Consider the following 72,089-nt stretch of genomic DNA (forward strand, 5'->3'; position numbering starts at 1 on the left):
GTGCCTAGTCATCTTTTGCATCTTCATATATAACATCTAACATCTTTGTATTTGTGACATAAGTCACACATCTCATATAACATATACATCTTTGTAAGGGTGACATAAGACACACCCGACTAGATTGACAAACCTCACGGTTGTACATCAATGTCGTTAAGGAATTGCAAGCAAATCCCGGAGTAATCCGTATGTTCAAGACAAGTGCAGTGGGTCAGACCTCCTGTATTACTCTTCACATCTATGACCATGTGGCAAGGAGCCACCTGAGCAACCACATCTACGCACCTGCCGGGCAAGGGCAAGTACGGGTTAAACTTAACACTTTCATCTAAATTACGAGCTCAATTTCACATCTCATATAGTTTAGGTGTTCATGTTACCTAAACATTATCACATATGCATCTTAACGTTTGGGCCTTTAAACGTGCACGTGTCATGGGAACTTAATAAGTCTAGTGAACTTGATGAACAAGCCATATAATCATGCACATTACACATATCATCAACATATAATCACGTTTCAATTCATCTCAAGACATTACATAGCATTTCATTTCATAGCATATCATTACATATCATCTTTCATTGCATAACATAGTGCATTACATATCGTATTTCATAACAACTCAAAGCTTTCCATATCATTTCACATCATATCATAACGTCACATATCTTTGGGGTAACATTTCAGGCTTCAATATATACATAGCCCATATCACCTCCCGTGTAATCCCGATTGACCATAAGTAAACAAGATATCAAATGGAAAGTTATTATATGAAAACATGTTTTTGTTGAACCCTCAGTGTGTCAAAGTAGTGTATCTTACCTCAATGGAGTGCACAAGAATCATTAAATAAGTCTACCATACGGTAGACTTATTTAATGATTCTTAAGTCTACCGTACGGTAGACTTATTTAATGATTCTTGTGCACTCCATTTAACAAGTGTTCCCGAAAACCTATGGTACAAGAATAATTGAACATAAGTCAACTAAACACTTAATCACACTTTGGAACACTCTAACATGTGATATCGCCAAGACCATTAGTGGTCTTGTCGATATCGAGCTCTAGAACACACCAACCAAAAGATCATAAAGTGGTCACGAAGGTACCTTGGTGCATATCAGCGATATCGCAGTCCAGACCCAGAAACCAAACAGTGGTCATGAAGGTACCGTGGTGTGTATTGGCGGTATCACTGACCAGATCAGATTTCAACCCTTTTGGACTCCTAATCGAATCTTATACATCCTTAACACCTCAAATCGATCTGGAGACATTAAACTAACATACTTTATGGTACAATTGATGCCTTTAATCAATCAATTGATTCCTTAACCAATCATAAACATTGCCCACTTATTTGATCACTCGAATGACTCGAAATCGGTAACGAATTGTAATTATCCCATACCCAACCCTCAAAATCAGAGATGAATGAACAACCCTAATGAAAAGACTAATCAATTGATCAAGGGATCGTGCTTTACCTGTAAGAAGGATCAATGGGTCGAAAACTATAATAAATCACCATCGAATTACCCCTGAATCGCACAAATCTTGAGGAGAGGCTCTAGGGTTCTTGAGGGAGGGTCTTGAGGAGAATAAAAACTGATCAAAGCTAATGATAGGTCACGCATCTGACCTAAAGCTACTGTACACACTTTCCAAGACTCGACATTTAGGCCCCTCAAGTCATTAAACATTACTTTTTTGGCATAACTTTCCACCGGAACACTTAACGACTTAACAAGCACTTAACATTTATGACTTAACTTTAGTTACATTCTGTTAACACACATTAGTCATATCATAATAAATGCATAAGCATTTAATCAGAAAACTCTGTTTAGGGCACGTAACTTAACAAACCTGATGTTAACTAACGGAATAGTCAAATAGTCAAACCTGAAAAGTTTGTGATGTTACAATTACCTCCCCCTTAAGATGATTCTGTCCTCGGAATCACTTCAACATTCAATAGGTGATGATAATTCCCGAATCAACTTTCACCATAAATATGATTCCATCCCACCTGCACAAGCTTATTTAACTTCATAAGAAGCATCTTTTATGTCTAGCCAAGAATCTAAACTAGATCATCTACAATCATTTCTTAGCTTCAATACTCACATCTTTCAATGGAGTCACATAGGCATATGTTCAATAACACTCATGCAAGTTTTATGGATGTCATCTGAAAGTAATACACAAGCACATATCATATATCTTCAAGAGTTCACCTTCTAATGAAGGTCCAACACATTAGATAAAACAAAACTCCATGATTACTTCACCTTTATACAAAATGGCAAGCTCTACCACGTGGACATACTCATGAATAACGAAAAAGAAACATTCTTATCAACTACCCTACAATGACTCACATGATTCATTGAACAAAGGATCGAATTGAACTTTTGGTGCATAACATATCCCTCCATATAGTCCTGATACCCACCTTGTTCGTAATAAGCTTTCTTGACTCACCAGAAAACCTTCAGTTAGTTTTTTATGCTAATCCGGACACTTTTTTAAGGATTCGAACTTCATGAACTATTATCTTTATGATCTTTGGCTCCACAACTTTCCTTTCAATAACATATCGTATCATGAAGTGACATCCAACTCCTATGGCATAACCATGGATGCATATGAACACAACAATAAATCTCGGTGCACCATCGCAAAATCATATGATTTTTCCTGAGTTTCTAATTCATTCTTCCTTTCTCCCATCAATCTAGGAGTGATAGGCACCATTTAAGTTCACCATTCGCTTCATACTTTGCCAAAACATCTCTGAAAATTGCTTACATAATGGTCGTCTTGATTTGAAGCATTCAACAATTAGCTTTCACACTTTAAAAGAACTTCTTGAACACACATCTTTTCTTTCATGTCCAATGAAACAGGGCAATAGTTCACCAGGAAATAAACATTCTTGGACAACCAGTGTACTAATGGCTCATATCATTACCTTTAGCTTCCCACGCAACTTTGTCTCTTAGTCCATGAATGACGCGTCTCCTCCTTTCTGTTAAGGAATCATTAAATAATTACTTTTGTAACAAAACTTCCGGCGTCTAGTCCCCAGGCTTCTAACCCTATCACACGTCAACATATAAGATTTACTACACCTCGTATCATAATAGGTCGTATCACGTTTCAGGCGACTTCCAATTAAGCATGTCACCACGGTTCATAAGTCACCTCAAGTACAACTTTTGGGTCATAAGATGACCAAATGAGACAAAACTCAGTTCTTAACAAATGTAGCAAACTCAAAGAAATTTCCAAACATGCAAGGTTTTACTCTTGAAGAGCTCTAATGAATAAGGTGTGACGTTTGCAAGACAAGTTGGCAGAATTCGTCCGAAACCTGACCATTTCTGGAAATCGACATTTTACGCATATCTCTGGACAAAATCACAGAAAACTTTGTTCTTATCGAATTTAGGGGACACATAGAGGTTTTCAGAAATGTAAGAGTCGTCTCCTAAGTCGTTCATATAAAGAAGATATGATTTTTGCAATATGACTGAATTTTTCTGACCTAATAAAATCTTTGTTTTGCAAACAATTTCCACCATCAAACATCCATGTCATGCCACAACGACCTCTACAGTTCATACACATCAAATTATGACTTAATTATCATTATGAAATCATCAATTGATTCATGGATTCATTATACTGATTTTACAATCGATTTGACACTCAAATAAGCTAAATCGACTCACAAACGCAATCGAATCCATATCAACCTCAAGACCAGATGTGAACCCTATATTAGTTCTATTTAAACATTAAAATGACTCTAGAAACCATTTTATACCTGTAAGAAATCTCAAAATAAATATTCATTGCAATAACAATCACCGAATGACCCGAAATCGTCAATCTAATAACAAAAACGTTTCTTATCAATCAATACTTAACAAGTCCAGGTATGGACGGAATATATGGATGAATATGACAAATATTCTGCAAAGATTTCGATCTATACATTGTAGAATGATAAACGGATCGATTACATGCATCGCTTGATCGTTAATCCACCCGAAAACGCAAGAAACCGCATGAGGATCACTCCAGGAAAAAGGGGCGGTTTAGGGTTCTTAGAAGGAAAGAATAATTTGAATTAGGGAATATTAATCTAACCTAATTTCTCCTAATCATGTTTTTGAAGTTCCAGGAATGGCAAGAATGGTCCCTAGACTTATATACGACACATAAATAGCTTAAATCGTCCACCGGGAATTCTATCGACATTTTAAACACATCTTGGCATCTTAAACACATAAACGTATATATCTCTGAGGCATTAAAGCCTCTCACATATAGCATATTAAACCAACATAAGCATTAATTCGTTTAGAGCCTTAATGGTAGCAAAGTGTTGACTTAACGACTCAAGTCAACCGTTACACCAAAAAGTTTGGGATGTGTCAACTACCTTCCCTTTAAGATACTTGTCCCAATCGTCACATATTGACCCGTAGCGAAATCAAAACTAAACGGGTCATAAATCAAAAACAAACCAGAATATGCGTCGGATGGATGGTTCATGGGCCGCATATCGGGCTTCCTACAGAAGACCCATTTCCAAAACTAGGCATATATGCGCCACATATAGCCTTTGTGCACCGCAAATTATCTATGATCAAGAAAAATAAATTCCAACGAAACCTAAACATTTTTCTTACACTCAAGCACAACTTTAAGACTTCACAGCTCGAATGTAGCTTCACATCGTATCATAGTGTTCATAGAATTGAAGAGCTTCATGGTTAAAGGGTTTAATCAACCTTAATGTCAACTTCTTTACTAGTTTCAGCTTCATTATTCTCTATTCCATTTATACGTGTCCACTCTCAGCGTGGTTAAATATGATACCATTGAGTAGTTCCATCATTCTCATCTTCACTTCATTCAGATCAACACAGACACAGTCTCCCAAACACACACATGTCGTGATACATTTACAATTACGTTCGTGACCGGAATTGTAAGTATATCCTTTCATATGTGTGCCCGGTAACCCTTCTATGCATTACCTACTTATAATCCTTCAAGTATCCAACATCAACTCCACTTCTCAAACTTCAAATCCATGTCTCTTACACTAGTAGATTCGACAACATTGACTACCAATCACTTCATTCAACTTCATGTACATCATCATGAACATTTAATCCGGCTATCACTTTCCACCGATCTCCACACACTTGAAACATCAACATCACTAAAGTTGTAACACGGTGTTTACTCTTGACAAATAGGGGCACAATACATAGAATTCTCTCCAGCTTCATTACTTTATACACCGGTCAACACAAGCATGGACTTACAAACACGCTCGCGTCGTGATATGCTTGGAACTATGTTCCGGGCCATAATTGTAATTGTATCCTTTCACATGCGCGTTCTTTCCCACGTTTGTGTATCACCCTTTTCCATCAACTCCCTTCACGTGACTTTCAGCACACATACTACATCTCATTTCCTTTGCGGTCCTTGTCACAAACCCCATGGGCTAGACAACATTGATGGAATACCATTTCACCTAATTCCCCACTTCCATTCACCTCAGCTATTTCACACATAAGTTATATCACACGGTTATTAATTTCAGTTAGGGAAATGGCACATTACCTCTGGGACCGTCTATCGTAGCAATAAGATAATTTAGCGATGGAGAAGCAAGAAACGGAAGAATAAAGGCTAAAAATATATTCACATAATAATAAACATTAATCATATATCCTTAATCCTATACTCTCACTCATCCCAACCCGTTCTAAAGCATTTCAGCACAAAGGCTAAGCATACCTACTTAAGCCTAAGTTGTTCCTTATCGGTTTAAGTCCAATTCCTATGACATACCTATAGTCCTCGGTTCACTTAAACCATTTCTCTAAATACCAACTTGTAACAACCGTCATTTAAAAATATGGATTTCCAATAACTTTCGCCTAACGGCGTTAAAAGAAAGCGGAATTAAACTTTAAAAGACCAAACCAAAAAATCTGTTTGGTTCATTTAATATTTGGTGTTACTAGTCATATCATCAAAATAGGTTCAATTGGAAACCCATCGGTTGCCCAACATTAAACAACCGATCACAATATCAATTCAAGACATAAACATCTTAACATAAATCAAATGTCTAAAATGAGCAGCCACTATGTGTAAGCTATAGCCATCCTCAAATGCAATCTACCCATGCCTCGCACTTTAATCATCATCTAGCTCAAGCTTGCTAAACCTGAGTGAGCAACACATTTCAAGAAACAAGTGTTAGTTAACAAATTAGCTAAGTAAGATAACACGTGGTTTATAAAGCATTTGTCCATTTAAAACTTTATAGAAAAGTTATTTGAATCATTAAGACACAAATCACATCATACATTACATCTCACAAAACATATCATCACATCAAGCATCTTCATATAGGATGGGTCATCCTAAATGTGTCTAGTCATCTTTTGCATCTTCACATATAACATCTAACATCTTTGTATTTGTACATAAGTCACACATCTCATATAACATATACATCTTTGTAAGGATGACATAAGTCACACCCGACTAGATGGACAAACCTTACGGCTGTACATCAATGTCGTTAAGGAATGGCAAGCCAATACCGGAGTAATCCGTATGTTCAAGACAAGTGCGGTGGGTCAGACCTCCCGTATTACTCTTCAAATCTATGACCATGTTGCAAGGAGCCACCCGAGCAACCACATCTACGCACTTGCCAGGCAAGGACGAGTACGAGTTAAACTTAACACTTTCATCTAAATTACGAGCTCGATTTCACATCTCATATAGTTTAGGTGTTCATGTTACCTAAACATTATCACATATGCATCTTAACGTTTGGGCCCTTAAACGTGCACGTGTCATGACAACTTAATAAGTCTAGTGAACTAGATGAACAAGCCATACAATCATGCACATTATACATATCATCAACATATAATTACGTTTCAATTCATCTCAAGACATTACATAGCATTTCATATCATATATTACATATCATCTTTCATTGCATAACATAGTTCATTACATATCGTATTTCATAACAACTCAAAGCTTTTCATATCATTTCACATCATATCATAACGTCACATATCTTTGGGGTAGCATTTCAGGCTTCAATATACATATACATAGCCCATATCACCTCCCGTGTAATCCCGATTAACCATAAGTAAACAAGATATCAAATGGAAAGTTATAACATAAAACATGTTTTTGTTGAACCCTCAGTGTGTCAAAGTAGTGTATCTTACCTCAATGGATTGCACAAGAATCATCAAATAAGTCTACTGTACTTAACAAGTGTTCCCGGCAACCCATGGTACAAGAATAATTGAACATAAGTCAACTAAACACTTAATCACACTTTGGAACACTCTAACATGTGATATCGTCGAGACCATTAGTGGTCTTGTCGATATTGAGCTCTAGAACAGACCAACCAAAAGATCATAAAGTGGTCACGAAGGTACCTTGGTGCATATCGGCGATATCGTAGTCCAGACCCAAAAACCAAACAGTGGTCATGAAGGTACCATGGTGTGTATTGGCGGTATCACTGACCAGATCAGATTTCAACCCTTTTGGACTCCTAATCGAAACCTATACGTCCTTAACACCTCAAATCGACTTGGAGACATAAAACTAACATATTTTATGGTACAATTGATGACTTTAATCAATCAATTGATTCCTTAACCAATCGTAAACATTGCCCACTCAATTGATGACCCGAACGACTCGAAATCGGTAACGAATTGTAATTATCCCATACCCAACCCTTAAAACCAAAGATGAATGAACAACCCTAATGAAAAGACTCAACAATTGATCAAGGGATCGTGCTTTACCTGTAAGAAGGGTCAATGGGTCGAAAACTATAACAAATCACCATCGAATTACCCCCGAATCGCACAAATCTTGAGGAGAGGCTATAGGGTTCTTGAGGGAGGGTCTTGAGGAGAATAAAAAATGATCAAAGCTAATGATAGGTCACGCATCTGACCTAAAGATGTTGTACACACTTTCCAAGACTCGACATTTAGGCCCCTCAATTCTTTAAACGTTACTTTCTTGGCATAACTTTCCACCGGAACACTTAACGACTTAACATGCACTTAACTTTCATGACTTTACTTTAATTACATTCTTTTAACTCACATTACTCATATCATAATAAATGCATAAGCATTTAATCTGAAAATTCTATTTAGGTCATGTAACTTAACAAACATAATGTTAACTAACGTAATAGTCAAATAGTCAAACTTGAAAAGTTTGGGATATTACCGTATGTATTTTAGGATTGAGAGGTGATATAGACTCTATATCACCTCTCAATCCTAAAATAAACAGTAGTGTATGGATGGTGAAATATAACTAATTTTAAACATTTATCTAAAATACAGTAAAAAAATTATACAAAAAGATGGTTTATCTTATTGGTTAAAGCTTTATGCATTTAACTAGAAGGTCATGAGTTCTAGTCCTTTTCTTAACACATTAGTGGGATTAACCATGTATAGTAAGGCTCGATAGGCTTGAGTAACTTGTAAGGCTCGTTCAGATCGACAGTTAAATGATCTTTCAAACGAGCCGATCCCAAAAATAAAATTTTTAGCTCGACTTGTCTAATTAATCGAGCTCGTTTTCTTGTTCGAGTTCGACTCGAACTCAAAAATGTTAAACTCGAACTCGGTTTAAACGAGCTCGAGCTCGAGTTGTTCGTGAACTGCTCAACTCGATTACCACCCCAATATAGAGGCCTTAACCAATTAGTCCTCGAGAAACAAAGCATAATGCGATTACATTGTCACCCCATGCGATTTGTAGCTTGACTTGTCGAACGAGCAACTACGTTGAAATTAGACAAGTCGAACAAGAAAACGACCCTTTAAATTCTCAACAGTGTTTTGGTGAGAATTTCAACGTTTTCTTGTCTGAGAGAGAGACTGAGAGAAACCCCCCTCCCCCCCCCCCACCCCTTCACCACTACCACCGGCGGCCGGACGCAGCTGTTGAAGATGGAAACTGGGAGCAAGTCAAGCGTCGGAGCAAACAGAACCGCAACAACATCACCTCTTTCTTCGTGTATAACATTCCTCCTGCCCTTACCAGCCAGGAACTCAGAGATCTCTTCAAACACCATGGGAATTTGGTTGATGCATACATTGCAAGAAAAAAAAAGATAAGTATAACAACCCCTTTGGCTTCATTAGGTTTCGAAACATTATATACCCTAATCACTTTCTCACTTGTCTTCAAAACACAAAGTGTGGCGGTTTAATTCTGGGTGTTTTTCCGACTAAATTCGACAAACATGGTAACCCACTCCAAACAACCACTCATAACCAGCAGCCCAAAACCCCCCATCAAAACCCCAAAAATGCCGGTCACTTCAGCAGAAACCCCACCCGCTTCCAACCCACCCCCAACTTAAAAACCAATACCTTCTCTGGAACATCTTACAGGGACTCACTTTTGCAATCACCCATAAATGCACCAATGTCCATCTCCCTCCCAAATATCGAACCTAAAATCCCCTCCGCCTGGAAAAAAACCTCCATTATTGCCACCACCAGAGATTTTAATACTTTACAAAACCTCAAACACATCTTGTTTCAAACAGAACCCAACACCAACGTATCTATCTCCTATGTGGGCGGCCTCACCATTCTTCTTTATTTCAGGGCCTCCTCATTTGCTGAAGACTTCCTCCATTCAAAAAAAGAATTCTTGCATAAATGGTTCTCTTCTGCCAAAATCTGGGATGGTAATGATATTGATTATGGCAGAGTTGTTTCTGTCAAAATATATGGGGTCCCACTTGCAATTCGAGACTATGACACGTATAACAAAATAGGATCCACACTTGGCCACATTGTCCAACCCTCCACCGTTTCTGCCACAGATGGCAATCTATCCTTTGAAAGGATCTCATTACTGGTCAAGTCTCACCTTCGAATTGACCACCAAGTTATGGTTTTTTGGAGGAAGAAACGGTTCATAACTAGAGTAGTTTAAGAAGATAGCGATTGGATTCCACCATTTTTGGATTTTCCGGCATCTCAGACGGCAGAATGTGATGCCCCATTGGGAAACTCACCAGGAAAACAAACGGTCCCCTCGAACAAGAAACCAGACGAACAACCCCCTGAGAATTCCCAAAAAGGTGCAATTAATGCTTCCCCCCATTCCAATAATACCCATGCCTACATAAAACATAATAATGAACCCCTTTTGGAAACTCCAAATTTTGGTGCAGAGGATCTTCTTGGGCCCCACAACTCTTCAACCCCACCCCTGCCCCCACCTCCACCCCCTCCTCTTCCCTCGTCCCCTCATTTCCAACCCTTTAATCCTCAAAACACTGTAAACCCATGCAACACCAAAAAAACAACCTCGTCAATTCTCACCCACGTCAGATTCACCACCCTTCTCAAAAATTGACCTTACCACTCCCCAAAAAACCTTCTCTCTCCTGAAAAAATATCCCCCCACCCCATACAGCTCCCCCTATCATCCCTCCCACCTCAAAACTCTCTTTTAGAGAAAACCCTAACCCCATTCCCTTCCAGTCTTTACACTTGGAAGAAGGTGAAATTATTGATCAACCCCTCCACCTAAATACTCCACCTGAAACTTTCATCGAACCCCAACCCAAAACACCTGCAATCACCCCAACTATCTCTATTTCACCAGTGGCACCACCATCCCTCTCCTCCAAACACCCCGACCAAATCTTCTTAAATAATGAGGTGACTAACACATTTGCTATTGGAGATTGTGTTGGCGTCCACCTTGCAGGCTTCGAACAACAGGTGGAAGAACAAATCATCCTAGACCGTGCTCAAAACCAAGCTCAATGAATTTCCTCTCTTTAAACATCCGTGGCACCAAAGTAAGTGGAAAGGCTAGCTGGGTCCAAAAACTCAATTTGGATCATCGCATCAACTTCCTGTGTATCCAAGAAACCCACTGTCTGGACGAGACTTGCCTCAACCCTAGAAGCTTGTGGGGCAACCAAAGATTTCAATTCGAGTTCTCCCCCTCCACTGGCAGGGAGGGTCGATCTGGGGGCATCACAAGCATCTGGGATCCATTCTTTTTTTCTCTATCAAACCTAATAAAAACAACACATTACCTCATCACCTCTGGCCTCATTAATGGTGTCGACTCCCCCTGCAATATCTTGAACCTTTATGCTCCCCAAGACCAGCATGCAAAACAACTTGTATGGGATGAAATCACCTCTCACCTGTCAAACACTCAGGGACTCTGGATCCTTCTTGGGGACTTCAATGAAGTTCGGGAACCCTGCGAAAGGAAAAATTCTGTTTTCAATGCCACATCTTCCCAGGTTTTTAACGATTTTATCCACCAATGTGAACTCATTGAGTATACAAAGAATGGACACCGTTTTACATATGTGGCAGACAATGGAATAAAAAAGAGTAGGATCAACAGGATCTTGGTGTCCCCATCTTTCATGAATACGTGGCCCACCGCTGCTCTCACAACCCTTCCCCGCTCCCTCTCCGATCACCGCCCTCTCATCCTATCCACATCAACCCTTGATTTTGGCCCTCCACCCTTCCGCTTCTTTAATTCTTGGCTATCTAAACCTGGAATAAACGAAATTATTATCAACACTCTCAACACTGGTCACTACTTCGGTCGGCTTGACCAGATTTTATCCGCCAAACTAAAAAACCTGAAAGCAATCCTGAAAACTTGGATTCGTTCCCAATCATCTCTTGAAAACGAAGAACAAACTGCCCTCACAAACCAGATGATTACCCTTGATAGTATTATTGACTTTTGGGAGTATACTGATGACGAACTTACACTTTGGACCGAAACAAAAGAGCAGCTCCAAGCCCTTGAGCACTCCAAAACCCTTGACCTCCACCAAAAGTCAAAGGCAAAATGGGTTAAGAGTGGGGACGAAAATACAGCCTATTTCCACAGCTTCATCAACAGCCGCCTCACAAAAAATCGTATTCAAGGACTTAACATTAATGGACACTGGTTCGTTGACCCTCCCTCAATACGCCAAGACGCCCTCGAATTTTTCACAGAAAAGTTCACTGAACCAATGCAAGTGAGGCCACAGATTGTATGCCAAGGGCTCAAAACCCTCTCTCCTGTTGATGCCAACCTCCTGACCGCACAATTTACTCTTGCTGAGATTACAAAGGCAGTTTGGGACTGTGGTAGCGACAAAGCACCAGGTCCCGATGGTTTCAATTTCGGCTTCATCAAACAGTACTAGGACGCCCTAAAAATGGATTTCTTGAACATCATGTTGGACTTCTATCATTCCGGTTCAATCAGTCACGGTTGTAGCTCCTCCCATATTGTTCTCATACCAAAAAACACCACTATGCAAACCTTAAATGATTATCGTCTGATCACTCTCATTGGATGTATGATGTGTAAAATCTAGTCTTAAATTTATAAACAAGAAATATCCTAGAACTGACTACTACACACTCTCGGGCAGTGGACCCGTTCGTATGCAATATAGTTTAAAGGTAAGTCCAGGATCGAACACGGGGACTGATAAAGAGCAAGTGAGTTTAATGTAGCTTTAAAAAGAGGTTTTGGATTTTAAGGACTCCCGTCACCTTGGATTTTGAAGAAGTTAGTTAGTTAACAAAATTAGTAATTTCGAAGAATTAAACGAAAAGAGATTTGATTTATATCAAGATTATTTAAAAGATCATCTACCTCGAATCCATGACACTACAAATTCAAGTTGCACCTAAATGAAGAATCAATTCAAATATGTTGATTAATAACCGAGAACTAAACAAAGACTCACCCCATACCCGTCAAGTTCGTTACTTTATTCAATTCCCTTAATTAACTAGTTCCATTACTAAGACCGGTACCCCGAGATGCCTTTCATAACTTTCCTAATCAACTAATTGTTTTGGTTATTTAGATAATAATTATGTCTATTGATTGTACCCAACCATTAACCCGTTAATTCTTATTAACTATTAATTACTTTCTACCGTACCCGTCACAGAAACAATTGCTTCTAACCAAGCAATCAAAATAACTTCTACACAACCTAAGTTACCACTGAGATCATGCAAAAACTATCCGCAATTAAGAGTTAAATAACAAAGAATTAATAAGCTAAGATTACGACACAACGTTAAATCAAATCAACTTGAATTCAAAAGATTATGCAACCATTATTCAATGTATCACTTCATGTCAGTGGATGACGAATTATTTAGCTACTCATAATCATAAACAAAGCACAAAGAGTAAAAATATAGAAGAACATATTGTACCAATGTGTAGAAAACAAGTAAACGCTAAGAAAATCGACAACCGAATGCCTTGAAGCTCATGAACAACCCTAAGACCTTGATGGACGAAAAAGCTGCTGAGAATAGCCCCAAAGAACCCTAAAATCGACTAGAGGTGATTGTATATCGAATGGGAGGGTTATGGTCTTGTATTTATAGTGAAAAATCAAAAACCCTTCAGCCGACCTCTTTTATGCGCCGCACATATCACCCATGCGCCGCACAAAACCAAGAGTTTCCAAGTTTCAGACTTTCCTTAGCCCGTTATGCGCCGCATAGCCCTTTTGTGCGCCGCACATGCACAATCGCCAAATTCCCTGTCCAATTTCTCACTTTTCTGTGCGCCGCATGCTTCATCTTGTGCGCCGCACAAGCCTCCAACTTTCGTAAAACTTGTATTTTCCAACTCGTCTTCACTCGTACTCGTCCAAGAATCATCCTAATGCATTTTTTATCCTTCTAAAAGCTATTTCCATCCCATGTACCTGTTCTAAGCCTGAAATCACTAACAATACCATCAAAGCATCGAATATACATATAATTTGCACATATTTAAGTTTAAAACGACTTATAAACGATATGGGAATATGCATATAAATGGGCATATCAATGTATCAAAAAGGTCATTTCAAAAACCCTAGCAAACCGCCTTAAACAAGTTATCTCAAAAATCATCTCCCCCACACAATTTGCCTTTCTTAGTGACCGAAACATCCTCGATGGTCCTTTAATGCTCAATGAGATCATCACTTGGCTGAAAAAATGCAAAAGAGAGGCCTTTTATCTTAAGATTGATTTCGAGAAAGCATTCGATACTGTAAGTTGGGATTTCCTCCTGTTCATCATGAAGCAAATGGATTTCCCTGACAGATGGATCTCCTGGATCAAAGGCATCCTATCTTCCACGCGATCCGTTGTCTTAATTAATGGATGCCCGACTTTAGAGTTTAACAGTAAACGCGGAATGCCCCAGGGTGATCCTCTTTCCCCTTTCCTCTTCATTATTGCCATGGAGGCCTTTTCAAATGTCATACAACGGGCCTCAAACCTGGGCCTAATCTCTAGCATAAAGCTCCTGAATTTCGGGACCTCCATCTCACACTTCCTTTACGCCGATGATGCCATCATCCTGGGATCCTGGTCATCCACATACATCTCTAATATCTCACGCATATTAAGATGTTTTTACTTGGCCTCTGGATTAAAAGTGAACCTTCACAAGTCAGTCTTCTACGGGCTAAACCTACCTGCAGACTCCATAGCCACCTCAACCAGAATACTCAACTGCATAAGCGGTCAATTCCCCATGACCTACTTGGGTTTAACCGTAGGTTCTAATATGAACCTAATGAGATCATGGTCTCCAGTAATTCGAATTTTTGAAGGCAGATTATCACAATGGAAAGCAAACACCCTGTCAATTGGTGGTCGAGTCACACTTATTCGCTCCGTGCTGGACAGTCTCCCAGCCTACTTCTTCTCGTTGTATAAGGCCCCGTATGTGTGCTCTCTAAACTCGAATCAATTCGCAAATCATTTTTTTGGGGAGGGTCAATTTCGTGTAAAAAAATCCCATGGGTAGCATGGGACCAGGTTATTGCTCCTATTTCTTCGGGCGGGTTGGGTTTGGGTAGTTTACAAGAGAAAAATCTATCTTTGCTTTCAAAATGGTGGTGGCGCTTCCGTAAGGACCCCAATTGTTTTTTGGGGCGTGTCATCAAATCCATACACTTCTCTAGGCGAAATTGTACACTTGTACCCTTCAAACCGGATTTGGTGGGAGTTTGGAAAACCATTGCAAATCTAAACTCCCACTTAATCCCTTTTAATGTTTGCTTGGAGAACCTGATTGTAGGTCACCCCGGCAATGGCACTCAAATTCGCTTCTGGCTTGACACTTGGATCGGAACTTGTCCATTATACAAGGTCTATCCTGAACTGTTCGCCCTCGAAAAGAACAAGAGTTGCTCAATCAGTGATCATTGCACCGGAGAAGGCCGCTTCTCAACCTGGGAATGGTTTTGGCATAAACCTCCAGCCTCCCCAATTGAACTACACCAGCTACAGTCCTTGTTGTCACAGGTTTTGCTCCTCAACCTCACAAACTTGGATGATAGATGGGAATGGAAATCCGACCCCTCTGGGCTCTTTACTGTCAAATCAATGCGACATCTGCTTCAAAATTCAGCCTGTGGCCCTCATAACTGGATGTTTCCCTAGAACCGCCTTGCTCAATTTAAGGTGAATATTCTATGTTGGAGACTACAATTAAACCGTATCCCCACAAAAGATAACCTGGCTAAACGGAACATCGCAATCGCCTCCCCCTCATGCGGTCTTTGCAGCAATCACAACGAGTCTGTGCAGCACCTCTTTCTCAATTGCTCTTTCGCGGATTCCCTCTGGCACTTCATCTTGACATGGTGTAAACTCCCATTGCAAAAACCATCTGACATCAGAGAATTATTCGAGTTTCATAAAAGACCCCATAACAACCCACAAACTGGCATACTCATAAACCTCATCATCTCGGGTTACTGCTGGCTTATTTGGAAGACAAGAAACAACCGCATCTTCTCGCACAAAACCCCATCTGTTTGATATGCCACCAAAAAACTCAAAACAATCACTTACATGTGGCTGTCCAACAGATCTTCTACCTGTGAAATCGATTGGATTAGATGGTCTAGCTTCAATGTCTAACTAATTTCTCCTGGTTAAACTTGCTCCGTGTTTTTCACCTATTGTATTTTTACTTTGTCTACACTTTACTATTGTTCTCTCTTGTATTTCTAGCACCTTGCTAGTTTTTCTTATCTAATAAAACTGAACGTTCAAAAAAAAAAAAAGAGAAACTTCTGTCAGTAATATGGAGAATTGTGGACCCTTACATGATGTTTAAGGGCGGTAACAACTGCCAGTAATAAAATCGACCACCACCTGGGCGTCACTCCCTCTTCTTCCGGCCATCATCCTCACCTGCTCCAGTGCTCCATCATCTCCTCATCTCAACACAAACTTCTGTCGTCTTTTTTCCTGTATTTATGTGATGCACAAACTTGAATTGGAAAAAATAGAGCAACTAAAGGAAACAGATAAATGCAAGTATTATTAACATTGAATCATAAGTGATATGATTGAAATTGTTTAGCAAAAAACTTATTGCTGAGAGAGAAAACAAGTAGAAAACAATACGGGATATGTATATGTATATACGCATGACATTTAGATAAAAGTTATGCAGCTAGATCTTGACAATTAAGGAGAATCCTATTTTTTATCCAAACCAAGTTCCAACTAGAGCAAGATTATCCATTATTCGTTATATAGAGAGAAATGTGATGATAATATACGAATAATAAATTTCATACTGTATCATCTTACTTGAATCACAGCACTGAATTGGGCGGAGCCACTAGCTGCATTTGCAATGTATGTGATGATGACTTACTTAACAAATGTTTGGAATCTAAGCATAACCCATGCTGCTGGCATCATTAATGTTTGGAATGGGATGACACCCGTGTTAGCTGTTATATTTGCATTCTTTGTTGATGAATTCGTCGGCGAGTTTAATATGCTTGTGCTCGCTAGCATTTCCTACAGTATTGTAAGTTTTTTATATGTCTAGTTGTCGTGTACAACCTTTTTTTAGATAGCATAAAAAAAATCCATGAAACTAAACATAAGTGTATGCAGGGATTAGGATTGTTGTCAATGTCAACACCGCCTGTTTTTGGCCCGTGTGGCGACTACAAGAAGGAATGTATTGGGCATTCACAAAAGGTCTTGTTTTATACTGCTTTACCATTGATAGCAGTCGGTATGGCTGGCCACTTGGTCTCTTTACAACCCTTTATATATTCACAATTAGAACTTGGATATGAGAAAAAACTCGAAGCTAAACGGGGGTCTCAAAAAGAACACGAAGCTAAACAAAGAATTAAAGAAGAACCCCAAGCTAAACAAGGGATTGAAGAAGAACCAGAAGCTAAACACGAGACTAAAGAAGAACACGAAGCTAAACAAGGGATTAAAGAAGAATCCGAAGCAAAACAGGGGATTAAAGAACCCGAAACTGAACAGGGGATTAAAGAAGAACCCGAAGCTAAACAGGGGATTAAAGAAGAACCCGAAGCTAAACAGGGGATTAAAGAAGAACCCGAAGCAAAACATGGGACTAAAGGAGAACCCGAAGGTAAAGAGGAGACAGAAGAAGAATCCGAACCTAAACAAGGGACAGAAGAAAAACCCAAAGCTAAACAGGGAACAGAAGAAAAGGCCAAAGCTAAAGAAGGACCCGAAGCTAAAAAGGGAACAGAAGAAGATGCCGAAGCTGACCAGGAATTGGAAGCGGCAGGTGATATGTGTTTTGACTTAATTCTGAAAATACCGGGTTTGATGATGGTATGGGTTGTGACAATAGTTGGAGCTGTTGCACTTCCATATATAAGACCATGGTCAATTCGGTTTGGTATCCCCGCCATATGTACTTTGGCGGCAACAATTTTGTTCTTGTCAGGATTCCGCAATTACGAACATAAAACTCCACCGGGAAGCCCTTTAAAAACCACCTTGACAGTTTTAGTGGCTGCTGCTCGTAATATATCTCGACCAAATCCTAGTTCTCAACAAGTTAACAATGAAGAAGAACATCATGTGACCAGCAGCCTCAGGTGATCTGATTCATATTGTTTTTAGTTATTTATCCCATTTATCTAAATAACGGACTATTTGAACAAACTATTCTTATTTGGGAGATTGCATGCTTACTTATAGCCAGCCCTTAGCTTAACTTAAGTTTTAAGATAAAACCTATCCACAATAGACTTTTGTCTGGCCATCTTACATGTAAACTGATTCTATTACGCTTTTGGGATGAAACACAGTTGCTTAAACAAGGCTGCTATTAAATTACCGGAAGAACAACAAACAGAAAAGTGGAAAGGATGTAGCATGCGTGATGTTGAAGACACAAAGGTTACTATACGTATCGTACCAATGTGGCTAACCTTCATTGTGATTGGTATCGTGCTTTCTATTGGAAACACTTACTTTCTGGAGCAAGCTAACCACATGGACCGTAAACTTGGAAAAATAAAGGTCTCAATTCCAATATTCCTTTTGATCTATAATTGCACAAGTTCAATATCTGCAGGCTTTTACAACACCTTGAGAAGGTTAGTGCCAAACAAGAAATACGCTCCACCGGTTGGGATTGCTACAGCTATGCTTTTCTCTGTATTGTGTTGCATTAGTGCTGCTAAAGTTGAAACCAGAAGACTAGATCGGATAAGAAATACAGGCTTACTAGACAAACCTAATGAGAGGATCCCAATGAGTATATTTGCGCTCCTTCCACAGTTTATGCTTCTTGCAGCTGTTGACGGGATTGGTACTGTTAGCATGCAACGTTTCTTCAAGTACCAATCCGCTGAAAACATGCGTAACTATTTGGCTTATCTCACGAAGGCTGTGCTGGGATTAGGAAGCATGGCTAGTGTTTTGTCAGTCTATATTGTGGGGAATGTGAGCGAGAGAAACCAAAAGCCAAATTGGTTTCAGTTTTCATTAAATAGGAGCCGTCTAGATCGATATTATTGGGTGCTAGCTGTGCTAAGTGCGGCCAATCTACTGGTTTATATCATCGTTGCTCTTTTTTATACATATAAGGAGTCGCCAGATGCAGTTCAAAGAAAGATAAAGAAATCACCAGAGGAAGTAGATGAAGATGATGAAGAATATGAAGCTGGTGGCCAAATGGATGAGGGTTTTCAGGACGATGCACGTTGCTGTCGCTGTTAAGATTTGATGTTAAATTGGGAAATGATCGAAACTATTTTGCAATTATGTGTATTTAAGACATTTGTGCGTGCTGCTTGCCTCATAACATTGAAGTTCTTTGTACAACTGATTTTTTTCATTGTTGTGTGTATTGCTTGTGTAACGTAATAGTTTTTATTCATTGTATATGGTATTTTATGAATAAAAGTTTGTTTGTTTTTGCGTTTGAACTGGTCCAGTCGATTGGGTCGGATCCAGCTGAATGCTTTTGGTTGTAAATGTTTGGTTTTAATGCATGGGTTTTCAGATCATTAATCGAGATCCTGTTGCTTCAGCTTAGAAAGGCAAAGTATGACCATTGTATTGCATTTACAGCCTTTGTATGACCAATACGAGGCGTGGACATCCTCTCAGCCAGTGTGTTCGTCTGTTCGCGCGATTCCTCAACGATGACGAATGTCTTTCCATACGTATGAATCTGAGATGCTTCCATAATCTGAAAATTAAAAATATGAAAAAAAATATAAAAAAAAAAAAAATCATGAATGGCCTCTTTAAAACACTTTATTTCAGATCACGATAGATAACCACATATATAAGCACATTAAGGAAGACTATATGAACTGGATTTCTCCTTGTTCAACATAGATTGTTCTATAAGGCTCTACATAGTTCCTAAGTGGTCGGTCCAGACGTTATCATAAAAAACACATGGAAATAATCAAATTGTTGAATTGCATTGTATGCATTTTATCGAAAATGGACAAGAAAGACTATATAAAGGGGGACACTTTATTGCTTGGATAGCCAAAACAAATGTAGCAAAAAATTTGTTATTATTTTCTAAGTCTTCATGCTAAAAGAAGTGTCATTCTTATCAACAAAGTATTCACACACACCGAATATTATTTTATATGTATAAGAAAAACAGTACTCCGAATATTATTTTCTAAGTCTTCATGCCTAAACGAAGACATATTCGTTCTCACGGATATTCAGGTTTTGCCCGCTTGAGGGACGGAGGTTCGTGTTTTTCTTTTTCTTCAATTCATATTTGTCCGCAGTAGTGGAATATGCATTGCAGAGTACGTAAATCCATAGGGGATTCAAATTAAAGCTCCATAAAACATTAGAAACCGGGTCTGAGCATGTATATAAAGGCCATCGGAAAAACGTCTTTACGAGTTTTTTTTTTTCCTAAGTGGGAACGCTAACCGATCCTCACGACCCACCCCATAGTACAATACGTGGAAGACGGTGCTTAGAAACCCCCTCCCTCGAAAAGAGAGGGTCTGACTAAGCATAAAAGCAGAGGTCAGCAGTTCAAATCTCGGCCTCAGGGGTATTTAAGTTTTAAACAAATTTTAATAAATCTACCACTTTCAAATATTCATGGATTACCTACTTCTACAGTTATATGTAAAATCTATAAATATCAATGCTACATTTATCAATTATCATCTACCTAACACAGATATTTAGTTAATTCTTATCAATCAAACTTAGAGGTATTTAAGTTTAGAATAAATAAATGATACAAGAGAATTTTTATAAAAGTAAATAACATGATATATATATATATATATAATATAAATATAAAAATACATATAAATACTTACAACGGTGAATGTGGTGAATGAGGTCACACCGGAGAGACCGTTAATCAGTGTGGTACGGATACAAAGGTGAAAGGAAGATATTATTATTACATTATTTTAAATAATAAAATAAAATAAAAAAGCCCAGCTGAAAATTATTCGGGGCTAATGGGTTGCACAAGTGGACAGAAGTTTGAGTTGGGCTTTGATCTACTAACCTTTTTTATTTTTAGTGAATCTAATCTAATCTTCTTATATCTATATATAAAAAATGGGGAAATGATAAATTCTACTAAAAATTAGTTTAATAATTCTCTAAAAAATATAAAATAAATCAAGACAAATATAATCAACTCATTATCTCTCTTTATCTCATTTTTTAATTCAACCAAGTGTCATGATCATACAATTAGAAAGATTTTTAGGAGGATTGATTAGAAAATTTAATCATTTTCCATAAAAATAATCGCTAATAAAGTTTAGGGTTTTGCTAAACAAAGTTCTAAGGGCTTTCATTAAGATGCATTAAATAGTTGTACAATTACCATAAAAACCAGGGGGTGGACATTTGATATGGAAACGTACAACCTTTTTATGCACGTTAAGTGAAGCCCTGAGGGCTTCATTTAGCATTTTCCTAAAGTTTATGGGAAATGATAAATCTTACGAACCAAATAGTCTAATAATCCTCCTAATCATGAGATGATGACACGTGAAAAAATCAGGGGGTAAGATTAGAATAGAGAATTAGTGAATACCACATGTCACATTCTTAATGTTTTAAAAGGATTATTAGGCTATTTGGTTAGTACGATTTATCATTTTCCAAAGTTTATAACTATATCATTTATTTGATGACGCCGATCGTCCCTAGCCTGGCCCAATTGATTAAGTGAGGTAACACACTTTATTTTTGGTGAATGGTTTTAACTTTTAAGTATAAACTTGGACACTGATGAGTAATATTTGAAGTATTGTAATAGTATAGAGTAGAATCCAGTCGTTCAAATACAAACCAAACATGCAAAGATCTCTTTCGAATGAGGTTAGTTTTTGATGTGATAGTTTATCTTTTTTCTATAAATCCTTATAAAGGTATTGAAATTAAGATTAAACATTTTTTTTCATTTCCATACTACCCTTCACATTTACTTTATATTTTACTCACCCTATTCCTAACTACCGAAATTACCTTACAAATAAATTAAATCCACAAAAATAAATTGATCTTTGATTTTAATTTAATTACCATTGATCTTTTTATATGGTTTTAAAACAATCGACAGAATCCCATAATCTATATTTTTGACACATTATGTAACAAATGTGTTCATCCACAAAATTAGTTATAAAATTTTACCGCAACGCGCGAGTACTATGCTCGTTTACTACAAGCTTTAGCCTACTACGTTCGAGTTTTATTCCAATTTAACTAGAAATTATTTTACTCTTCATTTGTCTTTTAGTTGAACAACATACTTGTTTTATTTGACCAATCGGTGCATGTGCGCTTTAATTTTAAAGTAGATATTAATGCAAAAAAATTATTAGTTGTTAGTAGTTAGTTATCTTCAAATTAGTAATTGAGTGTCAATATCGGGGTTAAGCTTGAGACTTAAGAAAAGCAAATCTTCCATCTCTCTTCTATGATAAAGATTGAGGAATACATTACAAATTTACAATGCTTTTTTTTTTTAATCAGAATCAATCTTACTAAACCCTACGAGTTTATTGTTTCAATTATGCATGTGCGTATATTGTCCTTGGCACAAATATGCCTTTGTATGTATACTCTACTTGATTTGTTTTTCTAGACTAGATATTGGCCATGATAATATTTTGTACATATTCTTATCTCACTTTACCACTTGATTCAATTAATGTGCACAAGATTTATAAAATAGTGAGTCAATTAATTCACATGGACTTGGTATTTTCCAACATGGGAATCAATCAGAAAGCGATTATTAACAACCATTGACTCAATTAAAGTTAATTGGTTTTGATTAAAAATTAATCCATAACACATGCACCATAACAGCAAATCTTAACGGATTAGTAATCATTATATTCGAATAAACTTGAATATGTATTAAAGCTTCTTCATTAACAATTACGAGTAATTATTTAAATATTACGCTTGACCTCGAATCCTATGCACTTTTCCACTATTGAATGTAAGTTACACAAATCGTCCATGTGGTTTCTTGCATTTTTAGTTTTCATACATCTGACTATTTAATTACAATATATATCCTCGTTGTTTCCATTTATCCCAATTATGTCTTTTTGGCTAACTCGATTTGTCTGTCTATCTTCTAAAAGGGTCGACGACGGGTGGCGATGTGATAGTGGCGTGACGAGTTGTATATATTGATGTAAATGTAACTGTTTTAAAGATGACAGTGAAAATATTAATAAGTACAAGGGCTTAAAGTGTAATTAAATTAGTAATATAAGAGTCGCAAGTGTAAATTAATTAACTAAAGATAAATTGAGAAATATCTGATAACTATTGTTCTAGTTGGTGTTTATTAAGGGGATTGTGGTATTTACAAACTAACTTTTTTGTAACTTTATAAAATATGGGGGAGAGGGGCTAGTCTTTAACTTTGAGAAAAAATCATCATGGTTCGAGTCTTACTTTGTACATTTGTAGGGATGGAATATTGAGAAGGGGGGGGGGGTTCAAAAATTCTGATTCCGTCTCAGACATATGTATAATTTAGCAGTAGCAGTAGATTAGTTTGTCGAGTTGAAAAAATAAATAAAAAGACATTTTTAAAATTTTTTAATATAACCCACCACCCCACCCCCGGCCCCTCCCAAATTATAAGTAATATAAATAACTTTATTTTATTAAGTTTCAGTTCACTTCGAAACTTACTCAACTAATCTGACTTATTTTTATAAAAAAGTCTAGACATGACACTAAAATACTATGGAAGTCTCATTCAACTTTTAGTATCCTTCTCCCCCACTTCTTCAACTATTCATCAGTTTCTCTATCTCACATACACCCCAAGAACATCCCCCTCCATATAACTCTCACTTCTTTCACTATTCATCCATTATTTTATTATTTTATTTTTCTTTTTTCACAAAATTAAACAAACATATTTTATTATAATTAAAACACATTTTATTATTAAAAAAACACATTACAGTACTTAAAAGAAACATAAAACACATTACAATTATTAAAAATAAAATATTAAACACATTAACCTACAAACTAATCCTAGATATCCTTAAAATACGACCCGTACTTATCCATAAGGTTTTTACGCGAAGTCTTGATCATCTCCAACTCGTCCTCTTCTATACCAGTGGGAATTGGCTGATGCATAAGCTTAAGCGCCTCCCTGGCCTGCTTTCGGAAGCGATGATCCTCTCTTTTCTTCCTTTGCTCCTCTACTTTCATCATATCCTCATCATTTTTTCTTATCTGCTTTTTTTGCAGCAAGAGCATTTGATCAAGCTTTCTCAACGCCATTTCTGACTCACTCGAACCACCACGGCTAGAAGTCGCATCTGAACCACTTGACAATTTCCAACTAACATTTCGACCCGGTGGTCTCCGAATTGAGTCGTTTCCAAACAACCGGTCCATCGCCACATACGGGTCCACACTTGCCTGTCCCAAATCGACATAATCACCCAAAATCGACATAATCAGCTACGCCTTGTTTGGCAACACTATGGTCTTTCCAAAAGGCGGGACAATCTTTCAGCACATCGTAACACGCCTCATATTGAAATCGAGTCGAACCATGAGTCCTTACAAACAGCTCATGAGTGGTATTGTATACATGTCTCTCATTTGCACCGCTCTGTCGTCCCTGCTCTTGTAGCTTTTTCAAGATTGCTCCAAACTTCTTACAAGTACTCTTGATCTTGTTCCATTTCCCATGTAGCTGACTTTTGTTGCGCTCCCCCGCTGGCCGATTCTCATTGAACCATTCGATCACTTTAGTCCAAAACATTGTCTCATCTTGGCTAATCCCCACATCCGAGTCCTATGAAGCATGTGTCCACGCCTTAGACAACAAAATCGCCTCCTGAATTGACCACTTCACCTTCTCCGCTACAGCAACCCCTTTTTTTTGTTAATTGCCTTTGTGGTGCAGGAACTTCTTCGACTTCTTCCTCTGCAAATGCAACACTTGTTCGTGCCAGTTGAGAAGAAGTCTCACCTATTGGCCTCTGGTAGGGTTGATTCACAGCTTGAAATTGCTGAAATTGTTGCATTAACATGAATTGTTGAAACTGTTCATCAAACACGGGCAAATTCAACAAATGCGAAAATGATTGGTTTATCGCACCTGAGCTGCTAGATCTTCCCATCATATTAGAAAATGAGATGGACGAGGGAGATCCCATTGGAAGAGATCCCTCTCAAAAGCAACGCGTCAAAATCTTGATCGATAGTGTTTTGGTATTAGTTTTGGTTTTTGTTCATTCTCCTATGCATTTTGATATATGAAATGTTAAGAGAATATAGTTTTTGAATTAGAAATTAAAAAATGAAAGTGAAATGTAAGGAAATGGTGGTGAAATGTGAATAAAAGGGTGGTGTTTAAATAGTAGGGCGGAAAAAAGAGTTTGGGGGGGGGGGGGTGGTGCATTCAAATGCAACGGCCGGATTTCAAATTTTTTTTTTTTTTTTAATTTGCAACGTTCAAACATCAAATCAGGCCCCCCATGCTTCTTGTTCACCGCGTCTAAGAATGGGAGAAAGGTACGGACGCCGGCTTAAACGTCGGTCGTGCTTATAGCGTCTGGGCTAAGTCCGGTGTCGGACGTGGCTTGAACTTTTTATAAAGATAGGTCTTAGGTTATCATCATGGTATTTCTATAGGAAAAAGTGTTTTGATTGTCTTTTCTTTCAAGTATACACATGTATATGGTACATGCCTACATGGTACACCATCCACAAATCCGCCCCTAGTGGCCTAGTTTGAGATTGTATGACAAAGTTTGCGGCGGTTCTCATCGTTTAAGTGATGCCATTGACACAACTACGTCATTTTTATGGTTTTCATTGTCTTTTAACTAATACCTAAAGGACTAATTTTGTGAGGGTCCACATCCCATTCGAACCTGTAGTTTTTTATTTTTATTTTTAAGTAATTAAAAGTGTAATTTAAAAAAATGATAATAACAGTATTATAGGTTGTTATTAATAGGTTATTACACGCATAAGAATTAACACTTAATACATTAAAACCACCCACTAAATCTCTACATAACAAGGTATAAATTTTAATGTACCCTTAATAAGTTATAATCATTAACAAAACTTAAAAAAAGAAAAAATCAACGGGGTGCCGTTGAGAAATAAATGTTATTAGTCCGTGATGTTAAAATTACAAAACTTAATTAGTTTATTGATTTCTCCAAGTGTTTTCTTTTCTCTTATTTTTTAAGTTTCCAAACCACTAAACATATTATTTAAGAAAAAGTTTGACTTCACAATTGATTAGACATAAGATACCTAAATAAGATAAGATTGGTTGAGTATATATATACGTATATAAGTAGCATAAAACCAAAAAAACATATATTAAAATGAATAGTTGTAGACTTGTAGCTAGTTAAAAAAAAATGAGTAGTTAAATTAAGTTTCACGACAAAGCATGCAAAGAAAACATATATTCAATCCGATACATGCATATAAAGCAATATAATGAAAGGGAGCATCTTCGTGCAAGGTGAGCCGGCGATGAAGTGGGGTCAGCTTTGATGGACCGCGTGCTACGTTTAGTTGCATTGATGGCTCGCGTGGCTGGCCGCCAAAGACCTATTTCCCATTTCATATTACTCCTTCGAAAGTAATCGACAATCGTGATTCATGCAAGAGTTATTTAATTTTCATTACAATGTGTTTGGGTAAATTTTCCCCTTTAAATCTCAGAGTAATAGCACTTCATATTAAAGGGTTTAAACATTAAACTAGAGATCTATTTGGTCAGGGGCTTTTGAGTGTGATGTCTGTTAAAATAACATAAGTTGGACCTTCCTATATTCACAAATAATTCACACCTAAAAAGAATGGTAGTTGTACTTCCCATTATAGCTCAGCGGTTGAGCACCACATTTACATGTTGGCTGGAGGTCTCAAGTTCGAGACATGGGAAGGACCTTTGAGGGAATTTCACAATAAAATTTTCCAGTGAAGCATGTTTGAGTCCTGCAGAAGGGGTAGGGTTTTATCCAAATTAATTATCGTGCCTTCGGGCGGTTTAGTTGAGAGTTTCTCCTCCTACTAGGTATTGAGGTTGAATGGCTCTCTAGCACGGATCCGGTTAAGACAATGTAAGCTAGATCCCCTTATACGAGCAAATGATCCACACCTTCCAAATTTAGAAGTGTTATTTAAAAAAACCATTGTGCATTGTGTAGTTTGCTAGATAAATGTTATTTAAAACAACTTGTTTTAAACCCGGTTTTCATATGTTATTATTTATAAAAGCGTGTTTTTTTCCCTTGGACATCTTTATATACATAGAAATTACCCATTTTTTTTTCTTTTTTTCTTTTTGTTAAAAATCATTATTTATTTATTTATTTATTTTTAAACCGTCCGATCAATAATAATTTTTCTAAAACCTAATTTATTATGTGGTCTATTTAGATTTTTAAGTATAGCTTCCTCAAGTAGTCAAGTTATCCCAACACTTTCATGGTACTAAAATAATTAAGCTAATAACTTGGTAATAGACTACTGGTATATCCGTTGCCAGTTTTAGAGATAAGACACGTACTATCTATTATCTATTACTTCTATTACTCCTTTATAATGATTATTTATCCCATTATTTTAGGAGAGGGTTAGAAAATAGTTAGATGAGAAATTACTAGATTGCCCTTAATAAACAACCCTTAAGGAAAGAGTTATTAGATATTACCAAAATTACTCTTAATGAATTAATTTACACTTTAAACTTTTATCTTCAAAAATATCACTACTATCACCATGCATTGTACCAACTTACACGGTTAGACCACTCGACACCAATTATCGATGTCATCGATCACCACCCGTCACCGACACCACTAAACCAACGCCGCCGTCACCGCCGCCGCATTGCGCGGGTACAATGATAGTAAGAATTAAAGTACAAGAAGTTCATTTAATATAAAGTAGAGTAAATTAGAGAAAGGACCATCCATTAAGTCGATCTGTCTGATTTTTGCAATATTCATCCAATTTTAGATAATTCATTTTCGTAAAATGAGGTTCAATTAGAAAAAATTCATCAGTAGTTAAATTAACTAAAAATAGAAATGTATGTTTAATAAGGTTGAGCGTGACACTCGTATTACTACTCTAAAAAATAATCAAAATATGGTGAAGGTCCCTGTCTGAGTTCCATATGAACTTGTGCTACTGTAATATTTTTGGTATGAGTCCTAGAGAGTAGAAACCATCAAATATAGACGTTAAGAACGTGCCATATGTATTCGTCCACGACTAGTCTTTGGACTCATCCTCCCTTGTACACCACGGGGTTAGACTAGTCCTTGGACTCGTCCCTTCCCATTCATCTCTCCAAAGATGAGTGAATTAACCTTTTTAAATTTTTTTTTTTTTTTTTTGTGTATAATTAAATAAAAGATTGGTCCAAGACTAGTTCTGGGTATAACTATAAGGTTGGATTTATGACGATTAATCCTTGGATAGTTTTTTGCTAATGTTTTGTTGATTAGGATTAGTCCTCGTGGGAATGAGTATTGGCATAAGGCAGCCCCTAATACCATGATCGGGATCGGAACTTGGGAAATTTTGGTCATCCATATATGCGGGTATATAGAAAGGGAAGTAATATTGGTACCATTTATTTTGATAAACGTACCACATTTATGCATTAGCGACTTGTACAGTTAGCTATACAATGTACATTGTGGTACATTAATCAAAAATAATGGTACGAATATCACTTCCTTATCCAAGAATTATCAAATATTATGGAATACTATATCACGACTGTCGGACCAATGTACTAGAGGGAGGGAAGGAGGGGGAGGGAGGCTAACGACTTATGTAGCCGAGTAATATAAGTTTGATAGATTTTGATCATGGCCAATATAGAAAGAAAGAGCCCAATTTCATAAAAAATAAAAGTATCTAATGATAGAAAAATGAATTTTAAAGCCTATTAATCTAAATGAGATATGTCACTCGGACGTTGTCTCGGGAGACCTTATATTTATTTTGTTTTGTACGATATAAAATTTATAACATGTTTTCAGGATACATTCTATAGTTTAAAATACTGAGTTGACATTGATTTTGTAATAAAGAAGCTATTACATTATAAAGAAGTTTTCAAAAAGCCTACACATAGTGAAAAGTATGGATGATTAAGTGTTTATTGACAACTTTGCTTCAAAATATGCAAAGAAAGAGCCGCATAATTTGTTTCAGTATACATGTTCTTGTTTTGTTGTCGTGCAAGCCCAAATTTTTTTTTTTCGTACATTTTCGTGAATGATGCCCACTTTTATGTTTAGTTCTTATAGTCTAAATAGTATGTAAATGTTTGGAAAATAACAATTTTAGTTCTTCAACCTCTGTATATGTTAATTGGTGTGTTCTTGAATCATAACCGGTGTGTTGAGTGACAATCTCAACATGACTTTGTTATAATGTTAAAAAAAAAAATGTGAGCCCCTTCCAATTTAAAATCCTAGTTCCGCATCTGGAAGCAATCCAACCTGTGGAGACAGAGGTTATAAATTTGATTCTCATCCGAAGCAAAAAGTTGAAGAGATACTACTTAAGTAAAAAATTGAAGCAATCTTTCTATTTTGGTATAGATAAAATTTATGTATATTTTAACCTCTCTATACATTATCGAGGTAATATTGAGAAATTTTTTTTTCTTTCATTGTTTTCATTTTTAGTTTAGTAGAGCATGTCAATGGTCAAATCTTGTAAAACGAAAGGAAAGAAAAAACGAAAAAAAAATGATATTCCAAAATCTTAATAATGAATCATAACATTTTTAAATTAAATATATAAATACACACACTATACACACTTGTGACTTGTGAAGTGTAAATGCTACTTCTACTACAGAAAGTCCCTCCTTCCCACACTACTTTTCTTGCACTTCTCTCTCCATAAAAAATTTATGGTTATTTAACACCTTTCTCAGAGTGTGTCTCCTTCTGTTCCCACCGCCGCTGCCACTACTCCTCGCCGCCTTTCCTGCTTCCTGCAGAATTTTTGGAAAAAGTATCATCATACCCATTTAAGTTTTTGTGCATTATCTTTTAGCGGCTACTTTTGCCATTATTATTCTGTACTCACCACACAACAACACTCCCCTGTCTCTATATACATACATACATATACATACACACAACATCTTTTGAGATCTTGGTAAATACAAATTATTCTTAAACTTTGTTTGTATGTATTTGGATCTTAGAATATTTGTTTGTTTTTTTTCTTCATAATCTTGATATATATATTTTTTTCTATTGACAATTTGATGTAGGTATTTTGAATATAAAATATATATACAAAAAATGTCGGGTGAGAAACAAGTAGAGGAATCAATAGTGTCATCAAATTTGCATGAAAATGGAGAAAATGGAGGAGAAGAAAAAGAAGATCATTCTTTCAGTATGGCAAATTTGTTGTGGCATGGAGGCTCTGCTTGGGATGCTTGGTTTAGTTGTTCTTCAAATCAAGTAAACATTCCAACAAACAATTTCTATCTTTTTTTTTTTTTATGTTGTTAAATAATTTCTTTAATCTCTAACCATTTAAAGAAAAAAAACAATTTCTGATTTCTATCTTTTTTTTTCTGGGCATTGGGCTTATGTTATGTTTGCACCATTAAAAGATTAAAAACAATTTGGGCTTTTATGATTTTGAATCTAAATCATAGATTTTGTTTTTGTTTTTTTCTTTTTTATAAATAGTGTAGACTGAAAGTATATATGTTTGTATATGTTATATAGGTGGCACAAGTGTTGTTAACACTTCCATATTCTTTCTCTCAATTGGGAATGGCATCAGGGATTGTATTTCAGATCTTCTATGGGTTTCTTGGCAGCTGGACTGCTTATCTTATAAGTGTACTTTATATTGAGTATAGAAGTAGAAAAGAAAAGGAAAATGTAAATTTCAAAAACCATGTCATACAGGTTTGTTACTTCTTTGACTTTTACTATATGACTTTGTTTTTTGAATAAATTAATCAAGATTAATATAAAATTAATGAATTGTTTTTGTTTATTTGTTATGTAATTTGTAGTGGTTTGAAGTTCTTGATGGATTATTGGGTCCATATTGGAAAGCAATAGGACTGGCTTTCAATTGCACTTTTCTTCTCTTTGGCTCTGTTATACAACTTATAGCTTGCGCAAGGTATGTCTTTCTTGTATAACTGATATCAATCAAATAATTTTGCTTTTTTTGTTTTGTTTTTAGGACATAAGAACATGGTATTTTGGATTTTTGGTATGATTTTTTTATTATCTTATTTTGTTTTCTTTTTGACTAAACTGGATCAAATATGAACATATGATGTCTTTGTTTTCTTAATTTGTCGGTGCTTCTTAAAATTAGAAAGTTTACATAGTATATATTTGATCTAAAATTTAAAAAGATTAATCTAAAATTTTAGATAGTATGTATGCCATATATAAAGTTGAAATGTAAAATCGGTTATGTTAATTATTTTATGGTATTTACAATGGCAGTAACATTTACTATATAAATGACAATTTGGACAAGAGGACATGGACATACATATTTGGAGCATGTTGTGCAACAACTGTCTTCATCCCTTCATTCCATAACTATAGAATTTGGTCATTTCTTGGTCTTTTTATGACTACTTACACTGCTTGGTACATGGCTATTGCTGCTTTAACTCATGGCCAGGTGCATTTCTAAATTTCTCTCTCATTGTACAATAATTGATTTATTTGGAAAGAAAAGAAATATGGAATATGTATCTCATTTCTTATTTTGATGTTTTGTTGAATTTAGGTTGATGGGGTAGTACATTCTGGTCCAACGAAGTTGGTGTTGTATTTTACCGGAGCTACCAACATCTTGTACACTTTCGGTGGACATGCCGTCACTGTGTAAGTATAACGTTTTGGGTTCAAATCTAATTTTTATGTTTACCTCCCCCATCTTTGGCTGTAAGACCGGTCGATGATGGCGACCCATGGTTGGTTACCATTTTTAATGCATGATGTACATTATCAATGCATTGTTGTGCTGGCAAAACATTAGTAGCTTATTTTATTACACAATGTTTTTTTATAAGAGAAAAAGGTACACAATGAAAAATCATTCTTGGTGTTGTGAACTTATAATTCCTATTTTCTCAATCCCAACAATTATCTTTTTGTTTATGATTGTATCAATATATATGTCTACAAATAACGTCTATAAAGTATTCTTTTGTACAAGATTGAGATTTGTAAAAGCAAAATAGACTTTTGACTATTTGAAATTGTAATTGTAAATGACTTTACATTCCTAAAGTTGTGTGCATCTAATGACTAATCAATTGGACACTTACCAGAATATTTTCTTCTTTATGGGAAAGTAGTGTGAAAGAATACCCTTTCTTCTTCTAGTGTTTTCAATATTTAAATTAATTTTTAATTTTTATTTAACAGAGAAATTATGCACGCTATGTGGAAACCCCGAAAGTTCAAGTATATTTACCTTCTTGCCACACTCTATGTTTTCACATTGACTCTCCCGTCGTCTGCTGCCGTTTACTGGGCTTTTGGCGATGAGTTGCTCAATCACTCCAACGCCTTCTCCCTCCTCCCAAAGACCCGATGGCGTGATGCAGCTGTTATTCTCATGCTGATTCATCAGGTCAAATTACTTGAAATTGCGTATATGCAAATATTTAAAATTGCTATAATCAGTTAAGCATCTATAATAAGCAATACCAATAGTCCCCTTATGACTACTAGTATGTTGGAAAATATATATTTTTTTGTAACAAAGTTTCAATACTAAATAGTAAATACACCTACAATTTAAAGAGTTACACTATAAAACCATAATGGACATTTTTACTTACATTTTTACTTGTTTGCGTGAACAGTTCATTACATTTGGATTTGCTTGCACGCCATTGTACTTTGTTTGGGAGAAGGTGATAGGGATGCACGACACAAAGAGCATGTGCTTACGTGCACTCGTAAGGCTGCCGGTGGTCATACCCATATGGTTCTTGGCTATAATCTTCCCTTTCTTTGGACCAATCAATTCTGCAGTTGGGGCACTCTTGGTTAGCTTCACAGTGTACATTATCCCTGCTCTTGCCCATATGCTTACCTACAGAACAGCTTCTGCTCGCAAGGTATAATTTCGAGTGATCCAAAATATTAACGCTTAACAGAAATGTTCTTTATTTGAGATTACTTCGTTTTTGGTCACTAGTCGTGAAAAACAAAAGCTTTACCAAAAATAAAAAATAAATTACATGCCAAGGATTGAACCCTGGACTTAACCCGAAGAGGCAAATGCCTCTACCAAATGGTCTAATCACACATTGGCCATTTTTTGGTAACTTTCCATAAAAGAAAAACATTATTTGGTTACTTTCTTTTAGTGGCATTGTCGTAATTATCTAAACTTTAGGAGTATACTTGTCAATTGGATGAAATGGACTCTCCTATTTATGTCTTGGATATGGATAGATAGGTAGCAAGTCCTTTTCATTTAGTTATATGGTGTACTAGGAGTCTTTGAATTATTTGTTACATTTTCTTCATTTTTTTAGTAGTGACAATTATATGGTCTGAATTTATTATTATTACAACTAAAACCAGTTGTGACCCATGAGAAGAGGTGACAACTAGAGTATCTTAATTGAGTCTTCTATATGTGGTCCTAAAAGCATATTCTACAAATTTGTGTATAACTCAATCATTTGATACTAAGCTATTGAAATGATAGCTTATTTGTGCTTTAGATATCAATATTGATTACATTTTGACTACAGAATGCTGCCGAGAAGCCTCCTCGTTTTCTTTCAAGTTGGACAGTAATGTATGTGATCAATGCGTTCGTCGTCATATGGGTTCTAGTGGTTGGATTTGGATTTGGTGGATGGGCTAGCATGACCAACTTTATACGTCAAGTTGATACTTTCGGTCTCTTTGCAAAGTGCTACCAATGCAAACCGGCAGTACCACCCCCCCCAAAGCATTGAGATGACTCCACTCAAAACCATCGGGTCGATTCACACTCTCTCCCACTCTGTATCTCTCTCGATCTCTCTCTATATTTTTGTATTATAGATGGGGAGCCTAAATTATTTTTCCCCTGCATTTGATGTGTCTTCTATATGTTTTCTTATTATCATATATCTAAAATGTAGATTACAATTAGTGTGAAGAATTGTGATGATTGAGCATTCAAAATATTGGCTAATTAAATACATGTTGCTTAGTTTTCTTATATTCTTTTTTGTTGGGTAGGCATATCTCATTATTACCTTGCCATGTTCCAAAAGTGTCCTTTTATCTAATAAAAAGGTGATATATATTATCAGGACAACAAAAAAGAAGAAATCAAAAGTGGGATACTGATGTTAAATACCCAACTAAAAGAAAAAGGACGTTACATTGTGTTGTAAAATGAGAATGATATGATTGATGGTATTGGCGGAACATGATCAATTTGTATGGAGTGAAGTTTGTCATATAGATAACATCTTTTATTTAATTTTGCATCTAAAATCTATACATCTATGATCTATATCTTTATATGTAGCTTGTGTTAATAAAACTAACAGATGACTTTTAAGATTTATCACATGGCAACCAATAATTAAATAAAACATCAAGTTATTGCCAGTTGCTGTGATGAATAATTTACAAGTCTATTTAATATCATTTCGATTATTCTATTTATAATAATAACTAAATTAGATATATATAAATATAACCAAGAGCGTAATTTTATATAATCAAATAAGGGTTTAATTGGGTTGATAGTTTAAGGTTTAGGGTTTACTTGTCGTGATTTCAGACGAATTAGTAAAAAATTTTTTTCCTCTTAAGTGGTATTGGGTGAGAAGGCTTTCTAACATGAGTTGTTTAGACACTCTCTGTACCCCTGAAAAAAAAAAAAGTAATATTTTTTCAAATTTATGCGAGTATGTATCTTTAGAAGAATTGTTTGATCGAATTACCTTAACACTACATTACCTTACCAATTAACAAGCAAAATTTGGTTTAAGTGATTAATACCGAGTCTAATCCTTACTCATTGCAAGGTTGGATGTTCTTTTTTACTTTACGCAGAACCAGATGCCTCTTTACCATTACGTTTACCATTACGTAAGGGTCAGATTGTCTACCTCTCAATCTCCTCTATATATACCGCCGAATTTACTTTACTTTATAACATGATTTAACATTGACAATGCTACTCCGCGTTTTGAACATAACCCGTCACTCGATTTACTATAGCCTATTGTTGAGTAATCAAGCAACGCGATCACATTTTATTACTCTGTTACGACTTTAACTCAAAGATAATTCTAATTCATTTTCAATTATCTACGTGTCACCTTCTGGATTCAATTCAACTTATTTTCATTTTTTTAATTTGCAACTACACCCTTTATAAATTATATCCTTTATAATTACATCCTTTATAATATTTATATTTATTTTTAGGCCTCCTACATCACAAACACTAAAATCCAATCCTTATCAAAGATATACTCTATATTCTTCTTGCTTATCATAACAAATAACAAATAACATTATAGTAATGGACAGATTAATTAAAATATAAAATATCATCATCAGTCAATTCTAAAAATTTGTCATTGATATTCAAACAATGGTAAGTATGTTTGTTAAATAAAAACTAAACAAAAAAAAAATTGATTTAACAAATCACAGACTTTTGATCAAATTTCTTCATGAATATTTAACAAATCATTAACTTTACATTTCAATTTAACAAATCATCATTTAACTTCAATATTATAAAAACTCATTTTTTTCTTAAACTAATTTGAAAGTTTGTTTTAATTTGAACTTCATATTGTATCATTTATTTATTTTTCAATTTGTTAACTTTGATTTCTTATTGTTTTGCTTATTATTTGTTAGCTTATACACGTTTTTTGGGTGTCATCAACCTCAAATTTCAATGTCTTTTTGAGTAACATATGTTGTGATGAGATTTGGTTTTCTAGATGATATTACATAATCTTAATGCATGTTAGGATTTGAAAGCAAAGATTTCTTCGCGAGCTATACAAGGTGCACTTATAATAGCATGACAAATTATCTTGGATATAAGTAATCAGCTATAAACTATATGCAAGCTATACAAGGTGAACTTTTCGACTACTTGGTGTAATTTGACTTTTGGAGGTCAAATCAATTCTCCATCTTCAACTTTGAAGATGATACAAGTCATTTATTATTTAGGAAAAAAAAATAAACTTATTGAAATAGTAACAAGTAGAGTATATGAAGAATACAAAATATTGGCTCTAACTTTGGAACACCTCCCATTTTAGTTTGTAAATATTTGACACTGAAATTTTTAGAAATATTTTGATGGAAAGACTAGGTTTAATTTTTTCATGAACAATATATGACTTTCTAATTTAAAAAATCTCAAGACTTCCAATTGAGCTTATAAAATGGTGTATGTTTTTTATCTTTATATTTATTTATAAAAGTTTGAATGTTTAGAGTAAATCTACCACCTCAATCAAAGTTATATGTCAAACCTTGATGAACTATCTATAATTTGACTTCATAAGTTCACATAGTTAATTTAAACTAATAATCATATCGTAGTCATACAATAAGTCAAACCTACTTATTCTGTAAGTACTTTGTGAGCTCAAATCTTAACTAAGTTTGAAACCCTTTTACTATGCAATCCAATATTCCGAAATCATTGTTATTAAGTAAAAAGCCTTATGAACCCCGTGTGTTAACGCGGGTCAAAATCTAGTTTATAAAAAAGTAATAGCCATGTTTTCCGTGTATTATACGGGACTATATATAAACTAGTATGCTAACGAGTTCGATGTTTGCTTTTTTAGTGCTATTTTTTTCCTAGTATTTTGTAAGGTGGGATAAATGTATAGTTGTGTGTAATTCATACCAAGATTGGTAACATGGTAGAATTCATTCTAGTTGCTGATATATTCTGATATAAATAGGTAAAAGGATATTTTCTTTTATGTGATAGAGAAAGCAGACCAAGCTAATAAATGTGATATGGGCTATGATGTAGTGAAACAAAGATGTTGACATTACTAAACAAAAGAGAGTTATCATTTTTAAGGGAATGGGCTATGGACCCAATTACTTCACTTCACTTCACATGGGTGTCACGTGACCCTCTTTACTCTTTTATATTCTCTCAAATCAGAATCTTCTTTACTTCAATTCAAATCAAACTAGGCACATGATTCTCAATTTGGTGGAACATGCATGACCCTTCACCCATATGGACCTATATATGGGGTCATTTCCAATCATCGCTCAATTCATGGGATCTTATATTAAAAACTACTAAATAGAAATGTAATGATATTTAATTTGATAAACCTTAAAAAAATTCATACAACTACGGTTATATGTTTGGCTCAAAATAAATATTTACAGTGAAAACATATACAGTTTTAGAAAATATACAATGATCATGTTCTCTATCAATAAAATATCATTCATATCATAAAATTATATTTTGATTGGTTAAATTATAAATATTAAAATTTAAATAGGGAAGAAAACAATATTTAAATATTATAAGTCAAATAGTACATTATTTTTACTTATAATTTTAAACTATCTTAATATATTTTTAAATTCAACATTAGGGATAGAATATTTCAATTCTGATGTTCTGCTCAAGAGTCCATTCCATCCAATTAAAGTCGGAATGGCTACTCGTTAGAGATTACTCCGTATAAATTATTGTTTGAAAAATTTGTTTGGCTATTTAATATAATTACTAGCAAACACGATGCACCTTTGTGAAATAATACTCGTAAGTCTTAAGTAATATCTGAACGAATCACCAAGAATGTGGAAACGAAGAGATCGATGATAGAATCTTCAAAATCTATTACTAGATTTATTTACGATATTTGAATATTTGGTTACAAAAGTCGTACGGAGTATATGATTATTTTCAAACTAATTATTGATAATATGATTCTTTGACTGAATTCTATCTTATCAGATTTTGTTGTCTTGCTAGAAAAGCAAATAAAAGAAATAATTGTGCATCTATACACTTGATCTTAGTAAAGATTAAAGAAGAGTTGCAATGCTGCATATGTAAAAAAGGAAGCAAAATCCACAACTATTCAAAACTCAAAACATACAGTTTGCGCCTTTGTTGAGCACTGGACCGGTGTATACATCATGCTAAAAGCAAACGAACAATCTATCCCATACCTAGAGCGAATGCAAATCCAAGAAAAAGGAATGAAGGCCCCGGCGCGCCGGTTTAGACCCAGCTGGCTAGCTAGCATGGTTCAATAAGCGACCCTGAACCATATATGTAGCCATATATCATGAGTAATGAGTTGACGCTACGTATGTGCCACTAGATGGTAGATAGCTAGAAGAAAGTGTCTCCCAAGCAACACCACTTCCACTAGAAACTGCTAATGGCTATACTCGGGGTCACCTGGGCATGGTTTAATACCCAAAAAGAATGCCTCTACACAAATTCGAAATGTTGTACAATAAGGCTAATTTCGTGTAAATAATCTTTATATATACTAAAATACAACTGATCTAATAACTTATTAACCAATCATAACTACTCTTTATTCGATCAAATTAATTTTTGATGATTTCATCATTTTATTTTTAACATAAATTTAATTAATATAATAAAATTGATTTCAAAAATAAATAACTTAATATAAGTCGACCATGATATGGATAAATACAATAGTCTTTTAACATAAAAATTAGTCTTTAGTTAATATGATATACTCGAAATCCAATCCAATTTAAAAAACTACAGCCTTTTCTTTTCGTTTTTCCATTTGATACTTCTTTCAGTTGCTTATTATTTATCTATGATTTTGACTATCATATAAAATTTATCACAAGATTTTTAATATTAATTAAATAATGTAATTTTTTAATGAAGGTCCGTTATCTCTTCATAAAACATAATCTTAATAATTCTTATAATCTATATTTTCAATTCTACCAATTTCTAAATTTTTAATAACCTAACCATTTATTAACCAATTACAATTCTCAAATTCTTAACATTAAAAATAGATGATGGAATTATTAATCTAATATATAATACACTATTAAAAATTCAGTTTTCTAATAATCATTATCCAAATAATACTATATATATTAGTATTTGTTAAAAATTTTTAATTAATTTACATTTTTTTGTTTTTTATTAATACGTACACTTTTTACCCTCATTAACTACTCATTTATCATTATCTTAGTTTATCTTATCTTTTTTTTTTTAATATACTAAAAGATAGTTGCTATAATAAATTAGCGACCAATTATAACTCTAAACTGCCTAAGATTAACTTTTGTTTTCAATTTTGACTTTAATTTACATTTATTTACTTTCCATCACTAATTATACTTTTTAATTAATGATTTCAATATAATAAATCAAGAATAATAGCTAATATATATAAAATAGAATAATAGCTAATATATAGCCCGCAATCTTCGGCTTTGATTTTTTAATATTCAAATATTGATAAATTTGTCACAATGTACAATTTCAAAAGACATATTAAAACTTTGTTTTATTCAAATTAATATCATTAATTATGTCATAGTAAGTATTTCAGTATAAATTTCAAAGTTTATATATGGATAAGTTTTTTTATTAATAAAAAAAATAAACTAATTTTGAAACTATGATAAACTAATATCTAATATTAATAAGTCATAAACTCCCGTATATTGCACACAGATCTAAAATCTAGTACAAGTTTATTGAAAAAAAAAAATACTTGCAAATCACCTTGCAAGTGTGGTTCCAACGGTAATAGGAATTAAAAGGTAATTATACGTATATTAAATTGTAAGGTCGGTTGGTACTGTAGCTAAAAGTACACCCCTCATGCATGATATACAAGTAGCAACAACACAACCAACATTACTAACGAATTTAACGAATGTTATGCTAGATTTAATGACCGTTAACAACTAACGATACTTACAAAAGAGTATTTAACGGAGTTTCTTTGCAACTTTAAGTATTTTCATATTTAGCATTAAAGTTTTGCTTTAGTTACTTTTTGCCACATAACTTTTGGTTTTTAAGCTTCTCCCATCAAAGGTTTTTTTCTTTCTTATTTTTACCGCATAACTTTTACTTTTTAAACTATGATGACGTAAAAGTTGCTACTACACAACCAAGAAAATTAACGGCCTTAATTACCTTCAGGTGTTGATTGGATAACTAACGGCTGCTACAAAAGGATATTTTATGCAGTTTATTTTCAAGTTTAAGTTTCTTAACTTTTCTAAATTTTCTCACATAACTTTGTGTTTATTAAGTCCTTTACCACATAACTTTTGGTTTCTAAATTTTGTTACCAATTTTTTTTTTCTTTACTTTTAACCAAAACTTTTGTTTTCCTAACTTTTGCCACGCAAATTTTGTTTTCGGCTTAATGTTTTTAACTTTTGTCACCAGAGTTTTGTTTTATAACCGGGGCAACGCCCGGGTAAAAAGACTAGTTAACTTATTTAGAAGGAAGGGTAATATTTGATGCACCAAATGAATTTTATTACATCGACAAAAAAGAAAGAGTTAAATACTTTTTTCGTCCCTGTGGTTTCTCGTTTGTTCACTTTTCATCCTCTCCGTTAACTTTTGGCTAAAATCATCCCCATGGTTTGCATTTCGTCCCTGCCGTTATAACTTTGCTGTTAACCCCCTTACATGCAAGTCACGTGAGGGGCATTTTTGTCTTTTCACCCCGTTAAGTGCAAAAATCATCCATATGGTTTGTCGTTTTTGCAATTTTCATCCTCGACGTTTTTTTTTCCCATCAGCTCGGGTTTTTTTTGCCACTCATCCAATAATACGTACTAACCATATATATTTACTTTCAATCTGATCACAGTGAACTCCTCACATATGCATACACATCTAGGAATAAAAAAAATAAAAAAGAATCAAAAGAAATAGAGTAAATTACAATTTGATGTGTATTTTCTAGTCTTAAATTTATAAACACGAAATATCTAGCTACTAACTACTACACACTTGCGGGCAGTGAACCCGTTCGTATGCAATATAGTTGACTTGGTAAACCGAGGTCGAACACAAGGACTTATTAAGCAAATGTTACAATAAAGTGATTCAGATTAAAAGAGGGTTTTGTGACCGAATTGCCACTTTGCAAGAGTTAGTTGAAAAGTCAGTAATCCCGTAGGATTAATCGCAAGAGAATATTTTGTTGTTGAATTTCGAACAATACTTTAAAAGGACACCCACTTGGATCAACTCACATGCCAATCATCGGATCTAAACATTACTTGCATTTGTTGAACGACTCAAAAGATAGACAAGACGAACTTCCGTTATACTGGACACTTTGATTGCTCCAAATATAGTTATCGCTTCCGCGTTTAATTTCTATTCAAAAGAATTAAGCCTTAAGATCCTGAGTTGATTTTTACGATTTAACCTATAAAAGCTTTCTTCCGAACTACTTATTCACCTAATCAGATTCCTCTATCATAAGTGTTTACACATTCAAAATGAATTTAATCGTTTAAAATCTTTATCGTTAGTTTCTTCCGAACTCCAACAACTTTAGGCTAATTATAGACCGATCAACCTTTTAATAAACCAATTGACAATGTCATAGATTTCTTCCGAACTTCTAATTACGATTATCAATCAATAAATATAAAAGATGAAAACAATATTTAAACTAAAATAAATATGGATCTTTGATTAAACGTAAAAACCTTGTTCAATGTTTGCAAGTAACATTCACAACGACCCTATGACATGTTCACTACCCAAGCGGGTGCAAATAAGATTTAGCCACTCATAATAACCAAGGAAACACAAATAATATTAAAAGAAATCATATTGTATCGATAGTACTGATCAATTCGGTCCAGATACTAACGGCCGTTAAGTATTTGTAACGCCCATTGAAGAAGAAGCTTGTAACTGCCGTTACAGAAACCGTAACTGGAGTTACAGAACCCTTGTAATTCCTTGATCTTCGTAATGGCCATTATCCATTTGTAATGGGAGTTACGCTTTGAAACTGCAACTTTTTTCATTTTATCATCCTCGGAATTCGTACGGAAGCATCCATTAGCTCATATTACGCCTTATTTAACCATTTTCTTCCATCAAACTTGTTATGGACCTTAAACTACTCGTGCATACCATAAAGCATCGAAATAGATGTACGAATGACTATAAGTGCAGCATAAATGACCTAAAACAACGTGGGAAATATGTATAAAATGAGTCACATCAAATCCCCCCACACTTAAGCTTTGCTTGTTCTCAAGCAAATCCAAACTTCAAAACTTAAATTACCTTGGTACATCATGGAACCACATTTCAGTAATCAAAAAGAAGTTCAACCATAATAAAAAAAAATGAGAATACATGGTTAGGCAGTTTAAATCTTAAATGAAAACCGGAATGTTTGACAATATTTGACTGATATACAAGCCTTAATAACACGACTAAGCACAAATGAAACGAACAAGTGATATCTCGCCTATCCTACTCCAGCTAACTTACTTTTGGGGTTGAATATTTGAATAATCACTCAATAGACAAGTCGTGATGCATACTCTTTTAACCATAGGCTTGTACTAGGTTCGTTCCTACATCGCCAAGGCGCTTGCGCCCTATAACGTCTATCAGAAGAGAGGACTCTAAGGGTTGTAACATTAGGGCTAAACAGGGTATTTAAACAAGGTGTGGAAATTTGGGTGAACAATTAGTGTTAACAAAGAACTAACACAACATTTAACAAATTTTTCACATATAGTCTAGTCCAAACAAACCCATGCCATTAGTTGCCAACGGTCCACATCCCAAGAAGTTCTCCCGACCATAACCCCTAATAAAACGATCAAAAACCGACACCATTGTGGTGTATGACAATCAAACAACTTATCAACCAAATCTAACCACCGTTGACTTAAACAAACTTGCCAACTTACTAATAACAACTGAAGATTATAACTTTCCAAGATCCTTTTGCTGGTGTAACTGTACCAACTTACAAAAATGATTTGACCTAAAATGAGAAATTCCAACTGACAGCCCAAACTCTTCTTCATTTTTTTTTCTTTTATATTTTTCAGTTCTTTTATTCTTTTTTTTTATGAGCTACTTTTACTCTGACTAATTGGTATTCTCTTAATAATGTTGAAACAGTGACAAATCATTTGATAAGAATGCTAAGATGAACAATTTAGACTCGATCCAAGATCATGACGAAATCCCATTAAATGAGAATATCCCAACCCGACATAATAAGGTACCCAAACCATCCACAAGCATAGGCAACCAATGACCCACCAGGACTTCGACTATCGGTATGGCTAGGAAATGTGTGTATTTAGGTAGATTTAACAAAGAACAGGCTAATGACAATATGTTTTCTATTGTTTCTTGCACTAAAAGTGAGTGCAACATAAGGGTTTAAATGGGTGGTTCACTAACCAATGCAGTTAGCTACTAAGCACATTACAAAACATGCACATAAAAAATGTCTAGTCGGAAAATTCCATCGGAAAAGATGATCGGAAAAGAAAGAATGGAAGAATAAATTTATTTGTATGCTTTTCATTTTTCGTCCCTCAAGTAGCTATTTTTTCACTTTTCGTCTCTCATGTAGCTATTTTTTCACTTTTCGTCCCTCGGTGTAAGGTGAAATCACATTGGTGCCCTCACGTGTCTAGCACATGCGTATGTTAACGACCATTTTTTAACGCCGTAAGGCCAAAGGACGAGTATTGAAAAAATTGGCCAACTTTAAGGTCAAAATTGTAGTTTTTAAAGTTTAGGGATCAAAAGTGAAAAACGTGTCAACTTCAGGGACGAAAAGTGTAATTTACTCAAAGAAATAAGAACAAATTTCGGTCAGGTTCAATGCCTCAAATCGGGTCCCATCACTGTCGGCGCCACCAGATTCGGCCACCTCTTCCATGTCCGTCAACGACCGTCCCTAACCGAGATCTGTTCTAGATCGATCGATGGATAGCGTGTTTCTATACTTTCTTTCTTAATTTTTTTTTTTATTTCTCTTATGGAATTATATGAATGCTTAGATGTTGAAAAAATGAAAGGGATGTATGTTTGGATTAATATAGTGAGTTGTAGAAGGAGAGTCAAGATATATGAATACATCCTTTATTTAGTTTGAGAATCAAGATCCGGCCACCCCTTCCACTGCCGTCAACACCGCTGCTAACTACCGTGGCTGACTTGCTATCACCAATTCACCATCTCCCATTCTTTCTTTATCTCTCTCTCTCTCTCTCTATATATATATATATGTATAAATATATACTTCTTTTTTATAAATACATGATTTATTACAAAAAAGAAAGGCAATGGAGATAAAAAAAAATAGCGGCTGGAATGGCAATGGACCAAAATGGGATGAAAAGACAAAAAAGCCCCTCACGTGACTTGCACGTGGGGGGTTAACGGACCAAAGGATGGAAAGTAAACCACATGGATGATTTTAGCCAAAAGTTAATGGCGAAAACGAAAAATGAACAAACGATAAACTACAAGGACAAAAAAAGTATCTAACTCGAAAAGAAAATAAAGAGGTGATAACTTTTTAAGTAGATTTCTAGCTAGTGATCTTTCCATTCACTATTTTAAAATAGAGAAATTGGATCAACAATGCTCGATGCATTATAGATTTAGTGAAGGATACCAATAATGACGGTAATTGATAGGCAGCCTCGAGGAACATGTTTTTGTATATGATTATTTAAAAGGAAAAAAAGAAAAAAACAATTCGACTATTGCATTCACTCTAAGAACTTTTCACATCATCCTTGGTAAATACACTAGCTAGACATAGGATTGTTTTCACTCACTTATTGAACATATAAGAAAACTACTAAACTACAGCACCCCTATAAATATCAATCACTAAACAATATTTTTATCAAGTATATATAGTCTATCTTGGGTGCATTTCAAGCATTTCGAACAGAATAGATGGTCTGTATATATTAACGTTAGTAATAAAGATTGCGAAAGAACCAATAACTGTTAGTGTTTTCCAAGTAATATAATATACTAGGCCAAAAACGATTGCAGTAGTAATCCAACTTTGCCCATTCATCAGAGTAATAAAAATCGCGTATGTCAACACCATTGTATCCCTATAGAAGATTAAAATTGAACTCCAAGATATGTTTCACACAGTGAGTTGAAATAGTGTTTCAAGTATAAAAAATGGCATTTAATTGATTCTATAGTAAAAGCAAATCGTATTTAACATCATGTTTGTAGTAAATGTGTGTTAAAAACACGCCCAAGGATCCGAGATAAGTTTATAGTAATATTAGTTAGATGCGGAATGAAATTAATTAATATATCAAATGTAATCAAGCACCAAATAAAAATAAAGTAATAGAGACACAAGGATTTACGTGGAAAACCCAAAACGGAAAAAACCCACGGGTGGCAGAAGCCGAAAAACAATCCACTATAATTTGCAGTGTTTACAAAGTTTGAAAAGAAATTACATGCAGAGGTTTTGTATCTCTAATACATGCATGTGTTTTGTGATGTTTTTCTTATGTTTACGATGCATGGATATGTATCCATTTATAGAGCAAGGAAATGGAGCAAATGTCAAAGTTTTCTTTCCATGGCCCACACTATAGCCTGCTAACTTTGAAAACAAATTACTTTCTTGTTCTTCTCCTCATGTTTCCTATGTTTCTTTTTGACTAAAACAAATAGTTTAACATTTTGGAAGACAAAATACTTCAATGTTTCACCAAAATGTTATCAAAAATGTTGTAAGACTTGGCGAATAGCAAGCTCTTGCTTGTGCTATAAGCTCAAGCACTGGTTTTACGCATGTACGGCTTGTTTGCTTCCTATCCATGTGTGTGGATTTTACTGTCTCACTAAAGAGTCGATACATATAAGTCACTCTTAAAATATGTGCTTGTAATCTTATTCTTGTTGAGTTGTGGCTTATTGTATGATTAGCTTTTGTTCAGGTTACTTATTATTAAGCTATGAAGATTAAGCTGGAATTGAGTGTTTGTTGATAAGATAATACAAGAAGGACTTCCAGTGAACAGGTTTATTGTTCCAGGGACTGAAGATGCTTATTATAGAAAATACAAGTGCAGGGGCTGTTTTTATAATTAGTTCATAGTTTTCTATATAAATAGAATGTTATGAACCGATTAAGGTTCATAACACAATTGTGAAAACCGGTAGATTTTGGGTTTTCTTTTTTCGCAACAAATACATTCGTTAGTCCTTTTATTTTAGTGAACTAAATATATATGGTGATGAGCAAGTATTAAGATGATATATTTATTACAAATATATAAAGTGTTTAAATATATAGTTTAGTCATCTACAACATGATTAAATAACTTATTGAACTCATGAATTAAGCTTTCCTAACATGTTTAAACTTGGCTACACTTTTAATGACAATTAAATAACTTATAAAATACTTAATAGTAGCTACTTAATAAATTGAATCCTATAACAATTAGTAATATCACTAACAAACTATATCAACTTGACACAAAAGTCTTGCTTGTCTAGCTATCTTGTCGACATCCCCAAAAGCAGAGACAACAAGTAGCTCCATTATCGCATTATCATCATATACATATCACTCCACAAATTGACATTTGCCTTCTCCTCCTTTCACCCTTGCTCTCCACGTTAGCCACCTCCTCCTTGTCCTTCCTTGAAGCCCACGACACCATCACCTATAAATAGAAGTCTCTTTGTCTTCATTTCTTCACACCATCAAACATAACCAACACATTTCACTTGTTCGATCCTTTCTTCCCTTTTCTGGCTCGACCAACAGCAAACAAGAGGATGAACACATAAGAGCTCATCGAAACAACCATCACTTATTCTAGAAATCGATGGTATTGATATTCTTATTCATAATCATAAAGTTTCATTACATGGAAAATAAATAGAGCAAAGCAATCTTGCAGAGAAAGTAATTCCTAACTTAGAGTTATAAAATATGGTAATGATATACGAGAATGGTGGCGGAGATATGGGAGAATATTTGGTCAAATTCTATACTTATCACCCTCTTTTCGTGTTAATCATGTATAACTTGGAGACGAGCTTCAATTCCAAGTTGCGAGTTCATTACAAACGGCTCATTATCCGTCAAATGAAACTAACAACCGTGGGAAATTCCTAAGCTATTCGAGATCTTTTCGAGTGTATTTTGAATTCGTCATGAGTCCATAGAGGATGATTTCATATTCGAGGCTAGTCCCATCATACTCATTATTATCATATTGTATACTGCTTGCAACTAGAGGTGAATTCATAGTCCCATTTTTAAACTTTTTTCAATTTTATTTGAGATGAGAATACATGTTTGTAATTTTACAAAACTATTTATGATACGGATAACACATTTTACTACTCTGCATGATATACTATTTTAGTAGTGATATATTCATTTTAAACTATTTTGGGATATGAGTTCACTACTCAATTGTTATAGTTTGTGTATTGCTATGTAACAATTACCCACCAAAAATCCCCTTGAGCCGTGAAACAAAGGCGCAAATATTATGAATAGTACTATTGTGGTTGACAACCCTGCTCAAGTTAGTCGTGCTAACTTGGGAAACGAGCACATAATATTTGAAATAATAGTGTTTGGGTGAAACACTATTCTAAGGGGTACACCAATATGTTAAGGCATCGGTATTCAAACAAAACTATTGGTTATTTTATATCTGTTATGATATTTATACTACTATTGAAATTTTGAACTCCATGTGAACTTTTACGATAAAAACCTATGAACTCACAAACTTTATGTTGACATATTTTAGTGTATTCTCAGGAAACTAATTACTTGGAGTATAAGTAGAAGAAACATGCTTTTGGGAGTCACATATGCATTCACTAAAGAACAAAGATTTTCATGAACTTTTCTATTAAGTTAATCATGTTGTAGAATCTCTAGTATAAGTTTTGTACACTTCATGTAAGATCCTGTTTTTTTTTTATATCAATAATATTCCAAAACGTCTCATTTAGAGGTCGTTCAAAACGTCTCATTTAGAGGTCGTTCGTTATAATTTGTGATTGTGATCCCAAGAAGTCACCCTACACTAAGGCCCACTTTGGGCGGGGTGTGACAACAATATCCTATTTTTCTCTCTTTTTCGATCCGTTTCTCTCGATTATTATTTCTTCAATTTCATCATTGATATTGTAATAGACACACAATATTTAGTTGTGTGAATCTTACCCGAATAGCAGTGAGGATTTTGTTGGTTAAGAAGATTATTTGGTTGATTCAATTTGGATTGAATTAGATATAGATTAAATTGAGATTTATAAGAACTTTATTATTATGATTTTGAAGATTTATATAAAACAGAAATCAAACCTTAATGATAAAGAGAACAAGATATAGAGATATGATTATTATTATTATTATATTATGAATTGATTGATTACAGGAACAAAAATAGATCAAATATCTAGATGATATATGATCAATTATATGAATTCTAATCTGGAGAGGAACAATACAGAGAATGTATATAAAATATAAATGACTGAATGAATTGCAAATATACACACGTTTTGTGTGTATATAAATATTAGTCTTCTAAAAAGATGCATACCACCCCCTTGTAGATATCACCGACTTAACCTTCAGTCCTTGTCTTTAATCTTCTTCCATCTTGAGTCCTTTGTACTTCACAACTCTAAGAGTAGTCCCTGTATTTATCTAATCATACAATAAGTATCTTATGAATATAAAACATACATGTTTAAACACTAAAACTATAATATTACTTTTAATACACCCCCTTAGTTTTAAGGTTTAAACATGTCTAAGAGATTGAGTTTTTTAACCAACTTATCATGTTGATCAAAAGATAAACCTTTTGTGAAGATATCAGCAGTCTGTTCTGTTGCATCAATTTTAATTGGCTTAATCAATCCATTCAAAATCTTTTCCCTAATGAAGTGTAAATCTAACTCGAAATGTTTTGTCCTCTCATGAAAAATAGGGTTTGAACTAATCTGTATTGCAGTCTTATTATCACAATACAAAGAGATAGGTTTCTTAACATGAATTCTTAATTCTGAAAGTAAATTAGAAATCCACATAATTTCACAAGTTAAAGAAGCAAGAGCCCTATACTCTGCTTCCGCAGATGATCTAGACACAACAGACTGCTTTTTACTCTTCCATGAAACAAGTGAATCCCCTATATACACTACATAACCAGTTACACTTCTCATTGTAGACTTGCATTTAGCCCAATCCGAGTCAGTGTAACCAGTTATATTCATGTGCGGACTTTTAGAAATATGTACACCAGTTCCTGGACTACCTTTAATATACCTTAGCAATCTAAAAGCAAGTTTTAAAGGAGAATTATAAGGAGAATGCATAAACTGACCAGACTTTGCACTGCATAGGATATATCAGGCCTGGTATGGGTCAGATATATGAGCTTTCCAAGCAGCTTCTGGTAATCTGTTATATTCTCAACAGGTTTATCATCATCATTCAAAGGAAGATCAGAAATTACCAGTTTAGATTCCATAGGAGTCTTAGAAGGTTTACAAGCAAGCATTCCATATTCTGCAAGCAATTCAAGAGCATATTTTCTTTGTAAAAGACAAATGCCTTTCTCAGTCTTTAACACCTCAATGCCTAAAAAGTATTTAAGTTCACCAAAATCCTTAATAAGAAACTTAGTTCTTAAAAAATCTTTCACTTTGTTTATTTCAGAAATATTGTTTCCTGTTAAAACTATATCATCAACATAAACTAATAAAACAATGAATACATTATTCTCAGTTTTAATAAACAAAGAATAGTCGCTTTTACTTTGCTTAAACCCATTTTGAATTAAAACGGAACAAAGTTTTTCATTCCATTGTCTTGGGGCTTGTTTAAGCCCATACAATGATTTTTTCAATTTACACACTCTGTGATCATTTCCAGAAAAAAATCCAAGAGGTAAAGTCATATAGACTTCTTCTTTAAGATTACCTTATAGAAAAACATTATTAACATCTAATTGAAAAAGAGGCCAGTCATTTGAAAGAGCAATATTAATTAAAATCCTAACAGTTACAATCTTAATCACTGGAGAGAATGTCTCCTCATAATCTATACCCTCTCTTTGATTATATCCTTTAGCTACCAACCTAGCTTTAAACCTTTCAAGCTCACCAGTAGATTTATATTTAACTTTATAAACCCACTTGCAGCCTATTGGTTCTCTGCCAGGTGGCAACTCAGTGATATCCCAAGTATCATTCCTACTAAGTGCATCCATTTCCTCATTCATGGCTGCAATCCATTGATAATTGGTGCAAGCTTCATGATAAGTCTTTGGTTCACTTATTTTATTAATACTTGTGGAGAAACAGAAATTATCTTTACTTAACTGAGAGTAATTGACATGTCTTTCAATACCATATTTAACCTTCCCATTTAAAACATAATCACCAAATTTAGGATGCATGCCTGCTCTTCTATCGGACCTTCTTAAATTATTGTTTAAATCATTTTGATTATTACCCTCAGGAATTGCAACTTGTGCAATATTTTCATCATTACCTGCCATGCCAACATCTTCATCATTGACATGGAAATCACCAAGTGAACTTGTATCACTGGCATTCTCCTCATTGTCACTAGATGAAGATAGGTCCGCAGATTGTGATATAGCCTCTGCATCATCATTGGGTAGTGCATTTGTTGGTTTAAAAGAATAAGGAGAATCAAAAAAAGTAATAAGATCATTATTTGTAGGCTGAGAACTTAAAAAAACAGTTTCATTTTTAGAATCTTTATTCATTTTAAAAGGGAAAATGTTTTCATAAAATTTTATATCTCTTGAAAAATATAAAGTTTTACTTTCTAAACTAAAGACTTTGTAACCTTTTTTAATATTAGAGTAACCAACAAATACACACTTATCACTTCTTTTTGAAAACTTGTCATTATTATTCAAAGTAGTAGCAAAGCAGAGGCATCCAAAGCATCTAAGATGGTCAAGATTAGGAGACTTACCAAACACCAACTCATAAGGAGATTTACCCTTAAGAACAGAAGAAGGTAACCTATTAATTAAGTAAGTTGCAGTAAGCACACATTCAGTCCATAGGCTGAGAGGAATCCCCCCCTGAAACAAAAGACATCTAGCCACATTCAAAAGATGTCTGTGTTTCCTCTCAGCTATGCCATTTTGCTGAGGGGTATAAGCAATAGTAGTTTGATGTATAATTCCAAAAGTTATTCATATTTGAGTTAATAAATTCAGAACCATTATCACTCCTAAATGTTTTGATTCTTTTTGAAAACTGATTAAGAAGATAATAATAAAAAATTTCAATGTATTTAAACACCTCATCCTTTCCTTTTAAAAGATAAACCCAAACTGCCCTTGAATAGTCGTCAACTATAGTCAAAAAATATCTAAACCCTTCTCTACTTGTTACCTTATAAGGACCCCACACATCAAGATGAACAAGTTCACCAACAAAAGTAGAAACATGTGTACTAATTGGAAAAGGATTTCTTGTTTGTTTTGAAAAATGACAAGTATCACAAGGTGAAGAAGAACCATCGCCCCTAATATCAATTTTTCCTTTTAAAATCTTTAGGACTTGGTCAGATGGATGACCAAGTCTGTTATGCCAAAGTGAATTTGAAAAACCAGCTAAAATATTATTACATTTTAGAAAATTCCTAGGACTAGTAAAGTCAAGAAAGTACAAACCTCCATACTGACTACCAGTCCCCAGGGTTTTCTTCAATTGTAAGTCCCGAATGTAACATTTAGATTCATCAAAACCTATAAACACTTTACTATCTGTAGCTAGCTTATGTACTGACAAAAGATTGACATTATATTCTGGCACATATAACACATCATGTAAAGTCAAAGTGTCACTTAATTTTAGATTTCCTACTTTCTTAATATATGCAGTAGTACCATTAGGATGATCAATTTGAAGTTTAAGATCAGAAATATCAACAATATTTTCCATATTATCCAAACTAGTAACCATGTGTTGATTTGCCCCAGAGTCAATTATCCATCCCTTGTCAGTTTTATAAATTCTAAAAAAGGTTTTTGTATTAGAACAGAAGAATGTACCTGCCATATTGGCTTGTACATTCTCAGGAGGTTTTGAATTCAGGAGATTAAGAAGTTGCTGAACTTGATCTTGAGTAAAAGGTAAAACATTAGCACTAACAGAATTATCAATAGTAGTAGAAGAAGAAGAGACACTATTATGATTAACAGTTTTATTCTGCAAGTTGCTTGAAGCCCATTTTTTCTTCATATAGTCTGGATATCCAACAATTTTAAAACATTTATCAATTGTGTGTCCAGTCAAACCACATTTAGGATTAGTGCAAACTAGATTATTCTTATTGAATGGTTTTTTAAACACAGAATTCACATTTTGAATTTTAGCATTGAATGTAGCAGTTTGAGGTTTAGAAATACTAGCAGATCCTGAAGCATGAGTATGAGATTCTTCTCTAGATACAACAGAAAAAGCAGTTTTCACGTCAGGTAATGGATCCCTAGTAAGCAAAGAACTTCTAACAAGTTGATAAGACTCATCTAGACCCATAAGAAACTGCATCAACTTAATTAGATCATTATGAGTTTTAAATGATTTTTGAGCATCACAAGTACATGCAAGCAGTTTAGTAATTGCATCGAACTGTTTCCAATAAGCATTCAATTTATGATAGTAATCTGACAAAGAAGCACCATTTTGTTTTAAACAATTAATCTGTTGATACAAGTTAAAAGTTTCAGAACCATTAATTTTATCATAAGTTTCTTGTAATTCTTTCCAAACTTTAGTAGCATTAGTAGAAAAAATTTGGCCTAGATATAATTCTTCAGAAATTGAACCTAAAATCCATGAAAGTACCACAGAATTACACATATCCCATTGCCTAGCTAAAGAAGCATCAGAAGTAGATCTCTTACAAGAACCATCAATAAATCCTACTTTATTTTTAGCTTGTAAAGCAATATTCATAGCACAGCTCCATACAGAATAATTTTCAGTTCCTTTCAATTTATGTGTAACAAAAGAAGTAATACTAGAATCAGTAGGATGCAAGAACAATTCATCACCAAAAACAATACTACTAGCAGCAGATTTACTACCACTACCTAAATCACTACCTCCAGTCATTATTAATCACACAAGATCTTAATTAAGCAGCAAATCTCAATAACAAAGTCTAACCAGGATTCCTAATCACTCAAGTGATAGGTCAAGGACCAATGAAATTAAGATAAAGAATACTACCAATAATCAAGATCTGGCAATAAAAACTGATGGCAGATGGATCGGATAACCAAATAAAAACAAATAAAAAAAAATGTCCTGATTTTACCAAAATCAGGTAGGATAAGATGTAACCTAATTAGCAGCGGAATTTGTAGTAGACGAACTAGGGTTCAGAAACCCTAATCTAGGAAACACAATCAGTTATCAGAGAACCTGTCTCTGATACCATAAGAACTTTATTATTATGATTTTGAAGATTTATATAAAACAGAAATCAAACCTTAATGATAAAGAGAACAAGATATAGAGATATGATTATTATTATTATTATATTATGAATTGATTGATTACAGGAACAAAAATAGATCAAATATCTAGATGATATATGATCAATTATATGAATTCTAATCTGGAGAGGAACAATACAGAGAATGTATATAAAATATGAATGACTGAATGAATTGCAAATATACACACGTTTTGTGTGTATATAAATATTAGTCTTCTAAAAAGATGCATACCACCCCCTTGTAGATATCACCGACTTAACCTTCAGTCCTTGTCTTTAATCTTTTTCCATCTTGAGTCCTTTGTACTTCACAACTCCAAGAATAGTCCCTGTATTTATCTAATCATACAATAAGTATCTTATGAATATAAAACATACATGTTTAAACACTAAAACTATAATATTACTTTTAATAATTTAATCTCTAGTTTATGGATTATTGAATATTTGTTCAGTCACTTTGATTTCCTCCATTCCTCCTAGAGGTTCTATTAATATTCTGATAGACTCGTGAACAGCCCGTCTGTATACGTCATCTGTTGCCATCTTCTATCGTCTAGCTTATGCCTGTTGCTGACCCGCGCGCAGAATTCTCAAATATACCTGTAACATCGAATTGATCACACCACAACAGGTTAGACAACACAACTTGCCATTAAATATTAAAAATAATAAACAAGTTTTTACATGATTAATTACCGGAAACTCGATATTGGATTTTACTTCAGTGTATGTGTAACTAATGTACACTTGAGTTTGATACATATACAATAGATAGTTTCGTTGAAATAAATAGATGTACACATGCTCGATCATTACTTTGCGTATAATATAAAATTGATAATATTTGCAAGACTTTTGTATGGACAATTAATTTATGCTAACAGTTGACTATGTGTAAATGGAAGAGAAGTAGCTGTAACAAAATATTAGGTTGAGTCTGGATTAACAATTTCAATTTGTGTTCATATTGACGAGATCTATCATGATGGATTGGGTGTAATTATTGGTAATTAATCTACCAATATATATAACAAGGGTTTAAATTCATTCTTAAACAAGTAGAACCTTGATGAATATTATTTTTGAATTTAGAACCCTTTGATTAAATTTAATTTTTTAATTTTTATTAAATATAACGACAATATTAATACTTAACTTTATATAAATAAATAGACAAAATAACCCCTTTATATTATGAACCATAAATAATTATAATAATACATGTACACCTAAACATTCCATACTAAATCGTTACTTATGACTATAGTTCGTATTACTAAAGCTATATCTGCTAACATTGGTATCTCATGAGTTATAGTACTCCTTAATTGATTTATTTTGCATATTCTATTAATTGATGATAATATATTTATCCATCAAGAGATGATCACATATATATCTAGTGGAATAATATAATATAATATAATATATTTATATATATAAGTTAACAATGAAATACATCCGCGCTTAAAATGAAAAGACATTGAAACACTTAAGGAATTTCATTATGATGTTTTAAAAGTTCATAAAACTAACATAGTGTAAAAGTAATTATCATTATTTAAGTATTTAATCACACATTGATAAATAAGTGATACCATTAGATGAGTTTGAAATAATGGATTTTAACCCCAAGATTAATTGATAATGTCATAAATCAATTTTCATTCGAAATCTTTTGAAAAAGATATGATGGTTAACCAATGTGGCATTAGGGACATCCTGTCATTAACCTTTTTATTTCTAAATGTATTTGTTGAGTCTTGGATTCGCTGATTAGACTTACTCGCTGACATGTATAGTCAGCAAAGTCTTCAGCGAGTCCAGTGACTCTCTTCAGCGGGATGTATGCTGACCAAATGGTTGTCATGGCGGGAAGTACTCAAACCATATGAAGACAAGAGTCACATGGTGGTTCTTCCAACTGTAACATACCTTAACAGGAAAAGGTACTCGTTGGGACCAAAACCTTAGGTTTTCTCTTTCATACCCATTTTGATAAAGAAGACAAAGGCTCTTGCCTGGAAGTACAAGGAGCCAATGGAATGTCGACAACCACCATCTATCTCTGTCAAAGGAAGACTGTGTTGCCCTAATTCTTCCTCTATATAAAGCAACACAGCCGCATTGTATCAAGTGTGTTGGTCACCTTGAAAGTGTGTATCACTTGTAATTGTTTAAGTTTTTAGTGTGTCTAGGCTTAGCAATTACCTTTGTTCTTTTGTATTCTTGTAAGTCAAGTGTGTAAGATCAACCATTTATTCATCGTTTAATCAATGATACATATGATTATCCTTGCATTGATGTACTACAATTGAACTTGATATTGTTCTTGTTATTTACTTGCTTATTTACTTTCTTGTCTAATTTAAATAAAACATAAGTTGTGCATTCAAGGACCATCAAGTGGTATCAGAGCCACCGTTCCTAAATCATTGGAACAAGATCTGTTTGCCTCCTTGTGTTTACATTTAAAACTTCTGTTTCTTAATTCTTCTTGAAACCTTCTTCTAAAACAAGAACATGTCTTCTGTTCCCAGCCTAGTGAACACACGTGACTTTGGCTACGTGTCGACACCTCCTAAGTTCGAGCCCAAAGATTTTGGGTCTTGGAAGGAGAGGATGCTTCTTCACATCTCTGGTGTGGAACCCTATTTAATGACCATATTAACTGAGGGTCCATACGTACCGATGTATGTCCAAAGGACTCCAGGAGCTACACCTGAAGCTCCTGAGATAGTCACTGACCTGGTTAAACCAAAGGTTCAATGGACAGATGAAGAAAGAAAGCTGGTAAATCTTGATGCTAGATTGAAAAACATGATTATCGTTACTCTTCCCACTGAAATCATGAAACTAGTCATCAAGTATCCCTCTTCAAAGGAAGTATGGGACAGACTTGTCAGCACCTATGAAGGATCTGCTGACCTCATCAAAATCAAGAAAATTGATTTGAAAAGAGCTTATGAAAACTTCTTCTCTCTTCCTGATGAAAGTCTTGAGAGCACCTATACTCGTTTTAAAGGGTTGCTCAATGATATGACAAATGTTGGCATTACTCATGATAACTTTGAGGTATGTCATAAATTCATCGACTCTCTTCCTCTTAAGTGGCAAAATTCAAGACAAACTCTTCGTACAACGAAGAAAAATCCAAGATTTTGATCTTGAAGAACTTTTTGGCACTCTTCAATTTGAAGAAAGAGCATTGGCTCAAAATATTCGAGCCTCTGCTGATGCCAGAAGACATGCTGGCCCTTCTTCTTCTTCTTTTTCTTCTTCTTCTTCTTCTTCTTCTGTCAGCATCTCCTCTCATCCTATTTCTAAACCCTATCGCTCTTGTTTCTACTGAGCCCATCGATCTCTATGATGGTGCCAGTACTTCTAATCTTCCAGCATCCATTCAGACCTTCATTGATGAGCTGGATGATGAAGAAAAACAAGATTTGTTCAATGACTTCATGGGCTTTGCCCTGGTTGCTGGTAGAAGATACTCCAGAAGGTGGAAAAATCGTAAAACGGTTACTCCCCTCAAACCTCCTGTTGATAAATCACAGGAAGAGTGCTGGAGGTGTGGCAGAAAAGGCCACTACCAGAAGGAGTGCAGAGTCTTTTTACCCAATCCTGCTGCTCCCAAAACTAATCCTTCCAAATCTGCTGATGAATATAGGAACAAATACTATCAACTGAAGGCTAAGGTGGCTGAAACAGAGGATGTCAAAGTTCCAGCAAAAGGTCTAATTGCTGAAGAACATGATTGGGCTGACTCAGATGATTCTGATGATGACGATTATGTTGATGCCATGTGCCTCATGGCACTTGCTGACAGTGATGCTCTGACAAAGGATCAAGTCTCCTCTAGTCAGTGGGTGAACGTCACTGTTAAAAAGGTACACTCTCTTCTTTCTTCCTCTTCTAATCAAGACAAGACCAAAATTATTGAGTCCTTGTCTTGTGATCTTCAGTTCGTAGAAAGTCTACGTGCTGAACTTCAATCTAAACTTAACTCTGCTGGAGTAGAGTTAAGTGAAAAATCTGAAAAACTTATGAAATTGAAAAATGTTCATGTTGAACTTCAATCTCATGAGTTGATGACTCAGAAACTCCAACTTGAGAATGAAACTCTCAAGGCTGAAGTTTCTAATCTAAAGAAGATTGTGACCTCCTGGTCAAAGGCTTCCAAATTTCATCATCAATGCTTGAGCGAGCAAGTCCCTGCTCAAGTACAGGTAGTAATTGGTGGCAATTTTGATGCTGCTGCGTCTATCGCTGACTCTTTTAATGATGATGTAAAGCCTGAAATCCATATTCCTCCACCTTGTTCATCCTTCATCTCTCAAGAGGAGATGAAAAAGTGGTATTTTGTCAAGGGACAAAACGACTACCATGCTGAGATGGATTCTAGGGCTACAGCATCCACCAGTGTCCCGTCTTCCTCAAATGTTAAAAGTACCAGTGCCTCAACCAGTACTTCTGACATGTTCTCCCATCTTCCTATTGTTGGCATAATGCCACATGAAGGGAGAATACAACATTCTCCTCCAAGAACTTTTAAAGGGGATATCTCAAGTGATGGGTATGTACCTATTGCTCCTCAGCGTCTATCTGCAAAAGGTGTTGAGAACTTTAAAAGAAGCACTATTGCTGCTCCCTATGACTATGGTACCCCTCAGCGGGTCAATCATGTCGCTCAGCAACACTCTAGTGCTCAATCTTCCTCTCAGCTGGAACCTACCCATGCAAATTCAATGTCTGATCATCTAATGAACAGAAGGGTTAGGTTCGTTGATGTAAGATACCAGCAAGTACTTCCCACAAAGGCTGTACATGCTGATGCTCAAACTAATACAGCATCTCAATCAATGCCTTCAAAATCAAATCTAAGGCATGTTACTCCTAAAAGAGGAAGACTGCCTTCTCAAAACAGATCTACCACTCCTCAGCGAGGACACTTTCCTCATCAGCAGGTAAGGCATATAACTCCTCAGCGAGGACATTTGCCACATCAGCAAATGAGACCTACTACTCCACAAAGAGGACAAGTGCCCTCTCAGCACAGTCAATCCTCAGTGTCCAACAGGGAGTACCTACCTCATAGGAAAATGAGGCCAGTCACTCGAAAACGTCAAGTCAGATCCACAACTCCTAACCATGAGAATCAGTCTCAGCAGGGTTCCTCTTCTTACTATCCTGCTGGAAAGCAAGCATGGACCATGATTAGAGGACATCAGAATCCTCAAAATCATCATGGTGAATCCATCCTTGGTCCTGTTCCTCAATTGCCCCCGCCTAAACTTAGACAAAGGATTAAGTCCAAGTTCAAGCAAAAAAGCAAGGCTTCCTCTTCCTCTACTCCTCAAATAAATGAACTTACTAAGCGAGTAAATGATCTTTCCTCTCGGCTGAGGGACTTTCTCATTCAAAATCAAGGCAATCCCTCTGACAAAAAATGCTATCTTTGTAGCAGCAGAGGACATGTTGTCTCTGAATGTGTGTTATACAGCCCAAGAGATGCTCCAGCGGTTGTATTTCAACCAAACATCTCTACAGCTACTGAAACATCTTCCTCCTCTACACGGATCAGTGAGAACCTCTCTACTGAACCAGTTATCAGTGACACCTCCTCTGTCACAAATGCAAGCATTGCTGAATACATTGCTGCTCAGCGCTTTGGAATTCCCCATTCTCAAAGGGTTATTTCAAATGCTTGGGGACAACCCTCAATGCTGGTTGAGTATAGCGCTCCTGATGTAGTGAGCAACTATGCATATCTTCATAGTAATGAAACTAGCATAATGCCCTCCAATGAAGATAACACTACCCCTGTCTCTGTGGGAAGTCACATTACTCTTGAGGAGGCTCTCTCTGTAGAGCCAATATCCTCCCCTGAAGTACCTTCAGATAATCCTGCTGACATAGCAATGGATGAACAAAGTGAACCTTAAATCCTTTCTTTTCATCCATGCGGGGCTCGCTAGGTAAAGGAGTGTGGTATTTGGACAGCGGTTGTTCAAAACGCATGACAGGCTCTAAGTCCCTGTTGGATAACTATACTGAGGCACCTGGTCCTACAGTGGTGTTTGGTGATAACTCCACTGGACAGACTAAAGGGTATGGTCTTCTTTCTAATGGCCTCATAAAATTCTCAAAAGTTGCTTATGTAAATGGATTAAAGCATAATCTCATCAGCATAAGTCAACTATGTGATGCTGACTACAAGGTAATCCTTGATAAACATCAAGGCACTGTAGTAAACATCAACAAGGAAGTCGTCTTGGTTGCACCAAGAAAAAGAGATGTATATCTTGTAGACTTCACTCCTATCAAGACTGATAATGAGACTTGTTTCTTTGCTAAGTCAGCATCCGAGTTAAATTGGTTATGGCACAAGCGTATGTCGCATGTGAATTTCAAAACCATAAACTCATTGGCCAAAAAGAACCTTGTTCGTGGCCTTCATCCTCTGTCCTTTGAAAAAGATAGACTTTGTGGTGCTTGTGAAAAAGGCAAATGCCATAGAGCTACTTTCAAAACTAAACAAGCTAACTCTGTTAAGGGTTGCTTTCACCTTCTTCACATGGACCTTTTTAGACCAGTGAATGTCCAAAGTCTAAAGGGTAGCAGATACACTTTAGTAATTATGGATGAATATTCACGATATACTTGGACAATTTTTCTTAATTCTAAGAGTGATGCTGCTGATGAAATTATCAAATTCATTAAGAAAATGGAAAATCTCAACAGCATAAGGGTCAAAGAACTCAAAAGTGATCATGGCACTGAGTTTAGAAACCACACTCTTGAAACTTTTTGTGCTGATCAAGGGATCTCACAAAACTTCTCTTCCACTAGAACTCCTGAGCAAAATGGTGTTGCTGAAAGGAGAAATAGAACTCTTATAGAGGCAGCATGTACTATGCTCAGTGAGTCCTCTCTTTGCAGTAGGTTTTGGGCTGAAGCAGTCAACACTGCTTGTCACACTCAAAATCGATGTCTCATTGTTAAAAGACATGACAAAACAGCATATGAAGTTTTAAGAGGAAAGAAACCTCAAATCAAATACTTCCATGTATTTGGCTGTCCTGTCTTTATTCTTAATAATAAGGATCATTTAGGCAAATTTGATCCTAAAGCTGATGATGGTTACTTTGTTGGCTACTCTTCCATTAGCAAAGCTTTTAGAGTATTCAATACTCGACTTCAAAAAGTGGATGAATCCATTCATGTCACTTTTGATGAAAGCTCATCTGCTCTTAAAGATATTCAGCCATCTTCTATTGAAGAGATCATCAATGAGTTCACTAATCCTCCTATGGAGTATGCTGACTCATTTGTTGACGCTTCTTGCTCACCTCCTCTTGATCAACAACTCACTGAGGACAGTTCAGCAGACCCTGAGCTGGAGCAAGTTGTTGCTCATATCTATTCGATTGAGCCAGTTGAGCCTATCTTAAGGTCAATCCATGCTGCATCAGCCAAACCTAGATCACTGGCTGATGATATGCAAGTTGATGACTCTGCTGATGATGAGTTTCATGACGCTTCAGCTAACACTGAAAACATGGATTCTGCTGATGACCCCATCATTGATAACTCAAATCAGTCAAATGGCTCCACTGATCAAACTCCTCCTGATCCTTTAATTACCATTGTTTTCTCCTCTTATTCTTCTCCTGCTGATCCCTTGCAAATATCTTCCGCTGCCACTCTAGGTTCATCAAGTGTCCCATCACTTAAATGGACTTCAAGTCATCCTGCTCACCAAATTATAGGTGATCCTCAGCAGGGTATTGTGACTAGATCAGCGACTAGAAACACATGTCTATATGTTAACTTCTTGTCAATGATCACTCCTAAGAATATTGGAGAGGCCATGGTTGACCCATCGTGGGTTGCTGCCATGCAAGAAGAACTAACACAATTCCAAAGACAACATGTCTGGTTCTTAGTTCTTCTTCCTCCTGGCAAAGAACCCATTGGAACTAAATGGGTTTATAGAAATAAGATGGACGAAGATGGTGTTGTCATACGCAACAAGGCTAGGTTAGTAGCTCAAGGCTACCTTCAAGAAGAAGGTGTCGACTATGACGAAACCTTTGCTCCAGTGGCTAGACTTGAAGCAATACGCTTATTCCTGGCACAGGCTGCTTATCAAAACTTCACTGTATATCAAATGGATGTCAAGAGTGCTTTCCTAAATGGAAAACTCGAAGAAGAAGTTTATGTGGAGCAGCCACCTGGTTTTGAAGATCTAACCAAGCCGAACCACGTCTGTCGTCTTTATAAAGCATTATATGGTCTTAAACAAGCTCCCAGAGCTTGGTATGACACTCTCTCTGAATTTCTTCTTTCTCATGAGTTTCAGCGAGGATCTATAGACAGTACCCTCTTTATCTATAGAAAGGGTGCTCATGTTCTCTATGTGCAAATATATGTCGATGACATCATATTTGGATCCTCCAGCAAGAAACGTTGCAATAAATTTAGCTCACTAATGTCTTCTCACTTTGAAATGAGTATGATGGGTGAGCTAACCTTCTTCCTTGGTCTACAAATTCGTCAGCTCACTGATGGCATCTTTATAAACCAAGAAAAGTATATACGAGACATGCTGGCCAAATTTGATATGTCTAATATCACCACAAAGCCTACTCTCATGTCTCCTCCAAGCAATCTCCATGCTGACCTTGATGGTAAGCATGTGAACCCCACCTTCTATCGTAGGATGATTGGCTCACTGATGTATCTCACAGCGAGTCGTCCTGACATTATGTTTGCTACTTGCCTTTGTGCAAGGTATCAAGCATCACCCAGGGAGTCTCACCTTCTCGCTGTCAAGCGTATCTTCAAATATCTCAAAGGGACTTCCTCTCTAGGTCTCTAGTATCCCAAAGATTCTAACTTTGACTTAGTTGCATACTCTGACTCTGACTATGCTGGTTGCATGTTAGATAGAAAAAGTACCAGTGGTGGATGTCAACTGTTGGGGGAAGGCTGACTAGTTGGTCTAGTAAGAAACAACATACAGTTTCCATCTCCACTGCTGAAGCAGAGTATGTGTCTGCAGCAAGTTGTTGTGCACAAGTCCTTTGGATGAAAAACCAACTTGCTGATTATGACCTAAATTTTTCTAAGATCCCCATCATGTGTGATAACACTAGTGCTATTGCTATCACACATAATCTTGTTCAGCATTCCAAAACTAAGCATATTGACATTAGGTATCACTTCATTCGTGATCATGTCATGAAGGGGGATGTTGAAATTTACTTCATTCCCACTGATGACCAACTTGCTGACATCTTCACCAAACCTTTAGATGAAAAAAGATTCAAGGATCTCGTCAGTAGATTGGGAATGTTAAATGGTGATTTTACAAGTTCAGCAACATGATCACTCATGTTTTGCTGCCCATATTCCTCTTATGAAGATGAGCAACGACTTCTTAAGTCAAAGTCATCAGCGAGCTCTGATGAAGGCTGTGGGAATGTTAAATGGTGATTTTTACTCACTGATCCCTGTTGCTTTGGGAAAAAGCAAAATAAAGGCAATGGAAAGCCAAAAGTTTCCATCCAGTCTACAGCAAACGGCTGTGGGAACGACACATAAAATTCGTTGATCCCTGATGCTTTGGGAAAAAGCATAACAAAAGTAATAGGGTGCTGAAAGTCCCTATCTAGTCCAGCAACAAACGTTTGCTGGTAAAGACTTCTAAAATCCGTTGACCCCTAATGCTTTGGGAAAAAGCATAACAAAAGTAATAGGGTGCTGAAAGTCCCTATCTAGTCCAGCAGCAAACGGCTGCTGGTAAAGACTTCTAAAATCCGTTGATGGCTGACAATTTGCCAAAAGTTGTTTAATGTTCATCAGCATCCACTCTTTCTGTCTTTGTGGTGCTGATTAAAACTTGGTAACCATTATTTCTTCAAAATTATACAAACTCTTCAATGGATTCCTCAATTTATCTGAGTGTATTCCACAACGTATTTTTGTTAATATTTTATTATATATATCTCAAACGGTTACCTCGATTTTCTCCCAAATGGGCAACTTGTACACTGTACGCGCCGTATGAACTCGAGTACAGTTGAAATCGTGGTCCATATAGTCACATCATACTTCTCTTATACGTACATATAAATAGTGTCTCACAATTTAATATAATTTTTTTTGCCACGTATGAAAGAGAGTACACATGACAACTCACTTTTTGCAGTCATGGGACCCATATCCATGCCACATATATGCAAATCTCTTCCTCTTCACCTTCTTTTACGTTCATTTCTTTCGCTCTAAACTTCCAAAATCTTTCATATTCTCTCAAATCTTTCATATTCCCTTAAAAACATTCATCTTTCTAATCTTCTTTTATCTTCACTCTCATCTAAAATGGCTTCTTCATCTGCTCCTGAACAACAAAATCTTTCTTATCTCAACTCTAAGGTATATGATAATGAAGGCATCAATCCTTCTAATCAAGTATCTTTCCAAGCTTCAAAACTGGTCATCAAGGCTAACAACTATCTGGGATCTGAAGAGATCCCATCTAAAACCAAAGGATACTTCTCTATGTTGGATTTTATCATGGGATGTCCTGCCAGAAAGGCTATTTACTCTGATCCAAAGGAAATGTGTGTCCACCTCTTGAGAGAGTTTTGGTGGACATGTGATTATAAGGTGGCCAGTAGCACCATCACTGGAACTGTACTTAAAGGAGAACACACTATCTCCATCTCTGTAGACTCATTAAGAGATGCTCTTCGTCTTCCTAAACAATCAGAAGAGCATCCATATGTGGCGTTGGTCCCCATTGGAGTGTGGAAGGAATGGTTGTTAACCATTGGGTATGGGACAAACATGGAACCTGCACAACCTGTGCACAGCAACCCTTAGAAGAAATATCTGCCAGGAGTATGGAGGCTGCTGTTCACGCATGTAATCCAGTGTCTGGGTGGCAACAGTGGCTCTTTTGATCAAGCCACTGCTGCACAAATGCAGATGATATATGCGCTGGCAAATGGTCGCAACATTGACTTTGCCAGCGTAATTTTTGAAGACCTGAAGGGGAAGGTCACAATAAAGAACAGATCAAGCTCGGTGCCCTTTACACGATTTCTCTCATTGATCTTTAAGAAGGAGCTGAAGGAAAAATATCTTCCTGAAGGGGCTCAATTCATTCTCTCTCCAAGGGTTGCAAACTCTGTTTATAAGATTCCCGCTTGTGACCCTGAGCAGTTCGATTCAAAGTATGATGTGTTCACTCCAGCAATGAAACAGGTACTTTATTCTGTATATTCTGATGTCTATAGACCTAACCCTGCTGGAGCTGGTATGTTGATAATCCCCCCAGCAACCTCCAAAGCTCCCAAGAAAACCAAAACACTTGCATCTTCTTCCACTTCACCTCCTGCTGCTGTCCCAAAACAGCAGTAGCGAGTACCAAAGGGCAAAACTTCTAAGGTTAAGAAGTCCTCACTGCCCACGGACAATAGAGACCCAGCCAGCCCATCAGCAGCCTCAAAAAAGGTTGCTGGCGAGAAAAAGGGAAACCGCAAGCAGCCACCTCAAACTTCTGTAGGCGAGGTTGGTGAAGATCAAGGGCCACCCTAGCCCATTAGAGTTGAGTCCACCGAACAAATTATTCCCTCTTCCTCTTCTCAACCCTCTGAGTCGTTGTCAGCAGCCATATCACAGGTGATGCTAGAGACAACAAAGTGTACGGCCGATGATGCTTCGGTGATACAACACACTGAAGCTGAGGCACCCGGTTCCCCAACCCCTCTAAATTTCTCGTTGGATGAAAGGATGGAGGTTGAGGTTGGAAATGTAGAGGATGAAGGAAATGTTGTTGAAGAAGATGATGATGATGAGGAAAGTGATCTTGAGTTGGGAGAGTTTATTGCTGATGAATTCCAGCTGGATTCCTCCAACTAGGCTGATGAAATGGAGGCAAGTGATGTGGAGGTTGATGAAGAGGCTACTGTTGCTGATGAAAATGCAGCAGCCATCAATGAAAATGTTGAAGCTACTGCTGCTGATGAAATTGCAGCAGCTGACAACGAAAATGTTCAAGAAGCTGCTGCTGATGACAATGCAACAGCTAATCCTGAAGAAACTGAGGTGCTAACTCCTGCCAAACCTGTCGATTCTCAAATTGCTGACAGGCTGGCCAGAGTGGAACACCAATTAAATGATCTCACCAAGGCTGCCACACTCGCTGTTCAACTTAAAACTCATGAAGATGACAGATTGGTGAAGATCTTGGAGAGCTGGTACGGCAAGCAGAACGAAAACACTGCCAGCATCGAGACTCTTAAAGAAAAATCTGTCTCTATGGCTGCTGATCAAGAAAAGCTGCGCACTTATACAAATGTTATCAAAAGGGATCAGTAGGCCATTCGAGGGTTCTCACGATCGCTGTGCAAAATTGGAACTACTGTAAGGTTTTCGGCGAAGAAAGCATCCAGCAGCAGTGAATCTGCTGCTGCTGAAGCGAAAAAGGTTGCTGACCTGGTCTCTCTTCTTACAACCCAGGTTGAAGACAACACCAAGGCTATCAATGCCTTGGAAACTACAGTGGCCAGTCTTCCTCCTCCTCAAGTCTCATTTACTGAGGAAGATCGTAAGTGCCAACAAAAGTTGGAGCAAGAGGTTGGGGACATTAAGAAGATGTTGTCCCAACTTCTTCAACAGCAGGCAGCTCCAACAGCAACAGTGGAGGTAGTTATTAATGATACTACCTCCAAGGGGGAGAAAGTTGATGCTGCCGTAATGGCACTTGTCAATGAAGCTGTTAACAAAGCTGTAAATGATATATATGAAGCTCAGCTGACAAAGTTGCAAGTGAAGAAAACACTGCAGCGGCCACTGATAAACAAGATGAACTGGCAATAGTGGCCGTCAGTGAAGACAAGGTTAACTCTCCCCCTGCTGATGTTGAGGGGGAGACAAGAATTGATGAAGTTCCCCCTGTTGATGTTGAGGGGGAAATAGTTGAAGAGGCAAGTGCTGAGGGGGAGCAACAATTGATAGTTGCTGAAGCTCCCCTAATTGAATAAGAAGATGAAATGAGTCCTCGTGTAGTCAGAGCAGCTTGGGAAGTCGGATTTGCACAAGAAATGGCTAGGGACACATCCAGGGAAGTGCTCAATATTTTCCATCCTCGCTTCCTTGGAAATGCTGAAGTCTCTAAAATAACAACAGCACAAAGAAAGCAGCTAACTGATACTGGCTTTTTCAAGAGTCCCTCGCCTCTGACTGCTCAAAATGTATCCATCACATCCCCAGCAGGAAATCAATTTCAAGTCATCGACATATTATCAATTACTGCTGAGGGAAAAACTCAAGAGGAGGCCCTGGAGGAGCTGGATAGGCTGAAAGCAAATAAAGAAAATGAAAAGAAAAATCTTGAGTATATCAAGCAGCTGACCCTCTTGGAGAAAGATGAGATGGATGGAGAGCAAAGAATGCTGCTGACCACTGGTGGGCCTGAAGCTCTCTACAGGCAAAAGCAAGCTGATGTAGAGCAACTACTGAAGAAAAAAAGAGAAAAATTTGAAGTGGAGAAGGCCAAGTGGTTGAAGATCATGAAAGATAGGAAGAGGCCTGAAAGAATCACAGCAGTTGAAGCTCATAAAGCTGCCATGGGGACAAAAACCAATCTGAAGTTCCTAAGGGAAGGACACAGCGCCCCAACCAAAATTGAAGATGTAAAGCTGACCAACTTGGGGGCTTTAGAGTGGTATGAAATCTATATGATTATCAAGGATAAAAAGGCTGCCAGCTATGAACAACTTCAGGGGATGCTGAAAAATTACTTTGAAAAGGCACTGAAGTTTGAAACTAAGTTCAAGGCAGACCTTCCCATGCTGAGGGCAGTCTTTGGATCTCCAGCAGCTGTTTCCTCTTCACCAGGCAAGCGTGTCCTGAAAAGAAAGCGAGCCATGCAACTCTTGCCTGCTGACCTTCCTCCTATCTCTAGTGATGCTGGATTGAATTTAAGGCTTCCTCCTAGGAGCATCTACTGGTTTCCTGATCAGCATCAGAAGAAGATTTGCAAAGATGATTAGTGCTAGATCTGTAATCAGCAAGATTGATGAAGAATTGATGAAGCCAGCGAGAAGAGAAGATCCAGTGCTAAGAATTGCCAAGCAGGAAGACGCTTGGGAGATAGAAGCTGCTAATCTTTAGATATCTTAATTTGTAAAAGCTTCATGCTTTAGCTTGTAATTCTCTTTGATGATATAAAAGACATCTTTCCTTCATATTACATTCTTATTACTTACTCAGCAAGTCTCTTCAGCGAATAGGGGGAGATTGTTGAGTCTTGGATTTGTTGATTAGACTTACTCGCTGACATGTATAGTCAGCAAAGTCTTCAGCGAGTCCAGTGACTCTCTTCAGCGGGATGTATGCTGACCAAATGGTTGTCTTGGCGGGAAGTATTCAAACCATATGAAGACAAGAGTCACATGGTGGTTCTTCCAACTGTAACATACCTTAACTGGAAAAGGTACTCGTTGGGACCAAACACTTGGGTTTTCTCTTTCATACCCATTTTGGTAAAGAAGACAAAGGCTCTTGCCTGGAAGTACAAGGAGCCAATGGAATGTCAACAACCACCATCTATCTCTGTCAAATGAAGGCTGTGTTGCCCTAATTCTTCCTCTATATAAAACAACACAGCCGCATTGTATCAAGTGTGTTGGTCACCTTGAAAGTGTGTATCACTTGTAATTGTTTAAGTTTTTAGTGTGTCTAGGCTTAGCAATTACCTTTGTTCTTTTGTATTCTTGTAAGTCAAGTGTGTAAGATCAACCATGTATTCATCGTTTAATCAATGATACATATGATTATCCTTGCATTGATGTACTACAATTGAACTTGATATATTAGTAAATAATTTGTATTGAAATTCGAATAAGTCTAAGCACAAATATGACGAGACTTTAAGAAATCTAGATTGTAATGACAAAAGTGAATAATATATAAGTACGTACATGATTAAAAACAACATTTAAAAAAACTACAATACACAAATTAATTTTATGTCTTTATAATTTATATGAGTAAAAGTTACTTTTTATAGCTAATTAAACATTACTAATAAAAACACATTTTTTTTATTAGAGAAATATATTACCCTATTCATCAAAAGATAATTGTTTGATTTGTATTTTCGTTTGTTAGTAAATTAAGAAAATTGAAAAAACATCAGAGAATTCAAGAATAATTATTTTCATTAACCTTAAAATGATTCATCATTAGACAAAGTACATGATGAGTTAAAACAATTACATGATCGTTCCACATGTTAAAACAATTACATGATCGTTCCACATACTATTAACTAATGTCAAATACCGCACAATATATATAATACAAATATAACTTTATATAAATAATATTCACATTTAAGAATAATATGTTAAATTAACTATACTATCACATTTTTACATTTTTTTAAACTATAATAGCCTTTACACTTTTTTCAAAAAAATACATTCAATGAGAGTTGAGAGTTGTGTTTGATCCTTAAGGATGTCCAGTTATGTGGGTGTTAAACGAATATAAGTAACTGGCATAAAAAATCTTACCTGGAGGTCATGTTTGAGATTTAATGTGGTTCCAGAAAGATATGGTGTCCTCTTTTACCTTTTTTTTTTTCAAACTAGACGAATGCCCGCGTAATTGCAGTAGTGTAGGCGACATCGACTTGTAGTGGCAACGACGGCGAGTAAGATAGATCATTGATGTAAAATAATTAATGTGATTTAAAAAGTTAATGAATGTAATTTAGTAGATAAAAGATGTATGTTATAAATGTTTTAAAAGATTAAGAGATTTTAAGAATAGAATACCTAATTTGTATTATAAGATAGTATAGATGAAAGGGAAAATATATTTTTATTGGGTAATTATATTATTCAATCTAAATATACATGTTTTATTTATACTTGACCTTAATTACATCGTCATTATATTACAAACATATCTTACGAAATCATATATAGATAAAAAGCTATTTTTAAATAATAATATTATTTATTTTCAGCAGGTAGTATATTATCATTATAGTGGTTTGTTCATATGAATCCCTAATTATCTATACATCTAAAGGGCTGCATCTCAGCCCTTAGATCAAACTAATCAATGGCTGAGATTAGCATTTAACTTACAACTAAAATTATACACGGAAGGGTAGTTTCGTAAATTACCCTTCATCCTTTATCTTCTTCCTCCGCCTCCCAAAATACACACGCACACAGTAACCAACACCAACACACACTTAAAAGCTGCGATTCACACAGTAAACACATACACTATTGCTCTCTCTTTCTTTCCGGCCATTTCTACCCGTTTATCATGTCTCTTTGGCCATTATTTTCTACCGTCGATTATCTCTATCTGTTAATTATGTGTCTCCGGCAATTATTTCTACTGGCGATTATCATTTTCATCGGCAATTCCGTCTAATTCATTAAATAGATAACGGAAAAATGATATGATGATCCGATCTACTCTATTTCTTTATTTATTCATTATTTTTTTTTCATTTTGTATGATTTTTTAGGTTTTTAGTTAATTTTTTTATGTTTTGTTTTTTCATTTCTAATTTTATTGTTAGAATCAAGTGATTATATAGTGTTATTTAGTTTATGTGTAGAATCAAAAATGATTTTGTATATTTTTGTAAGTTTTCTGGTTTTTTTTTTATTTTAATGTTCATAATCATATTTGATTATGTATATAGATCTTAGAGATTTGTTTTTATGTATCTGTATTTGTAAAATCATATTTGATTATGTAAAATCATAACTTAAACAAGATCAACTATTGAAAATCATATATGATTATGTAAATGAGTTTCTTACATTGAAACTTATTCATAATCATAAATGATTTTAAGCATACATTGTGACATACCCATATAAAATCATATTTGATGTTATTACAAAGAAAAATATTTAAAATCATTGTTTAGAATCATATATGATTTTCTATATGCTTTCCATACACAATCATAACTTATACAAGATCAACTATTCAAAATCAAAAATGATTCTACGTATACATGGGTAATAGTTATAGAAAATCATTTATGATTCTATATAGCATAATGTGACGAAATGAAATCAATTTCTTACATTGAAACTTATTCATAATCATAAATGATTTTAAGCATACATTGTGACATACCCATACAAAATCATATTTGATGTTATAACAAAGAAAAATATTTAAAATCATTGTTTACAATCATATATGATTTTCTATATGCTTTCCACACACAATCATAACTTATACAAGATCAACTATTCAAAATCAAAAATGATTCTACGTATACAACTTATACAAAATCATAAATATAAATTATATTTCATTTTCTATTGCTGAAATACATAAATATAACATTGTTATCATATTTGTTTCACAACAGATTATATAACTTTATTTCATAAACTATTTCCATATACACGACGAACCCTATAATCTCTTGTTCTTAGATAGTTCTCTTTTATTTCCTTAATGCTATACATGCTTTTATACTTATTTGTATCCTCAAGTATTTTTGTCGCTTCAGTGTTAATGTCATGTGTCAACATCTTTGCGGCATACTTTATTCTCAACTTCACAAGTACTTCAAGCTGATCCTTGGATTCGACTGGAATACCACAATTCCAATTTTTTGATTGTTGACCAATAAAACATTCCATATGTCGCATAAGAAAAACACCACAGTCAACATTGTTATTTTCTGTATGCTATTGAAGATCTAGTTGTTCTGCTTGGTATAAGTCAACAATATTTGACAATGGATGATTCACATTCTTGAAATGCCTTGAGAAGTGATAAAGCTATGCAAATATCAAAAGCAAATTTAGCTAATTTTATAAAATTAAATAAAAGAGAGTTGATTTGATTTGTACATACCACGGTATCACACACGTTCTCATATTTGTCTTTGAAATCGGAAGTTGAAGTGATATTGTCGATAATATGAAAGCCATTTAAATCATCTGTTATCTCCAGAACCAGAAGATAAAAATGTTGCCCACGACAGATTGGGATAAATATCTATTTCATAGTTTAAAGCAAAAACAAAATAAGTTAGATAAACAATTAAGAAAAATCAAATTCAAATGAATGGAGAGACACACAAATCTGTATCATACCATATCGACTTCTCTAAATGACAGTACATCAGGATCATTATTAAAAAAGTTCTCCAAATTAGACTTTAAAATCTGGTGAAGCACATCCTTATTTTTCTTAGAATGCTCATCAAATAGTTCATGTGTCTGTTGAATTAAAAAATCAAAGAGTTTTAACTTTATATAATATAAAACTTTTAATATTGATTAATAGATAAATAATTAAACGTTACAACTTACAAAAATACATGTAGTAAGAAACACCCTTCTTGGTGAATATTGATCCTTGAATCTTTC

General features: G+C 35.3%; 3 protein-coding genes across 4 annotated transcripts; all 3 read left to right on the forward strand.

Moving 5' to 3' along the window:
* Positions 1-10,924: 10,924 nt before the first annotated feature.
* On the forward strand, positions 10,925-12,334 carry LOC122591669. The gene has a single exon (XM_043763920.1). It carries the CDS (start codon positions 10,925-10,927, stop codon positions 12,332-12,334), a length of 1,410 nt encoding a protein of 469 aa, XP_043619855.1.
* A 4,442-nt stretch (positions 12,335-16,776) lies between these two features.
* On the forward strand, positions 16,777-19,193 carry LOC122591670 (protein NRT1/ PTR FAMILY 5.5-like; the record flags this gene model as incomplete). The annotated part of the gene is made up of 4 exons (XM_043763921.1): positions 16,777-16,998; positions 17,088-17,384; positions 17,766-18,064; positions 18,278-19,193. Coding segments are annotated over 4 exons (1,734 nt in total), but the record flags the coding sequence as incomplete, so codon positions are not given.
* Positions 19,194-29,824: 10,631 nt separating this feature from the next.
* LOC122591308 (auxin transporter-like protein 2) lies at positions 29,825-34,232 on the forward strand. Of its 2 annotated transcripts, none has more exons than XM_043763561.1 (9): positions 29,825-30,161; positions 30,280-30,475; positions 30,749-30,934; positions 31,045-31,157; positions 31,493-31,676; positions 31,785-31,882; positions 32,429-32,636; positions 32,872-33,129; positions 33,775-34,232. In XM_043763561.1, the coding sequence occupies exons 2-9, from the start codon at positions 30,311-30,313 to the stop codon at positions 33,982-33,984; spliced, it is 1,422 nt and encodes a 473-aa protein (XP_043619496.1). In that variant the 5' UTR covers positions 29,825-30,161; positions 30,280-30,310; the 3' UTR covers positions 33,985-34,232. The 2 variants fall into 2 exon arrangements, with proteins under 2 accessions (XP_043619496.1, XP_043619497.1); XM_043763562.1 differs by having other exon boundaries at positions 29,825-30,014.
* Positions 34,233-72,089: the final 37,857 nt, after the last annotated feature.

Source organism: Erigeron canadensis, chromosome 3 (genome assembly GCF_010389155.1).
Source record: "Erigeron canadensis isolate Cc75 chromosome 3, C_canadensis_v1, whole genome shotgun sequence".
NCBI lineage: Eukaryota > Viridiplantae > Streptophyta > Magnoliopsida > Asterales > Asteraceae > Erigeron > Erigeron canadensis.

Bases quoted from the DNA above. Each gene is read 5' to 3' on its own strand.
- LOC122591669 (XM_043763920.1), top strand. From the start codon at position 10,925: ATGAATTTCCTCTCTTTAAACATCCGTGGCACCAAAGTAAGTGGAAAG.
- LOC122591308 (XM_043763561.1), top strand. From the start codon at position 30,311: ATGTCGGGTGAGAAACAAGTAGAGGAATCAATAGTGTCATCAAATTTG. The intron at 31,883-32,428 runs GTAAGTATAACG...TTTATTTAACAG, and splicing joins GGTGGACATGCCGTCACTGT to AGAAATTATGCACGCTATGT. The intron at 33,130-33,774 runs GTATAATTTCGA...TTTTGACTACAG, and splicing joins GAACAGCTTCTGCTCGCAAG to AATGCTGCCGAGAAGCCTCC.